The sequence below is a fragment of the Vanellus vanellus genome (genome assembly GCF_965231255.1).
Source record: "Vanellus vanellus genome assembly, chromosome: 1".
NCBI lineage: Eukaryota > Metazoa > Chordata > Aves > Charadriiformes > Charadriidae > Vanellus > Vanellus vanellus.
In genome coordinates, this window is record NC_138905.1 from 87,954,157 (window position 1) to 88,026,245 (window position 72,089).

General features: G+C 44.9%; 3 protein-coding genes across 4 annotated transcripts in view; 1 reads left to right on the forward strand and 2 right to left on the reverse strand.

Moving 5' to 3' along the window:
- ZYX (zyxin) overlaps window positions 1-580 on the forward strand; it is a 12,456-nt gene extending 11,876 nt beyond the window's left edge. For both annotated transcript variants that reach the window (XM_082496853.1, XM_082496854.1), the window contains one exon: window positions 1-580. This exon is cut by the window's left edge and continues 604 nt beyond it. The gene's annotated coding sequence lies outside the window, so the exon portion shown is untranslated.
- A 4,681-nt stretch (window positions 581-5,261) lies between these two features.
- On the reverse strand, window positions 5,262-42,196 carry EPHA1 (EPH receptor A1; the record flags this gene model as incomplete). Its single annotated transcript, XM_082484328.1, has 18 exons — window positions 5,262-5,340; window positions 6,232-6,387; window positions 6,707-6,900; window positions 7,598-7,747; window positions 8,404-8,613; window positions 9,001-9,062; window positions 9,510-9,695; window positions 9,798-9,920; window positions 10,193-10,248; window positions 11,036-11,132; window positions 14,074-14,233; window positions 14,337-14,461; window positions 15,699-16,031; window positions 16,944-17,099; window positions 22,320-22,710; window positions 24,406-24,681; window positions 38,857-38,924; window positions 42,103-42,196. 18 exons carry the CDS (start codon window positions 42,194-42,196, stop codon window positions 5,262-5,264), a joined length of 2,916 nt encoding a protein of 971 aa, XP_082340454.1.
- Window positions 42,197-52,207: 10,011 nt separating this feature from the next.
- Window positions 52,208-53,200, reverse strand: LOC309671736 (olfactory receptor 10AC1-like; the record flags this gene model as incomplete). The annotated part of the gene is made up of 1 exon (XM_082483029.1): window positions 52,208-53,200. The coding sequence occupies one exon, from the start codon at window positions 53,198-53,200 to the stop codon at window positions 52,208-52,210; it is 993 nt and encodes a 330-aa protein (XP_082339155.1).
- Between the last annotated feature and the right edge of the window lie 18,889 nt (window positions 53,201-72,089).

A 72,089-nucleotide genomic window follows, 5' to 3' on the forward strand; every position in this document is an offset into this window, starting at 1 on the left:
CTGGGTGTGGAGGCAGAACGTATTGGGAATCTCTGTTATCATTGCCAGAAAAAGTGAACCTACTATAGCTTTTCTGTCTCTAATGGATTTTAATGGCTAACTGTCTTGTTGCTTTTTTTTTTTTCCTTAGCCAGATTAAACTGGCAATGTTTGGAATCCTACTCTGTTCCTGAGTTTGGAAACTTACTTTTTTAAAAAAAATCTTTTTCCCTCCCCCAAATTAATCACTTCCCAGTGTGGTTTCTGGACAGCCAGGCTGGGCACCAGAGTAGCAAAGCGGTCCAAAGAATGCATGTTTACAAATAAAGACTGCCGTAAGGACGGGCAGCACATGGTGAGGAGGCATCTCCGAGCATGGATGAGGATTCAGCAGACTGAGGAAAGCCTCCCTGTTCCAGCAGGGATTCTTCCACTGCTGTCAGTGAAAGCTGCAGTGTAATTGCAGTGTACTGTCTGGCTCTTAAGTGTTACTGCACTGAGCCCCACTTCCCTGGACTAGAAACTCAAACTGAACAAGCCTTTTGATTAACTACACTGTCCAACCACTGTTTGCATTCAATAAAATGTGGGTTTTTTTCCATTAACGTGTCTGCTGTATTTGTTCGACTACCCATGAGAATTGCTGTCTTAAGCAGTAGAGAATGTATGTCTAGTTGCTCTTCCACTTAACCTCCAGAGATGAGGAGTCTGAAAATGGCCTTTCCACCTCTTCGCCTCCTGCTGAAACTGTGTAGTTTCCTACTTTTCTGTGCCCGAAGAGTAGCTTTTGTTTAAAGCAGCGGAGGACTGCATTGCAGTACAGCAAGATGGTAGTCTGCTTGATGGTGTCACTGGGAGGCAAGTTATTATAATATACTTAAATCAGACTGGAATAAAGTGCTCAGTTTTGTTGCTTTGCCTTAACTATTGATACTCTGAAGATGTTTGCACTTGATGTTTATGGTTCTAAGTGTGGTACTGTCTTGGTCACTGCAGGTGAAACTCCTCTGTGTGGTAAGTGTCAATGCTTGAAAGTGCTTGAAAGACATGAAACCTACTCTTGTTCTCTTGCCAGTTTTGACTCCGCTTTAATGACTCCGTGCAAAATGATCCAGTAAATGCTTTGAGGTTTCCTAAAGGATGAAGAAAGAAAAAAACCAAAATGTACATTTGCGTTCTTTTTCTTACCCAAGTTCTGGCTGGTTTGTAGGTATTGGTTTGAGTGGTTGTTTCTAGATTATGTGATTAAAAGCTTTTGCCCACAAATGCCAAGGAGCACAGAGAAGAGAAAAAATGATGAGGGAGAGAAGCACCCTAACCCAGCTCCTCCCAGAGCTATTGGAGGATTATAGCACTGGGGTCTGGGTATGAAATCTGCTCAACAGAGTCAATGGGAAGGGCTCTCTGGGCCACCTTGCAGATTAAGGGGAGGTTAGCCCCTCTGAGGGGCATGGGGTGCAGGGAAAGAGCAGCTGGGGACTGTACAGCACTTGTCATGGGTTGTGTAGAGGCAGGATCAAAGGCAGGAAAAGGGAGTGATTAAGGAGAGGAAGCAGCATGGGAAAATGGGGGGGGGGGGGGTCACAGAAGAGGCTGCTGCACGTACATGGTACGCTGGTCTGGATGTGCCCTGTGTGTTGGCAGTGTAGTCTGTCCTGTTGTCTCAGTAAATTTAAAAAAAAAAAAAAAAAAATTGTGTGAAGGGACTCCAGTGCATGTGGAGGTCTAAGCACCAGCAACTGGAAATAGCAGAGTGCCAGCGTATTGTGTTGGGTGTGTATGTCCCTGCATAATTACCAGCTAAAAATCAAGTCCGAGTAGCTGGTGAGTGAGTAGGGCAAGAGATTTGAGAGTTGGCATGGCTGCATGTCTGGCAGGATGCTGGGGAGACCAGCCTGAGAGTCAGCTGCTAGAGCTCCCAGGAGGTTAAAGCTACCAGCTGCTCTTGGGTCTGGAAGTTGGGTACCAGTAAGCCTGGACCAGCGACTGGAGAACAGTTTACATCTGTGCGTGAGGTGTCTGGGAGAGCAGGGAGTCCTGGGGCCGGCTGCTGGGTAGAGCCAACATCTAAGGCTAATTACTGGAGGGCTCATGTGCGTGTGTGCATGCACACGAGATGCCTGAGTACCTACCACTGGAATGGGGCTGCAGGCTGCGAGGACTCATGTCCTGGTGCCGGCAGCCAAGGAGAGCAGCTTAGGCTCCAGGTCGTTAACCCAGCTGCTGGATAGCTGGTCTGAGACCCCAGAGGGATCTATAGTATATATGCGTATGTATTTCCTGCTAACAGGTTCATCCTGGTCAGCCAGAGAAGGGAGTAGGATCAGGCTGTTTGCGCTGTGCTTGCGTGACTGCTGTGTTTTCTGCTTCAGGCCAGTCATGTACAGCGTGTGTTCATATATATACATGCACATGTTATATACATGTATATTTTATGTCTGGGAGTGTATTGGGAATACGTGCTCAGGCTTGCTGCTAGCTGTACCTGAGGATATGGAGCTGAGCAGCCTCTTCTCTGTCAGGCCAGCTCATTCAGCAGCTCCTCACAGTTGAAGCTGGAAGGGACCTCCCTGCTCAGAGCAGGGTCAACCACAGCAGGTTGCTCAGGAGGGTACCCTGTCAGTTTTTTAATACCTCCAAGGATGAGAACTCCACAACCTCCCTAGGTAACCTGTTCCAGTGTTTAACTCTCACAGTGAGGTTTTTTTCCTACCTTCAAATGGCATTTATTGTGTTTTGATATGTTCCTACTGCTGCTTCTCCTTTCACTGGGTACCACTGAGGAGAGTCTGGCTTCTTCTTCGTTCCCTCGCCCCAGGTATTTATACACAATAAGAGCCACCCAAACCTTCTCCTCTTGAGGCTGAACAGTCTCGGCTCCCTCAGCTTTTCCTCACATGTCAGATGCCCCAATACTTTCAAAATCACAGTGACCTTTCACTGGACTTGCTCCAGTAAGTCTGTGCCCTTCTTTGTACTGGGGAGCCCAAAATTGGACACAATGCTTCAGATGTCTGACCAGTGCCGAATAAAGGGGTAGAATCACCTCCCTCCAGCTACATTTGCTAATGCAGCCCAGGTACTGTTGGCCTCCTTTGCTACAAGGGCATGTTACTGGCTCAGGAGCAACTTACTGTTCACTGTGACCTGCGAGTCCTTTCTTGCAAAGCTGCTTTGCAGCCCGTCAGCACCCAGCGTGTACGAGGGCTATTCCTCCCCAGTTGCAGGACTCTCCATTTCCCCTTGCTCAACTTCATGAGTCTCCTCTCTTCCCGTTTCTCCTGCCTATTAAGGTTCCTCTGAACAGCAGCACAACTGTCTGATGTATTGGCAACTCCCAATTTTCTATCACCTGGAAGGATATGCTAAAGTTTACATATGCATGACACAAGCTCATTATCAGGGCTTATCTTCTAGCCTGGATACCTGCCATGTAGCAACTTTATTATCTATACTTCATGTTAAAGACACCTATTACTAAGACTGAACTTACTGATACACTAGCAAGATTCACAGTAAGAGCTTATCTTGCCAGCTGCATCCCTTACAATAGTTGCAGTGACTTGAGTAGCTGTGGTACGTGTATACTGTGTGGTTCCTTGTGTATACTCTGCCACTTCTCATGTTGAAGAGAGGCCGGTTGTCTTGCTTGCAAGATAAGTTGCAGATCTGCAGCTCTCTGCTTCTTAACCCACCTGTCATTTATGATTAAGCAAGACCTTCCCAGGAGCAGGAGTGTTAATTTAGTCTTAAGAATTTGGAGCATTATACAATTATGGAAACACTGATAGGTACCTACAGCAAGTAACGGATTGCTGAACGACTAGCACTTACCTTCTTCACCAACCTAGAATTAGCTCAAGCACTGAAAAATACATCTCGAGGTGATTACTCTTCCCAGGTATGACAAAGACTTAGGAACATCAGACTGAGATATTTCCTGCCCCCCAGCTCCCGGACAGTCTATTCTGCAGCAGAAGGAAGTACTACTCACATGCATTTCATCAGACTACAGCGGTACCTTCTAATACGTCTCACGGTTTAGGGGTAAACACAGAAGCTGTAAGAAGATAGACTTGGCTAATGGACGGATACAGCTATAATTGGGTTTACAGAAAAAAGTCTGAAGTGTCCAGCTGCATATGTATTCTATAATCCTAATGCAACTGCATTTCCACATTAAAACTGCAGTTAAATGGACAAAGACCATTGGCTGCAACAACTAAACATGGATGTAAGGAACCTGCTGGAACTTATACTATACATGCTAAAGTAAAGGTCGCGATCATATTTGAAATAAGCCAAAGAACTCCAATACAGCCTGCTCTGCCATAGGTTTATTTACAAAATATTATTTACAGTCTATAACTGGCTTGAGCTCTGATAAATAATATTTCCTCCACAGAGAAGGAATAAGACAGACCACCTACACATTTTTCTGTTACAAATACCCTATCCAGCCAACAAGACTATTCTCTCTTTTAAAAAAGGGGCAGAAGAAAAATGGGCATGTAAAGGGTTTTCTGTCCATGTCACAAGTAAAGGTATTAAGCAGGTTGGGGAGATGTAAATCTCCCCGCTGAAGTGCGCATGTGCAAAAGAGCAACATGCTGAGGTTACATGGTCACACAAGTTACAGCAGGTTGTGCTGCTACTCCCAACTTCTCCTCCAAAGACAGAAGTGCACCATGATTTGGTGTTTAAGGCAAGAATAGCTGAATTAAAAAAACATATCCCTTACCAGCAGCCTTGTGAAGGACTGAAGAGTTTGTTCTTGTTGTAAAATAAGGAAGACAGAAGGCTGCTGAAGTGAGAAGGGATTTATGCCAGGGAGTGAATGGACCCAGTCTCTACGTGCCTGTGTCCTTGTCCACATGCCCTGAGTGTCCCAGTCAATCCGAACCCTCATCTCCAATCTTAAAACATCCACCACCTCCAACCCGCTTTGTATGTATCCTTGTGTTTCTATGTGATACACTGAGGGTCTGAAATGCCAGCGTGTGGACTACAAGGGCTACTTAGCACCGCAGAGAATGGACTACAGAAGACAGGGCTCAGAACAGTTTCTATGACCAGTGCTCTGAAACGTACTGATGGCTGCTGCAGAGCTAAAGCAAGGAACAGAAATGAGAGCAGGTGGTGTTGTCTCATGAGTTTTTCCAGTTCTGGCTGTTTTGCTTTGCTTGTCCCAGTCACTCATTTGGAAGCAATTGCCATAGGAATGATTCCAAGTGATATCTGGTAAGAATGGGCATTTTTAGCAAGCTTAAGAGAACAACTGATCACTCCTTAAAGCCTTGGATGCTACACAGGATCCTCTTCTGGTGGCCTGGAAGTGACACTCCCATCTGTTTCAAGTCCCTGAAGGAAATGGGAAAAGAAAGGAAAAAATAAATTGCTGTTCTTGTTCCTTGGGGACTAGGATGTGGGTAAGGGCAGAAACAGTTACCAAGGATCAGTTCAGAAAGCTTCCTTTCCCTCAGTGCCTCCTACTACGCCTACCTTTTCTCTAGAGGGAAGAAACTTCTAGATGTTCCTGCCCTTCGCTGGCTATCTCTGCTCACCCAGTCAATTGGCTTCTCCCACCTCATGACTAGGCCCATGCTCCCATTAAATCAGGACTGTGTCCATGTCAGCTCATGATATGGGACGCGTCTCAACCCTTTAGCAGGTCTGTCCCTGCACTGTGCCTGCTCATTTGTTGTATGTAACTGCCCTGGTTGGAGCTGGCTATACATCCCCAACCCTACAACAGAACACGGCTGTCTTCGTAAAGCATCTGACCTGAGCCTAAGGAGCCCAGAAGGACTTTGCTCTATGATAGAACAGTACCTGGCTGGGGGGGGTGAGGGGGAGAACAGGGCGGGGGACACAACAATATCACTAGCCCATTGGGAGTTCAAGGCAAGAAAATTATCTTACGAGTCCTACAAGGGTGAGGAGATGGTTCAGGTTAGAGAACTGTCTGCCATCTATCACTTCCCCTTGCTGTTTGTGTCTGATCAGAGCAGCTCAGACTGAAGAGCCTCAAGTAAGGACAATGAGGGAATTAGTCTCATAGTTTGGGCTGATCCCAATTGTTCTGGGCCAATTCTTCCCTTTTAGGGCAAGAAGCTAGTCCACTTCCATTTAACTATATAGAGAAGGATTGTGAGAAGCCTTCCAACTGTGCCTGTTCAGATAGCACAGGGACAGACACAGCTATTTGTAGCATAGCCCAGGGTGCCTTGTGGGACCTTAGCCTGCCCTTACTCAGCAGTGAGCTCCAGAATGGACTCCATGGTGTCCAGGCCGGCAGTGCGAAAGTTGGAGATGTAACGCTTCATGCGAATAGATTCCAGCCACTCAGGGATGGATCGATAGGGGATCCCATCAGATCCACTGCAGCTGGGGAGCCGGAGTGTCACCCTAAAGACAGATAAAACCCTCATTAGCCAGGCAAGTACTTTAAATGGCCAGTACTATGAGATAGTAGCCAAAGGGCAAGCACCCTCTGCCAGGACTAGGCCAACTTCTCTGCTCTTGGCACAGTGAGGTAGGACTGCCCAGGCCAACGGCTATGCCCTCTGTCACCACCAAAGAGAGAGATTACTATCTTCTCCACACAGAGCATTCAAGGTGCCTCTTGCCTGTCTGCATCGATGCATTTTCACCTCTCCTCCTGCTGGAGACAGGGAGGTGAAAAACTCCCAGTTAACCCCTCCTCAGCCAGCGATAGCCTGCTTACCTGGGATCAAAGTCTGCAATAGGCCGGAGGAGCTGCGGACTTGAGATGAAATGTTGCAGCTGTGCCCGGATTTCCTGAAAATGAGGCCTCCTCATCCGATCGTGTGACCAGCAGCTCTTCATGAGCTCATAGAGGATAGATGGGCAGTCCACAGGTGGGGGGAGCCGGTACCCATCTTCTAACCTTTTCATCACCTGCAGAGAGGACAGAGAGAAATCAGCAGAGAGTGCGAAAGAGGAGCCAGAGACCTCTGCGGGGCTCGGTGCAGGCAGTTCACCATTTTGCACAGTGTGCAGTCAGGGAGGGGTTGAAGCAGATTACATGTGTATGAAGTAGGGTTTGTGTAGCACAGCAAAGGATCAGGACATCTAAGGGATGTCAAAAAGTGAAGTGGCATATGCATGTGCTTTCAATCCTTTACTAGCTTAGCTCTTGTTTGCTGTTCAGGGCATGTGTTCAAGAGAAGTGAGGATCAAATGATCATGGCACAGGCCTGGTGAGAAAAGGGGAACAAGACTCTCAGGAATTACTGCAATAGCATGTGCTAACCTCACAGATGTGCTGAACCTATAATGACAGCAGACATAATACTCCAGAGCCAGAGGAAGGAGAGAAAGAAATCAACAGAAAACATCTCCATACCCAAAGGCCATGGCTGATTTAACCAGTCTTTAATTTGTCTCATTGCTTTTGACACCTGAACATGGTTCAGAGGCCTAAACACTTATTGCCCTTGACTTGGTTGCATTGATTTTTAGCAGGGAGGGTGACATAGTAGTTATGTGTTCAAAAGAATGTCAAGATTTCAGGCTGAGGGAGATCTAAAAAAGTTGGGCCTACGTGCCATGTTTATTTTTTTTTAAATCAGCACTTGAGCTCAGTGGCTGTTACCTCTTGATTGGACATGTCTCCATATGGCTTGTCACCAAATGACAGCACCTCCCACATGACAATTCCAAAGCTCCAGACATCGCTGGCTGAGGTGAAAATCCGATGAGCAATGGCCTCTGGGGCTGTCCATCGGATGGGAATCTTACCACCCTGTGAAAGAGCAGAGACGTAGTGTACCCGGCACATATCATTGAGTTGTGTTTCTCCAGTGCTTTCATGCAAGGAGCTTACAAAGTGGTTCAAAGACTGGGCCCACTTTAACCACCCCCGGGGAAATTTCTCAAAAGCACAGAAACATTCGTGGAAAGTGAATGGGTTTAAGCCCTCTGTTCAGTTGAATGCTATGCAAAACCACTGCTGTGGGAGCAAGAGCCTGACACCAGTCACAGCTCTACTTTGAATGACACCAGACATTAGAATCGCTGGAACTTTCATTGAAAGGGACCTTTAGATGGCTCCAGTCCAAACCCCTGAACACAGCATGGCTATCTTCAAAGCTAGATTTAGTTGACTGAGCCCAAACAATCAGACCTTTTATTTTGCTTGTCATTTTAAAACCACCATCCCTCTCAATCTCTTAGGCAACAAAATCAACATGGACTCCAGACAGAAAAGTACCACCTTCTGAATCATCTACACTGACTTGCAGTTTTACTACGGTTTTTCCTCAGAGATTTTCCATCCATATCTTCCCCCAGCCTGGTGTTTCCTATTGTGAAGAAATTCTGCCATTCTTATCTGGCAGAATATAAATCCCCCTGAGACTACTGTTCATTTACAGGACAAAGCGACTGTTTCTGCATTACCTTTGTTTCATAGGTTCCCTCTGCATCATTCTCTAATATTCGGGAGAGACCAAAGTCAGACACCTTGCATTGAAGACTGCGTGTTACCAGGATGTTGCGAGCGGCCAGATCCCGGTGCACATAGTTGTGTTCTGAAAGGTAGGTCATGCCAGAGGCTATTCCCTGCAGCATGCTCACAAGCTGCACAGGGCTAAATTTTTCCTCATTCTCCTGCATGGAAGAAGTGAGAGAAGATCCCGGTCAACTGACATCAATCTGCTTGGTTTCTAATTACTGGCCTTATCAACTTGCAAAAGTGGGCATTGGTGAACAAGCAAAAAGGCAATGTTGCAGCCCAAAGGACCCAACAGGTTCTCACTAAGGGACTGGTGGTGATCTCCAGAGTCATCATTAGGCCCTTCAACTGCCAAAGACAGCACTCTGGACACTAAGCAAACTGGATGGCATCAAGCATCAAATGCTGATACTGGAAATGTTAGTGAGCAGAATGTAAGTGGATGTCTGGATCTTATTTCTAGTCGTCTCTCAGGGTCCTAAATCCAGGTCAAGTGCAAGTTCCAGCAGTACACAAGCCTATTACAGATTGGAGTCTCTCACCCGGAGGAGGGTATCCAGCGCTCCATTCTCCATATACTCAGTGATGATCATCATTGGCCTCCCTTGAGGAAGACAAGAAAGTGTCAGCCTTTTTGCACTTCTTCTACTCTTGCCTTTCAATGCTGTCCACATTGCCCAAACGCAGAGAACCATATTCAACCCCAGCCAACACGCCCACTCCACTGGCACAGATGGCAGACCCTTCTGCTTAGACCTCCCCCAATGATTTTGTATTCCTTCTTGTGTCACATATACAACCTTACAGCATCCCTTACATCATCCCAACTTCTCATCCTCTCACCAATCCAAGATGACCTCTCCTAACACTGCCTTATGACTCTGTTGGAAATCCATACCTCTCCTCCCTTCCTCATTCTCTGCCATAAGGTAACATGACAATGACTGTCTTCTCCCAGCACAACCTCTCTGACAGCATCCTCTCTAAGAAATGCCCAAGAAATGTGCCAGATTCTGCTCTCATTCCAGGACTCTCTCCCACACACTCTTACTTTTGGTGACAACTCCTTCCAGACGCACAATGTTCGGGTGATTGAATTGCCCCATAATTGTTGCTTCACGCAAAAAGTTCCACCACTGTGAGTCTGAATATGTTGACTTCAGGGTCTTAATGGCAACCACAATACGTTCTTTCCCTGGCAGCCGCAGGGAGCCACGATAGACCTCCCCAAACTCCCCTGAGGACAACCAGAGGCAAAGGTCACATATGAACTCACGAATAGGCAGCAAAATAACAGTGAGGGAGAACTGAAAGATAGGGAGAGCAACAAGTAACTCACCCTCTCCAATCACATTCTCCATAGTGACACAAGAGATGTCCAGTTCCTTAGTGAATTCCAGCACCCCTCTGCTGGGGTCATCATATGGTTGCAGGTCTACATAGGGCTTCAACCAGACCTTCTCTATGGTAAAGGAAAACAAAAGAGCAGATTAACCTGTCAACTCTTTGGCAAGCTTTGTAGGGCAAAGATACAGAAGCAGAGGTGAATCCATGGGATTTTGACAATGGCAGTAAACAAATCTACCAAACATACATTGAAGACTAGAGCTGTTATGGGAAGAGGCAAATTACATCAGAAAATCCATGCCAGTGTTTAGTTTGAAACTACTGTTTCTTTTCATTCCTTCCAACCCATTCCAGGCTTCTCCCTGGTTCTACTCGTTTGAAGCTCACCTCGATCAAAGCCTGAAGTATTGTAATCTGGCCGTGCTTGTCTCCGACGAGCCCGCCTGGAACGTAAGAAGCAGTCATGAAAATAAAATGGGCTGTAGACAGCAAAGAGAAAAGCAAGACTTCCAGTGTGTCTGCCCTAGTGGGTCAGGGACAGAGTTCAGGGTAGAACAAAGCAAAGTGGAACCAGACACTGCACCTACGTGGCAGAGTACAGCTAGCAAGAAAATGTGATGCTTCATTTACATTTAGAAATGGAGCTGTTTCCATGCAGGTAGTTTTGTTGATCCTTCTCCTTGCTGAATGACAGATGAATTTCTATTTATTTTATGTTTTCTGTACACTTTCAGTATAATATCTGATCTTCTTAAAACCGAACAATAGCAGCCTTATAGACATTTAGAAAGGAAGTAGCATTTTGTATCTGGGTAGAGAACCACTAAAGTAATGTCATAGGGAAAATGGTTTTAAATGACTGGATACATGTATGGCCAACTGATAAGCAGCTATAGAAATGATTGTATCATAACAATATTTTTATTCATCTGTCATGGTAACAGTATGATAGTGCTGGATTATAAAAAAAACTGAGAAATCACCACATTTTCCTCTGTGCTCAGCAGCACGCATTATTTTACAGATATCCTCCAAATTACTCTGCTAATCAAAATTACTTACTGAGAGTCACTCCATCTTGCTGCAGCACACTGGTCTTACTCTTTCTTCTCTAACCTCTACCTATCCAATATCCTGTGAGAAATCAGGGCCTTCCTCCCTTTCTCAAGCTCCCATAGCTCAGCTATTCCTACAGATATACCTTTTTCAATACCAAAAATCAACACTTACTTTCGCCGAAAGATGAGAAATCCCACAAGCAGCCCAATAAATAGTAGAACTCCAAAGACAATAGAGACTACGACTCCACCAGACAGAGCTCCCGTGTCTGCAGAAACAAAGAGAAAGGCCATATCATTTAAAAGACCAAGAACTATTTGTCTAGAATGTAGCAAACCAGCTTCTACCAGCCAATGGCATTAAGTAAGCTGCAGCCATTTGTCTTCTAGGCAGCAGAGCCACCAGACTTGAGTCCTATCATAGTTATTCATGTGCACAGAGCACCTTCTGGTGGGTATCTGGTTGACTCTTATCTACAGTCTTGGTCTTCTAGTTGCATAATTTGCCTGATTTCCCACATAAATTCCATGACACTTTCAAACATGAAGAACAGCTGTTCTTTCTCTCCCACTCCTCTCCAACTACTCTTTCAGATCAGACCCTTCTTCCTGCTCAGCAGCTTATTTAGACTGTGGCACAGCAAAGACATTATTTTCCCCAGCAGTCTAATCTGACTCTCTTATTGTTTATTAAATTAATTTCCTCCTCCCCTTCCATCAATATCTGGGTTTGGTCCTTTGCCTAATCACCTTGACAGAAGCCACTGTCTGCTTAGGACTTTTGAAATGAACAGGTACTGACTTATGAACTTGCAGTCTAACATCATATTCCTGCTTTCTCAAAACTAAGCGTCAGGTGGTTCCATTTTGTGATTGGACAGCATTCAGATGGCAACACAGGTCATCTTACTCCATTTAGATTCTGAAGCTAAAGCCATCCATTTCCATACAGTATACTTGAATTCATCAGATGAAATGCTAAATGACCTCTGTTGGTGAACTATGTGTTTTTAAACCTTATTTCCCATAGCTTAAAAAAACTATTTAAAGAAATTAAAAATACATTACTGAAAAGTGTTCGTATCCATATCTAACGAGAATCTACATTTTATAATATTTTCCCTAAAGAGATTCAGGAAAACATCCAAAACAAAGAAAATTCCTACAGAAATTGTTTCAATAAATGAGCAGATTTTAAACCAAGAAACAGCTTGTGTGACACAGACAACTGTGTCTGGAAGTGTTTCCTAACATCCAGTCCAATGGTCAGCATCCGTAAAGCCTAATTAACACTTGTTATTCTTGCTCAATTTGATGCTGACTCATCCCACTAAAATTATTAAAAATCACCAGCTTAGTTAAGCAGAAATCAAGAGGCAGAGCTAATGCTCTTTTCTGTTAAAATCAAAAAATCAAGATTTGGAAGGTGAAATAATATCATTTATTAGTTGTGGAGTCCCATTCTCTGGAGATTTTCAAGACCCGCCTGGATGCAGTCCTGAGTAATGTGCTCTAGGCAATCCTGCTTTAGCAGGGGAGTTGGACTAGGTGATCTCTAGAGGTCCCTTCCAACTCTGAAAATTCCATGATTCCGTGAGTAATAAAAAGGACAAGCTTTTAGGAACATAGCACCTCTGCAGGAAATTAAGGTATCTAAATTCTCAAATTCATGTTTTAAAAAAATTGCCTCTCCCTGCACAGCTTGTTCCAGTAATATCCCTAGACCATTACAGCTAAACAATGCTTCCAGTGTTATCAAAAAAAGAACTCCCACCAAATGAAACCTTGCTGGCACCTCTTTTTAGTCCCTTTCATATTCAAAAGATCTTTGTCTTGGCATGATAAGGTGGTCCACTTTTATTTTAAAAAAGCATAATCTTCATGAAAGTATTTTCTAACATGTCCTTTTATAATCAAAACTGTCTAAGGTACATGTTAACTCACATATTTCCCACAAAAACTTTCTGGTATGTTATTCTATTGGTTCAAGATCATTTATGCCATCATCATTTGGCATTGCGACTTCAAGAAGATTTTACCAAAAGCTGCTGGTGCCAAAAAAAGCCCAATCTTTAAGTTATATTCCAATCATGGTATCACAACCCTTTATCAGCTTTTACACAGTTAACTTAACTATTTAGTTACATTAAGGTATGCCTTTGCTTTCTTCCATGTCCTTATTTCATTACAATAAAGCTAGCCTTTCAAAGGCATCATTTCAACAGATGTATTTCTAAAATTATCCACAACGTCAATAGGAGGATCTGTGAATATGTGGAATGAAAAGAGAGCAAACCCCATTATAGAATTTTTTTTATAAAGGGGAAGTCCCTGGGTAACCCAGAGGTTGGATGTGAGGCCTGTATTAGATGTTCTTTAACACAGGAGAAAGGTCTTCCTTGTAGCCTCAACAGCTTGGCCTTCTACACTTTGGGCTTTGGCGGAGAAGTTTTTTCAGAGGCACATACCAGCTTTTTGGGCAGAGTTACATTCAAGGGCTGGACTACATACAATGGAAATTATAAAGCTGGAAAAAACAGTGGTGAGGCCCTTGTGAGTTCTCCTTTTCACTAGTAACTTTGATAGGACAAGGGAGAATGGCTTCAAACTGGAAGAGGGTAGATTTAGATTAGCTATCAGGAAGAAATTTTTCACTGTTGAGGATGGTAAGACACTGGAGCACGTTGCCGAGAGAAGTTGTGGAAGCTCCACCCCTGGAGGCCTCCCACCTGGTCTGGTGGGAGGTGTCCCTGCCTATGGCAGGGGGGTTGGAAGTAGATGATCTTCAAGGGCCCGTCACACCTAAACCATTCTATGATTCTATGAACTTTCACACAAAAGGAGGCATATGGTAATCATTTTGCTAACATTCAAACTTAGAAACATTAGCCAGAATCAAAATGTCTTCCAGGAGAATTAGATGAAGAGCTGGTAAGTAATTCGCCGGTGCCACACACAAACCTGAGACTGATCAGTTCTGAACGGGAAAGTACAAGTGGATTTTAAATGACAGCAAGGAAACAAGATAAATGTCTCATTGTTCTACATTTTTACAAAGCAACAGGCTTGGATCTGGTGACAAGGAATTCAGGAGTGTGGTATCTGTGCCTTACAGCTAGCAGAACACAAGTGATCCATGTATCATATGAATATACAATGCAATGGAGAAGTGAGTTTCTCCCAAATGAGATACCAGTGGTTGTCCTTTACCTGGTGGAAGAGTGCGGAATTCCTGCTCTGGGGAGTAGGGCCCAGGTCCGAGTGGTGTGATGGATCTCACACGAAGCAAGTAGGCTGTGTCTGGCTGCAGGTCTGTCAGAGTGACATTTGGCTCAAGAAGGTGCTTCACTGTGTAACGTGCCTCCTCTCCCTGCAGAAATCAAACCAGGTCAAGTAACAAATACACATTGAATAAAGAGGACACTTCCACCCCTTTGGGTGAAAGGCGGAAGAATAAATGAGGCAGACCTCACCTTCTCAAAAAACATGACCTCATACTCCACTGAGGTCCGGCTGCGCTGCCGTGGGGCAAGCCAAGAAACAGAGAGACTACTGTCATCTCTTTGTGTCAGGATAAAATGGGATACTGTCACCGGAGCTGCAAGGGACAGAACAGAGAATATCAGGAAGAAATACAAACATAATGCAGACTAGGCACTCTCTCCACCAGAATCTCTCTTTCCTTCTCTGGTCATACCAACTGGAACAGACTCTCATTGCCACTGCCACTCCCTCATCTTTTTTTCTTCTGTGGTGAAAGGGAAATGAGGTCTCTGGCTGTAATTAATTGCTTTCCCTGAACAGTATGCTTCTACCCCAACAGTGGAAGCATAACTTTGTTTGGCCCTCAAAACAAAAATCAGTGTTCCAAGAAATTACGTTTAATCCAGCACTGCACTGATTCAATTTGAACTAAAAACGTTAGGATTTTATGCTCATACAGCAGCAGTAACAAAACCATCCTATGTGATTTATGAATGCAGCCCCATTTCATAAGGGTACAGTGAAATTCAATGCTCAAAATCTCTCAGCTGACTGCAAATGCATGTTGTTCATGAATAAAAAGATAATTCTCAACAGTCTGCAAGGACTGAAGACTCAAGCCTGGTTGTCTCCTTGTCTTTCATCATCACCAGGAAGTGATGAGGCAAGCCAAAAGTAGCTCTGCTTTTCTAGCTCAGAGTTGTGCTGCCCCGCATAGTGTCGGGAACCAAAGTCATATTTTGTCACTAAATCAGAACTTGGGGAAAGCACCAAGGCCCGTTGAGCACTGCAGTGTCACTTTTCTATATCACATTTCACAGCACTCTGGAAAGTATTCACAGGACAGCCAAATTAGCCAGCTTGAAGCTAAACTACAGAAATGTGTCAAGAACTTGCATGTTTCTAACATCCTCATTTCTCTACTTTCAAAGCTTTTTTTTTTTTTTTTTTTCAGTTACAGCAGGGTTTTTGTTGTGTTTGGTCAGATTTTTTGCAATATCCAAGTCATGGAAAATATTTCAAGCCACAGTCCCTGTTCTTCCTGTCACACAGGTAACAATACTTAGGCTGGACTACACTAGTGTATGCCAAGGAGGGTTTTATCTTCCTCACATCGGTTAATTCTTTGGTGGATTCATAGTTCTTGGTGGGTAACAATTACTGTTGCTTAACTTACAGGGAATATAACTGATGGACTTTACATGCCAGAGGTAGAGGTACCTTAGGCTCATTATCATACCATACCAACACATGTGGCAGATAAAAGAAGACAGAAAAAACTTAAAACATTCACAGAGATTCCTCCTCCTTTTCCTGATGAGCAGGAAGAACTTCTCTCTGTGTCTGCTAACCTGCATGTCCAACTGCAACCCAGACAGCTGGAGCAGTTCTCTGTGGAGCAGGTCCCATTCCTGAGACACCATTATGGGCTTCCACAGCAAATGTGTAGTTGGTGTAAGCTTCCAGGCCGTCCACATCCACAGCAGGTTTAGTGAGACCAGAAGCACTGGGGGAGAATACCACACCAGCCTCACACGGCTCACACGACAGGAAATGGCAGCGCTGACAGAAGACTGTGTAAGTCACATCCTTTCTCCCACCGTGGTCACTGGGTGGCTGCCACCACAGACTCAGCTGTGTGCCAATAAGGGAGAAGCTGACATTGCGGGGAGCTGAGGGGGGGCCTACAAGAAGCATGAAAGAAAGTATTAAAAACAGCTGTTAATACCCAAAGTACTGTGGCAGTTTTCCATCTGCTGATGCATTTTGAATGGAGCCTTCTGTCCCCCTAGCTTCTCCCTCTCTGATCTCTCATCTCCATTTCCCAACATTTTGTTTCCTCCCATCTCCCTGTTCATAGAATCACAGAATGATTTGGGTTCGAAGGAACCTTTAAAGACCATCTAGTTCAACCCCACTGCCATGGGCAGGGACATCTTTCATTAGATCGGGTTTCTTAAAGCCCCGTCCAACCTGACCTTGAACACTTCCAAACACGGGGCAGCCACAACTTCTCCAGTGTCTCACCACCCTCATCATAAAATATTCTTCCATACGTCCCATCTAAATCTACTCTCAGTTTAAAACCATTGTCTCTTGTACTGTCACTACAGGCCCTGGTAAAAAGTCTTTCTCCATCTTTCTTGTATACCCCCTTTAAGTATTGAAAGACTGCAATAAGATCTGCCCAAAGCCACCTCTTCTCCAGGCTGAACAACCCCAGCTCTCTCAGCCTTTCTTCATTAGGAGAGGTATTCTAGCCCTCTGATCATTTTTGTGGCCCTTTTCTGGACTCACTTTAACAGGTCCATGTCTCTCTTGTACTGGGGACCCCAGAGCTGGATGCAGTACTCCATGTGGGGTCTCATGAGAGCAGAGTAGAGAGGGAGAGAATCACCACCTTTGACCTGCTGGCCACGCTTCTTTTTATGCAGCCGAGGATACAATTGGCTGTCTGGGCTGCAAGTGCACATGGCCAACTCACGTCTAATTTTTCATCCACCAGTATCCCTAAGTTCTTCTTTGTAGGGCTGCTCTCAATAAGTTCATCCCCCAGTCTGTATAGATACTGTTCTTTCTTTTTATCCACCACTCACGGGTGCAAGCAATATTCTGGCCCTCTGAAGGTGCTCGGAAGAAGCCTGCGTTGCAGGAACAAGATGTAGCCCCTGATTCATTGGACAAGCTGTTGGGGGGGCACTTCAGGCAGCGTTTAGTCTCCAGGGAGTGACGGTAGAATCCTCGCTGGCAGGCTGTGAGGAGACAAACAAGTCAACGTAAGAGCAACAATAAACCAAAATCAACAAGAAACCATCTGCCAGTTTTGTTCAGCTTCTTGAATGCTCCTTTATCTGCTTGATTTTTTTCCATTTTGTTAGCTCAATGAAATATTTAGGTTGGAAGGGACCCCTGGAAGTCACTTAGACCAATCATCTTTTCAGACCAGATAGAGAGGAGATAGAAACTCAAGGTAGGATCAATGTTATGATAGGACTTACAGACTGAAGAAGGGGGATCTCATTCCTCACAGATGCTGAATGAAAACAGATGCTGGTCAATCTCAGAGACTTCTTTCAACATAAAACCAGACTGGTCCCCACCTTGCCCTTCAAGCTTTCCACATCATAAATAACAGCTGTAAATACTGGCTCTAAGTCCTTGTACTCCTCAAAGTTCTTTGCTTGTTGACTTCATATGGGATAGCCAGTGGGCTTTTTAGCAGAGGCACCTTTTCATATTTCAAGTGTTGCACCGGAGCAACACCCAGCAGGGCCCTGGGGAATATCTAGATAACTATCAGGTCACCTAACTGCATTGAGTGTAGCTGGCCAACACAGACTGCAAGAGAATGGGTGCCACACGCTTTCTATTTCCAGTTTTACAAAAATAAGCAGCCACATCTTTCTCTCTTATCTGTCACTCTGTTTTTGAAGAATTACTATTAGCTTGATCTACGAGAGATCTACGAGACCAGTTAGCTCAAGGTCAATGCTTCACCTCTATGGGTGTGTAGCAAGAAGAAAATGAGGTAGGGAGGTTGAAGTAACCTGTGAATGTAATGGTTTACTGTCCTGTGCTAAATGAATCTATCAAATGTTCTTAAACTAAAGAAACAAGCAACCTACCACTAATCAGATAGTTGAGAAATGCATACACTAATTTTCTGCCACAGCTACCACCTTGCATTTAACTTGAGCACTGAGGGAATGACCCTTTTCATATTGCACTATAAAGGCAACAATATCCTCTGTAATCCCTCAGAGATCCCAATGGAAAACACTCTAAATCCATCTGCTCAGGAGCCTGACACAAATGGCTTACTGTGGTGGAGCACAGCATAGGAAAAGATCCTTTATCCAGAAGAAAAAAAAAAAATCCATCCATTCCTACTATGCGACACTGGGGAACACCTGAGGGACCCAAAAAATTTCCATTAGCAAAGGCCAAACAAGACTCTTCACTATCAGTCTCATGAAGAGTCATTATCCTCACTATAAATCGAGATCTCTCTCTAGACTGTCATCACAGAAGTAGCTTCATCTCGTTTCTATTGGTCCCGCTTCTTGCCCTGGGATGATGGGCAGACTGTCCCATTAACACGGAATGATGTCAATTGGCCTATGAGTTGCATAGAGTTGCATAGTAATGCCATCCCACAACCATTTGGGGATACTATGACAGTACACAGGCTAAAAGGATTTGCTAGCAGTTAAGCCTAAAGAGCACAGAAAGGAGAAATAACCACATGAAATAGGAGCAACCAGCACCTTCTGATTTTGGGAAATAACAGAGCCACTCAGGAACGAGTCTGTCATTCTGAGCTACAGTCATACAACTACATGGTCAGTGACAGCAAAGGCTGTTGAAAGAATTACGACGCTCAAGTATTGATTGTCACCAGCCAAAAAAAAAAAAAAAAGATTACATTTATATTCAAGATCAAATCACCTCCTTCAGAAATAGACAAGATGAAGAAAAGTTACTTTGATCTCTAGGCTGCTCAAGACTGGGAGCACTTCTACGTGCTGGAGTGCAGATGAAAGCTTTGTGGCCTCCTGCCATTTTGCTCCAGCACAGGATTTCGAACACATTCCTGACACTGGATCAGTTTGGGTCAGGAAAGCTTTGCCAGCAACGTGAAAAACAAAGCCAGCGCAGGACCAGAGACTTCTGTAACAGAGAGGTTCTGATGTTGCCTGGACATTACTACCTGCCATACACATGGGATGGCGTACACACCTTCTTATTATCAAGGCTGAGACAGCCAGCAAGTAGATCTGGGAAATTTGGGGATCTTTGCAAGAACAGTTAGCTCTGATGCCAAAAGGGCCGCTGTAAGGCCGCTGTTCCTCCCGCCCCTCGTCAGCACCTGCTTCACCCACCGGTGGTGCTGAGAGGCCCTTCAAGCAGGAGATCTGCCTCGCAGGGAGACGGCAACGCCTGGTCGGGAGAGGGAGCGCAGGGAGGGAACTTCTCGGGAGACATCCCAGCGAAGGGACAAACACAGGAGGTGACCGGGCAGGCACCAGCCGGCTGCACCGGGTCACCTCCTCTGAGGCCGCGCCTACAGCAGTACACTAAAGGCGGGCGGGAGGCGCAGGCAGGAGCGGAGGCACCCGGCTGCCTGCACGACCCAGACGCCAGGGCGGCCCCAGCCCCGGGCTCCGGCCCGCTGGGAGGGACGGGGCGCAGCGCGGGGGCAGCTCCCGCGGGGTAGCCGGCACGACATGCCCAGGCCGGCCCCGACCCGACCGGCGCCCTGGGAGCGGCGCGCACAACGCAGCCCCGCAGCCAGGGAGAGAGCGAGAGAGAGCCCCCCCAGGGCCCGAGAGGGAGCGGCCCCGGCGCCTCAGGGCGGAGCCCCCGGCCCGGGCTGCCACGACCCGCCCCGCCGCCCCCGGGCCCCGGCCGCCGCCTGACCGCACCAGGCGCTGCCGTGGCGGCGCCCGGCGCCTCGGCTCCCCCGCCGCGGCAACCGCGGCCCACGCACCCGCCGTGCCGGCAGGGGCCGGCAGGTGGCTGCACAGCACCGGCGAGGCGCCCCAGCGGCTGCGAGACCCGACCGGGCGGCGGCGAGGCGGCAGCGCCTGCTGGGGCCGCGGTAGCCGGCCCCGCCCGCAAGCGGTCCGAAGCCTCCCCCGGAGCTGCGCGGCTGGGCCGGGGGTGGGGGCGGCAGCCGCCCGGCGGGCCGCGGCCAGGGCCTGCTGCGCGAAGGGGTGAGGAGGCGCTGCCCGGCGGGCGGCAGGCCGGGTAGCCCGGCTCCCATCCCTCGCTGCCTCCCTCCCCTGGACGCCTGGGGCTCCCCGGGCAGGAGCGGAGCCGGCGGGGGAGGTGCACAGCCGGCAGTCTCGGCTCCCACCCAGCCCCTCTGGCCGCCGGCAGCTGGTTTCCCCGGCCCTCGGGCACCCGCTCCAGGTGAGAAGATGGGGAAAAACAGGCCTGGGAAAGGGCCTGCTCAGCGCCTCTCGCCAGGCGCCAGAGGGCAGAGAGGGTGACTGGGGCCCTCCCTGCCTTCGTTGCTCCTTCCTACAGGTGTTCATTTCGGGGGACTGCCAGCAAGCACTGGGCAACCTGCAGACACCAAACCTGGGTCGGCGGAGAGCTGGGCCACCCTGCAAAGCCCACCAAGGACCCAGAACACAGGCCAGCCTTCGTGTTCGCAGTAAATGACAATACGTGAGGAAGTTAATCACGGAGCTCTGGGCTTATTGGCAGCAAAGTCTGCGATGCTGTGAGAGGATGAGAGGTAACGCTCTGGGCAGGCACAGCTTTTCCTGCGTCATGGGATGGCTAAGCCATTGTGTACCCAGCAGAGCTTTATACAGTTGGGAATTCAGAGAGGTCGGGCAAACTAGTTCAGAACCTCAGCCTTTGGCTTTCTGTTGCCTCCTGTCCTGTAACAGAGGTCAGGTTCTCCTTCCTCCCTGTTACGAGACAAGGGTTGTAGTTCAGGTTTCATTTTTTGCCTGTTCCTACTTAAGGCAAAACTCAGAACCAGAAGACACTGCCCAAAGGTCTTCTTCCTCCATCCTGTCCCCCTTTACATGTTTGAAGGAAAAGTCCTTCATCTTCTGAGGACAAAAGTAGAAGCTCTGAGCTCAGTCTTTGTCCTGACCTGGATTGTTCCCAGTCTTTTGCACAACACCTGGTCTTTTCCACAGAGGGAGAGGACCCCAAGATATCCCCCAGCAGGCAACCTACATTCACAATCTCATCCTCCAATAAGACACTGCTCTGGGCACGCAGTACCTCTCCCTACTCCTGCTAGGTTCTCCCCTCTTCCCTTCCTCTCCTGGTAGACCTCCCTAGTCCCTACTGATCCTACAAAAGACACTTCTGGCTGCAGCTGTACCTGGGCGGAGTGGGATAAAAGCATAGATGTAGAATGAACCTGTGCTGTGATAGCAGTCAGGGCCTGTCCAGACATGACAGCTTCCCTGCCCCTTCCCAGCGGAGTGCTCTCAGGAGGGCGGGGAGAGCTCTGTAGCACCTAAGTGGAAAAACTGGCTGGGCTGTGCAAGGAGAGGGGATTGCTGAAGCAGGGCAAGGATCTTGTGCTTCAACCTCCAGCAGCTCCCAAGTGAAGTGAGCAGGAAGCAGTGGGGATTCATAGGGGCACCAGATGATTGTAGTGGAGCAGAGGCAGGGCACCCTGCTGACCCTGAGAGCAGTGCACGGATTCTTTTTTCTATATGCCTTAGCCTTGTGCCACACAGCTCTGACTAGAGCAGAGATGGACTGTCTTTTACCTTCCTCCCTGCAGCAATACATATCCCCTGAAACATCACACATATCCTCTCCCCTGACAAACACACAAAGTTGCCCTAAGAAGCTGGACCTTGTCCCTTCTGTGGCCATGGGAGAGCCCTGCACTGCTTGCTCCAACAACCCTGGCTTGCTCTGTGGCTCAAGTACCCTAGTGACTCCTATGCTTGCTAATTGGTCTTCCTCAGAAATGAGCCAGGCACCAACGGTATTGTGCAATGTGCTTTACACAGTTTCCCATGGCAGAAGAGCCATCCCAGTCCAAGCAGAAGGGGACACAGAGGAGAAACATGCCTCCCTCCGGCTCTCAGCTTTCTAGTCACGGGACAAATAGACTGTTCCATGTGTCTGACCCGTCTGCCCTGAGAGAACAAGGCTGCCATTTAAGGGTTGGGAACCAGTTGTTGAGTGAGTCAGTGTCAATCACACAGTTACAGCTCGCAGAAACTAGCTGCAGAGCTGAAGGCTCCTGGATGAAGCCCAAGAGGGAGTGGAGAGGTGTGTGCAGGTCTTACACCTGACACATGAGGAGAAAAATCACAATTGAGAAAGAGAAGCTAAGGAGAAGAGGAAAGATACACTTGGCAGGCAAGAGAGGTAGACCACACTAACTCCCCTGATCCCACTTTATGCTTACAGATGCTCTGATCTCTAGCTCCCTGGAACCTCTCCCATGGCCTACAGCCAGTGTCTGTCTGCATACTCACCTACGCAGCTCCCATCGACTTCCTCAAACCCCACAGTGCAAAGGCATCGGCCCATTGGTACCAGCCACTCCCCGTCAGTGCTGCAGTGCATCCTAGGGGGAGAGCCCGCTTCTTCAGCCGCATACTCCACGCAGACCCCAGGCACTTCTGTCAGCCCCTCTGAACCTGCTAGCGTCTCTGGGAAACGGGCCAGGCCCCGCACTGCCTCTGGGCAAGTCTTGTAATACACTCGGACAGACACCATGGCTACGCATGCCCCAGAGTTCTGGAAGGCCAAGTAGAAGCCCCGGCGAGACAGCTTCCCAATGGGGCACACTTCTGTGTTCAGCTGCATGGCTCCCGATTCGATGTCTTTGCTTGTGAAACTTCGGTCTGCTGCCACAGTGTTGAGCTAAGTGAAAGAGAAAAAGACAACAGCGTTAACATCTGAGCCCGCAGCAGCAGCTGAGATATGCATGCCTCTCAAATGCCTCCCAAACAACTTCTACACTAAGGCCTTTTAGAGGCTGTGTGGTCAACTGCTTTTAATGCTAGTGCACTGCATGCTTTCTTTGCATGTGGAAGAAGTGTTAACAACAGGGTCCCTATGCTTTCTTGCCTCTATACTTTCCACCATCTCCTTTCAACTCTTTTGCAGTCATTCACTGGTCTTACACAGTACCCTGTCTTCTGAGTCTCTGATCTCAGGGGTCTTTAGGAACCGCCCCAAAGGAGAAAATCTCTCTTCGGTGAGATTTTTCTTTGTTTGCAAATTGTATGCAGTAAAATCACAATCGTGCTTAGAGTTGTGTTTTTAAATTGACCAGTGAATCACAGCCACCTGTTTCTAGGGTATACTTGGTGTGGATCAGATCATCTACTGGAAGGTGCTTCTCTGACAGCGCTCAATGTAGATACTTGGGTGAAAAATGCTCACGTGCTCTTACATGCCCACATTCCCACAAAGGATGAGAGTGAGAGAGAGATGCTTTCCATGCCTGGGCAAATGGGAAAGGCCTCTGTGACATCATGTGATCTGGAAAAGCTGAATTGCAGGTGGAGTGGCCTTTCTTCCCAGAGAGCATGATGGTGGGGTAGCCCTTCTTAGAGAGAGAGCCTGATCCTCTCCACCGTGGGCCCCTCCCCATTACATGACACCACCTGCTCTGTGTAGCTGGATGGCAGATGAAAGGATCTGCACAGCAGCCGCATCTGGCAGTGGGATCCTAAGGCAGCTTTAGGAGTTGCAGAGGTATCACGCAAATTCACCTGGTAGGTCCCAAGCTGCAGGGGAGGTGGAGGAGCACTGGGGAGGCAGGAGAATCCCTTACCGGAGTCCTGCTCTGCCTGTGGTGGCCTTTACCGTTCTTTGTTTTCATCACATCATTTAAACTGCAGATGAAAGGGCAGTCAAATAATTTAGGTCTGTGGCTTCTTTTAGGACAGAACCAGGTTATTGTTATTATTTGTAAAGTTCCTTTACAAAAAATCTGAGGTTCCCTGTTCTGCAATTCAAATGTTTCCAGGGCAAAAGGGCACTATGTTGGGGGAAGCAGCACTTAAAATATAGCGGTGCCAAATACTTTCACACAAGGCAGAATTTCATTATAGCGAGCCATCACCTCCAGTTTTAGAAAACAAAAACCCTGTATCTCGTAACAATTAGAGTAAATGATCAGGAGCACAGAGACCTGAACTGGATTCTATTCTTCCCTTGGTCTAATCTTGCTTTGTTACCTAAGGCAAGTCAAATTCCTTTGGTCTCTGCTTTACTATTTCTAAAAATTGGTGTAGCCATCTAGCACTGTTATAACCCTTTAGAATCCTTACCTATGCGGGGTCCAGTTAAATAAGTGCTTATGCGGAATGGAGGGCTGATCTCATTTGGAAACGCCTGTGCCTCCTGTGGCAAAGACTGCTCTGAGCATCACAGAGGGCACTTAGGGCAAAGTTTATTCTAAGGACAACGCTTATGATCCGTGCTCCTCCCCAGGTGCTGGTTCTCCTGGCCTCCCCCAGCCAGGAAGACACACCTAGTTTAAGCTGAACGATATGACTAGTTTAAGCAGAAAGATATGACTCAGTCTTTACTCCCAGCGCTACGAACCTTGATGAACAGCGGGCGGCGGAACTGGATCCCGACATCTTGTTCAGACTCCATGTAGTAGAGATTGAAGGTCTCTTTGCAGGTCACCACTTCACCTTTGAAGCTCTTGCAGTCCCTGACAGTAAACTTTAGCTCCACATAAATGCGGGAGGCTGCCTCACCCCGATAAATCCAGTTGGTGCGAAGCCAGTGATCAGTGTCACCCTCGGAAAGTACACTGCAGTCCTGGTACATGTAGACTGGGGTACCGTTTATCATCTGCTGCACTTCACTCCACTGCTCCCAGGGTAAAAGAAAACATTTTTAGACAGATGTGAGAAACAAGTTTTGCTGCAAATATGACAAAATATGGCGTACAAGTATCTAAAGGGTGGGTTGAAGGAGGATGGAGCCAGGCTCTTTTCAATGGTTCCAAGTAACAGGACAAGGGGCAATGGGCACAAGTTAGAACACAGGAAGTTCCGTTCAAATACACGGAAACACTTCTTTACAGTGAGGGTGACAGAGCACTGGCACAGGCTGCCCAGGGAGGTTGTGGAGTCCCCTTCCCTGGAGATTTTCAAGACCCGCCTGGATGCAGTCCTGAGTAATGTGCTCTAGGCAATCCTGCTCTAGCAGGGGAGTTGGACTAGATGATCTCTAGAGGTCCCTTCGAACTCTGATAATTCTGTGATTCTGTGAAAATCTAGCCTAAAAGATCCATTCCCATATAGCATTCAGGGCTCAAAGCCTGAGCAAAAGCTGCATCTGGTCTAGAGCCCTGTATCTGCCTAAACTCTTTACACAGGGAGCAAAGAGGATACTGTAATTGGGACCTGATTTGTGACAAATTGAAGGGAACAGCAGTGCATGGACCCTTGCATGTCCCCTTCATCCTACATCAGTTCCAATCTTTTTCTTTCATACACTGTCTTATCTTAGACTGAGAAGCCCCACCACTCCCATGTATTGACCACTTCTCTCTACCACCATTTACATTCAAAGTGTAGAGTAGGAAGTATCAGATCACACTATTATCTGCCCCTGAAAATAGCGCACAGCACTTAGGAGTAAGAGAAGACATGGCCTGGCACAATGGGAAGGTCAGCTGCAGAAGGACTGTGCTAGAGCGTGCACTCATTAATTTGGAGTTCATGCTTCTTTAAGTGTGATATTTTGCAAACTCTGATTTAACTATTAGAACTCGGTTGATTTCCCTGACTTCATACTAGGTTCTGTTTTGTCCCCGGGCAAATAATGGCTGAGAGGAGGACATGGGCCCAGCTGGTTATAAAACCTCAGTATTTGGATGAATCCAATAGGGTTTGATACATATTTTAACACACACTTCTGCTGAATTTGATGTGGTTCTACTTTTGTTTCCTCACCACAGATCAGATACAAAATGCTAAAAATATTCACTTTTGAGTAAGTCACACATGAAAACTGAAAACTTGGAAAGCAGGGTTTTGTCCACAGGGAAAATAGCTTAGATCCTTTTCCCTCCTGTGCTAAGACTGCCTTTCTCATTATGATTTAAATTGAAACAAGTGCCCACATAGGTATTGGCACAAGTTTAAGCATCTTGGTTTTAAATCACACTCCAGGTTCAGATAAAATTTAAACAAGGCCTCAGTCTTTATATTACTGTAGGGGCTTGTCAAGTCTCAAGGGCTGAGCATGAGACTCACACATTTCTCCAGCACCACCACCTTCTGTATTCACAGCACAACCCTGTAGCCTCTCTCATAGCTTCTCATCTCACAGACCAGGTTACTCTGATAGTGGAATACAAGAGATGGACCCACCAAGTGCCAAAGGAGGCTCTGCTTTCATGCCACGACTTAGAGCACACCTCCTATACAGCCCCACTCTGAAAACTATCAGAGTTGCTTTCTCCAAGCTAGCAAGCCCTGCTGGTAGCACAAGCTCCTATCTGGCTGATTTCAGACATTTACCTAAGTGTATACTAGCAGTCTCCTCCCAGGAATTTCTGCAAATGGTATCTGTGTCTCCCTTCTTGTTACCCCACCCTCTTAATCTGATCCAGCTGGCATATAACTGCACCACACAGGATTTACACTTATTTCACTTACCGGAGGTCAAAGGTCTTAGGATAGCAAGAGAGAGAAATGGACTCATCAGTTCCAATTGATCAACCAGAAGAGGCAATCACTTAATCACCCTTGCACTATTTCATTGAAGAACTTCTGGAAAATGCTACATAACTGAATTTACAACACGTCCTGAATTAGATTGAAATAGAAGAAAAGAAGTTAGAAAGGAGAGTAAGAGCAAAGAAACTGCCAATGTTAGGACTGGCTTTTAGAAGCATTTTCCATGGGTGTCTGCCTCCACCAAGCTGATGGGAAATGCATAATTGCATTTGAAGGCCGAGAGTTAGACAAGTTTCCATTAGCAGTTTATCCTAAGGCAATGCCACAGACAAGTGTCACCAGAAAGCAATTTTTGCATGTCTCACCAAAAGACATAAGCTGTTGTGATGCATGTCCTGAATATACCATTTTCAAAACTTAAGTGATACAGAACCAAAATTTCATTTTCAATAGTGACAACTCTAGCAGAAAAATTTCCTTTAAACTCTACTACTGGAAAAAAATCCAACTGCTAACTCCTGTATTTCTTAGCTCAGCTCAGCTCAGCTTCTTCCAGACTGAGCTCTTCAGGGCAAAGATGCTTAGCAGAGACTATTGCACAGTTTCATATGCAGTGTGGTGCAAAGGAATAACAAGGGAGTCAGACTTGGTTTTGCTAGACTCTACTGCTGATGGGTAAAGGAAGTTAAATGAGGAAATTATTTATGCTAACAATACAGAACTATTGTTAAATATGCTTGTGACTTCTTTTTCATTATTCAGTGAAGCTTTTAAATTCAAAGTAGTAGAGGAAAACTGTTACATACAACACTTAATGAAAGGGTGATGAATCCAGAAGTTGCTAAGCAACTGTCTCACATCCTCAAAGAATCTGCTGCAAAATCAAAATGTATGCCTCAGATTTTTAATGTAATGTTCTTAATGACCATGTGTGGTAAAGTCTGGCTCGATCAATATGAATTACTTGGCTGTCCAGTTTGTCTGCCAATGACATTGAGTCAGCCTCCTTTGATAATACAACTTTCTACCCATTTTATTCCAGAACTATATCCTTACTCCAGTCATCAGTTTGGCCAGAGGATGGGAAACATTCTTCTAGGAGAACTGAGGGTCAGTGGGAGTCAGACTTCCTCACTTTGGCCGTGAGTGAACTGTGATTTTATGATGCTACAGAAAATTTTCTCATGAGATTCAGAATCATAGAAAGACTCAGGGTGGAAAGGACCCTTTGGAGATCATCTAGCAGATCACCCTGCTCCAAGCAAGCTAAAGAGTTCTTAAAAGGTTTAAATTTTATTCTTTAAAACTCTTTTAAAACTCATTTACATTTAAATTCTTGTTTAAGTTTAAACTGTCTTTAAACTAGTCTTTAAACTTTTAAAACCTTTTAGAATTCTTAAAAAGTTGCTAAGAAAACAAAAGCCGGTGCATTCAGGAGAGGGCCATAAATTAGGAGCTTGACTTTCTAAAAAGTCTAAGGATGTAACCATTGGATTTGAGAACAAAAGGGTGTTCTGTATTTCTCAGGAAGCCATATACTAACACAGGCACTTGGTTCCAGAGATTTGTTCTTGAAAGTCTTGGTCTAGTGATATAATACAGAGAAAATAATTCCAGCACAGCAATTAAGTCTTAAGTGAATGAATACGTCCAAGCAAAAGTACTATCTCAATAACCTCAGAACACTGCAAGTTTGGGAAAAAGGAAGCCAGCTTTCCTCCTATTGCTAGGTTGGTTTAAATAGAAAGAGAGCAGTGGTGGAGATGAGCTGTCTTTATGAAGGCAGTTCAGAATGACTTGAATGACAATCTGGAAGGGCGCCAGTAGGTATTTGTAGTAAACAGTATTGGCTTGGGCTGCCTTGTGAGTAAAGATCCAAAGGTAAGATAAGGTACATGCCTTTTAATATCTGCCTTGATCGACTCTGAATTGATTATACAGTTTGAAGCTCTGAAGCCTAAGGAAGGCTTACTTTGATTTTTCTATAAATGAGCCTTCTCTAGGTTAGTCTGTGTCAAGGAGCCTATCTAGGACAACCTGTGATTCCCCCATCCATCTGTGGGCTACTCTTCCTATGATCTGCCATAAGGTATAAGATGGAAACAGAGACAGTTCGGGTGTCTTCTTGAAGCTACCCTCTCAGGCTCTGCAGGCATCAATAGAGCAGTCTCTTTTGGTTTTAGCCTTTTTTATGTGGAAAAAAGCCCCAACAAACTTTTTATGATGACGAATACAAATTTGATCGTTGCTATTAAAGAGGTAGACTACCGGTGACAGAGGCAACAGACAGTGACAGTATTGCAAATCATTAGGCTCAGAAGAGCTTCTGGCTCACAACAGTAATGCTGTCTCCATCTCCAGCTTGCCAGGGACTTGCCCTGTCTCCTTTCAGATAAGAGCCTGCCTGCTGTGACCTGTATTTCATCTGCCTTCACAATAGCTTAGCACAGTGGCTTCCAATCTGTGGCCTGCAGACTGTGGGGAAAGGCATTGCACTACTTTCCAGAGACTTACAGAAGGCAAGCATCTCACCAATAGGCTTAAAGTTACTAATTTAAGATGCGTGTCTCCACTGGAAAAGTTATGAGTTCTTATACTGAAAACCAATAACTTGTTTAACTTTTGTTTAGACAGTTGCACTAAGATGAAAAGACCAGCTGAGTTAGTACAGCCAACTACAGTGTACCTGTGCTTAGCAAGTGCATCTCTTTCCTATTTAATTTGCAACAGAATTCAAGGTGCTATTTTAATCCATGGAATCTCTTCCTAAAGAAAAATTGCAGGGCCCCAAACCAGCAGTCTTTCTCAGCAGCGATACATCACTGGTATCCCAAACCTTTAACAACCTAGCAGAACATGCACCGCTGAATAGTTTCTATTTCCTTCCCCTGGCAGCACTTATGCCTTTGGAGTCTATTTCACTTTTGTATAGTAGCATTTGCATAGTACCATAAGAAAAAAAAATTTCCTGGAATAGATTCAGAGTTGAAGGCAGTTGTACATTACAGGTTCAGCTGTACTGCATTCTTAGCGTAGTGCCTCAGAGGAAAGACTGTGACAATAGAGTCATCTCGTTGATACCTGCCATGATAGGATGAACAGCTTCTCTTCAGCTAAAATACACTTCACAAAAACCTGTCAGTAGGTATAGCTAGACCAGCCAGTCAAAAATAGCAGCACCACAGTGGTGTTTTGACAGTATTCCAGAATGAAGATTCTGTGACCCTTCACTGAACGTTTCTCAATACTCTTGCAAGTTCTTTTGCTGGTGTGGAAGACAATTTAGATGATGATGATGACAGAAGCGCGGTGACGTCTAGACACTTAACTTCATGAGTCCTCTAACTCTAGATCTGAGAACAGCAAAGAGGCTGCTTTTATTTCTTTGATCTTTTGGCAATGGTCAGGAAGGTTTGATTTCATCACATCATCATGGAGTCTTTGACACAACTGAACATGCAAGTGATGTTTACTTGTCTACAGTATCTCTTTCTGGGTGGGATGATATATTTTTCCCCACAATGATCCATTGATTATTTTTAGGGAGGAGCAACTGCATTATGTAATTAGTTGTCCTTTAGGGCACTAGCACACAGGTCTCCATCCCACCTATCTCCTTCCAATTTAACTTGTACTCAGGTTCTTACGGGAAGATAAGGTGCTAATGTGAGCCACAGAGCTCCTGCGCATTGATTACAAAACCTGTTTATCAAACCCAGGTTCTGCTGTCTGCTCATTCTCTGTACTGTCTGGCCACATTAAGGTCTTGCATGAAAACAGTTCTGGTCACAACAGATGCTATTAGGTGAGGGATAATGATACTGTAGTCCAACATTTCACCTAGGTATTTTGGAACACTTGTTTCATATATACCTATTTTGCTAAGACCCACTGACAATACCAATAACTACAAAAAGGACAGGAGTGGAAAATTAGATGGTGCATCTTAAAAGTTTGGAGTTCTTGGCTAAAGTTGTATTACCAGTAAAGCAAATGTTAGCTCTCATGTTATTTTTGCATTACATTGTACATTGCACAGGAGCCACTGTAAATGGAAGTGATTTTTTTTTTCAAGGCAAAGGGCTTTGTATGGTGTGAGTTATGGTTTTGTATGTTGTGTCAAATATACTTCCAGTATTTACAGAGAACCTGGGAAATTACTCTGATGGCGATGGGCAATACTTGCTCTGTTTGCATAGGTTCCTTTTAAAGATGAGTGATAGATCAGGTGGAATCCCACACAGGAATGGGGTAATTGTGCCTTTTCTTTTGGATGATCAAACCTGCCTGGAGAAAAGAAGCTGCAGGAAATGGCAGCATGAAATTCACAGTGAGGAGCTGGCAGGCTTCAGGTCAAGCACAGAGAAGCCAGGAACTAGGCCTTAGAAGCAACAGAAATAACCTTCCAAGAAATCAGAGGGAATAGGCACATTTTTCTGCAACTCTGCCTCTGAGATGCTAAGAATCGTACTTCAAAGTATAGGTCCATCCAGAAGGACACAGCAGGCAACAAAAGATATAAAGCCTTTCCTTTCTAACCTGCCTGCCTGCAAACTCACCAGTATTTTGGTTGGTATTATAATAAAAGTTATTTTGGGGTTTTGGTGTTTTTTTTTTGTTTTTGTTTTTTTGTTTTTTTTTACTTTAAATAGCCTGTTAGTCTTCTCCAAGGCCCTTGCTATATGGGCAGACTCATCTGAAAGCTCCATCTGACTTGTGGTGCTTTTGTGTTGACGTGAGGAAGTTCAGTGAACCTTGTCCACTCTCATTCAACATCTATAAAAGGGTGAATCAGCTTCCTGAAGCTGCTAGGCAACAGTGCTGTCATCCCTGTAGTGCCTGAGCAGCCGTGGTGTTGCATGTCATGGTTGTACAGCATCTTCGCATTGGCTCAGTCTTTTCTGCCCTTCAGGTCACAACGCTGAGTTCACTAGCTGAGATTGCTACTTGGATCTGTGGCAGTGAATTCATCCTCAGCTACCTGGCTGGCGGCTCATGCAATCTGGCCTACAGTACAGTTATTAATTTACACTTCCTCTCATCTCACTTTTTTACTTCCCCCTGTTACCCCTCTGTGTAAAGTAAAGTATATCTGGATATGCATAACATTTATTTTTTTTTTTACTTCTCTCCCAAATCCATGCAAAATAACTAATTTTCACTTAACAGAATATCATCAAGTACCTCCACCAGTCTGCATATCAACAGCAGCAGGACATGTCAGGATATGACCGTGAAGCCAGAGCTGTTCCCATTTCCAGTTAGTTGTTGACTTTACTAGGCATTTGTCCCTTATTTCTATACAGATCCTGTTCCCTTGGAAGAGCTTATACCCTATTCCTAATACTTAAATTGAGAGCAGGCTGAGGTATATACTGCTACTCTATTCCAAGTCCAGAGGTGATGACATCCCTTTGAGTTAGATCTTAAAGGACATGCATTGTCAACAGTTGTGGGAAGAGATGCACACAATAGCATTTCTGACAGTTATTTTTCACACCGCCTTCGGGTGCTACAAAAAGATGATTGGCTGAGGCTTGTTCCAGGTAAGACTGTCTGAGTAATATACCAAGAAGTCTGATTAAGTGAACTGCCTAGGTTTAATGAAATAGGAGTGCTGCGCTGGAATCACTTGCAGGTTGAGAGCTGTGTGGCCCACAACACGTTTCCTTCATGACGAATAGAATAGAATAGAATAGAATAGAATAGAATAGAATAGAATAGAATAGAATAGAATAGAATAGAATAGAATAGAATAGAATATTTCAGTTGGAAGGGACCTACAACAATCATCTAGTCCAACTGCCTGACCAATTCAGGGCTGACCAAGTTAAAGCATGTTATTAAGGGCATTTTCCAAATGCCTCTTAAACACTGACAGGCGTGGGGCATCAATCACCTCTCTAGGAAGCCTGTTCCAGTGTTTGACAACCATCTAAGTAAAGAAGTCAAGTTGCAGCTTTGGACCATTCCCACGCTTCCTATCACTGGATCCCAGGGAGAAGAGATCAGCACCTCCCTCTCCACTTCGCCTCCTCAGGAAGCTGTAGAGAACAATAAGGTCACCCCTCAGCCTCCTTTTCTCCAAACTATACAAGCCCAGAGTCCTTGACAGCTCCTCATAGGCCATTCCCTTCAACCCTTTCACGACCTTTGTTGCCCTCCTCTGGACACGTTCAAGGACCTTCCCATCCTTAAACTGTGGGGCCCAGAACTGCACACAACACTCCAGGTGAGGCTGCACCAACACTGAATACAGCAGGATGATCATCTCTTTTGACCAGCTGGTGATGCTGTGTTTGATGCACCCCAGGATGTGGTTTGGCCTCTTGGCTGCCAGGGCACACTGCTGACTCCTGTTGAGCCTGCTGCCCACCAGCACCCCCAGGTCCCTTTCTGCAGGGCTGCTTTCCAGCCACTCCTCTCCCAATTTATACTTGTGCCCAGCGTTGCTCCATCCCAGAAGCAGAATCCAGCATTTTGACTTGTTAAATTCCATCCCATTAATCATAGCCCAATGCTCCAATCTATCTAGATCCCTCTGCAAGGCCCCTTGTCCCTCCAGAGAGTCAACAGCACTTCCCAGTTTGGTACCATCAGCAGACTTGCTAATGGTGCATTCAACTCCTGCGACCAGGCCTATCTGTTTGAGCAGATGTGGTGGAAACAGAAACCAGCCATCAGCTGTTATTAACATCTAGGACCTCTTAGTCCAGTGGAACAGTATCTCGTCTTGCTAGAACCTGAAGGCATGTAAACATTATCGTGTGGTCAGTGATATAAAAGTTGCTGACAGGTCACAGGTACTTGATCTAGTCTACTACTTAAAGAAAATAACTGAGCACTGCAGAATTTGTACTATGCCTGGGATTTAATAGAAAAATAACAGTGTAAAAAAAAACTAAATCTGAGCACTGGGTTACTCAAATTGCATTCACATAGCTTCGGCAGCTGCTCTGTTCACAATCAGACCTCCTGTGAAACATGGGGTGCAGAACTACACAAGAAGTGGTTTTGGAACCACAATAGTTGCAGTTAGTGGCTATTTATGAATATCCTCTGGGATACATTAGGTCAATGGGACTAAATGCAGATCTTTAGTCCTGTGTGAAGGTATACTTTGGAAAAGTTGAGCACATCAGGTGCCATGTATACTGGGACACCTGGTAGAAAATTTGAAACTCATAGCAATGCCTTGAAGTATGTGTGGAAGCAAGCAAGAGTATGGAATAGGCAGAAAAAATTACGTCCTCCATCTCACCATGTATAGGAGACTGAGAACAATAGCCACATAGAAAGGAGACTAAGAAAATCACCTACAAGCTTTAATAATACTATGATCCATGCAGGAATATCATTTAGGAAAAATAAGCTCCATAAACCAGCTACCAGTTGAGAACTGAGCATTTCTGAACATTTAGTATGTAATAAATATGACACAGGTTGGCAATTAGTGGCAGTAGCAGAGTTCATGTGATTCCTGAAATAATAGATAACCAATTTAAAAACAAAGTTACTGTGAGAAAGGACAATTTTACAAGCAAAGACAGCTTTAGAACTGGTGAAAACATGCCTCCCAAAAAACCACACTGGCTAAAAAAGAATAAAGTGTGTTAAACTTACAATCCATTCAACAGCATAGAGACAGCAAGTCATATCGAGAGGCCCAGTATGCAGCATCCAACAGTACAAAGGGCTTAGAACTTAAGTAGTCACATATACTCATGAAAGTATGACTGGATTATGCAAATGCTATTCACACACACACACAAGAAATTGGAAATAGTGGACAAAAGGAAAATTTCAAGATAGGCCCACAAGCTAGGGGTGAAATAATCACAGCAACTAAAGAAAAATACTGGATTGCCCAATAGGTTGTATCATAGGCCTCCACAAACTGATTCAGAAAATCCATGGGAATAGATATTACAGAGTTCAAAACATTAAATCAGGTAAAACTGGAAGGACCTTTTGTGCCTGGGCTAAAAATGCAAGCTTAGAACGCTAATGAAAAAAACAATGCAAAACTATCATGTAAACACAGAAAGATTTAGGTGGGAAGGGACCTTCGGGTCTCTACGCCAATCCCCTGCTCACAGGAAGGCTAACTTCAAAGTTAGGCTAGGTTGCTCAGGGCCTGGTCTATTAAAGAAAAAGGGGAAGAGGATAACATGACTCCTCATCACCATCTGTTCAAAGCTGATGCAATTATACATGGAAGCAAAATAGAGATAACTTTTTATAATGTTATTTTACAAGCTGCCAAGAAGCAACCATAGTATGCCTGGTAACTGAATTTGTTGGCGATAGCATTTGAGAAGTCCTTTTCAGACAGTTTCAGTGATTTTTTAAATCAATTGAAGTAGCCAGGCTATTTGTGCAGAATGGGGAGCCTTAAAGAAATGTCAGAGGAAGTAAATTCCAGACTCCTGATACTTTCAAAGTGATCATCATTCACTCTCTAACATTTGTTAAAAGACAGGAATCTACCACTACTACTGAAATACACCTCCCCATGCCCAACTGGTATTGCTATCTCAAAAGTTCAAAGACAAAAAAATTACCAAGGATTTTGTTAGATGATGGGAGGGTGGGGGTGGTAAGGAAGATAAGAAAGTGATTATAGGAACTACAGTCTGCATTTTTAAGGGCCTAGTGTGGTGCGTTGACCCTGGCTGGATGCCAGGCGACCACCAAAGCTGCTCTATCACTCCCCCTCCTCAGCTGGAGAGGGGAGAGAACATATAATGAAAGGCTCATGGGTTGAGATAAGGACAGGGAGAGATCACTCACTAATTACTGTCATGGGCAAAACAGACTTGACTTGGGGAAATTAGTTTAATTTATTACCAATCAAATCAGAGTATTATAATGAGAAATAAAACCAAATCTTAAAACACCTTCTCCCCACCCCTCCCTTCTTCCCAGGCTTAACTTCACTCCCAAATTCTCGACCTCCTACCCCTGAGCGGTGCAGGGGGACAGGGAATGGGGGTTGTGGTCAGTTCATCACACATGGTCTCTGCCACTCCCTCCTCAGGGGGAGCAGTCCTCACACTCTTCCCCTTTTCCAGCATGGGGTCCCTCCCACAGGAGACAGTCCTCCATGAACTTCTCCAAACTGAGTCTTTCCCACAGGCTGCAGTTCACTAACTGCTCCAGCATGGGTCCCTTCCAAGAGGTGCAGTTCTTCAGGAACAGACTGCTCCAGTGTGGGTCCCACATGGGGTCACAGGTCCTGCCAGCAAACCTGCTCCAGCATTGGCTCCTCTCTCCTGCCAGGAGCCTGCTCCAGCACAGGCTTCCCACAGGGTCACAGCCTCCTTCAGGCATCCACCTGCCCTGGCATGGGCTCCTCGACGGGCTGCAGGTGGATATCTGCTCCACCATTAATGCCTATGGGCTGCAGGGGGACAGCCTGCCTCACCAGGGTCTTCACCACAGGCTGCAGGGCGATCTCTGCTCTGGCATCTGGAGCACCTCCTCCCCCTCCTTCTTCACTGACCTTGGTGTCCGCAGAGTTTTTTCTCTCACATTTTATCCTCTCTCCAGCTGCCATTGTTGCGCAGCAACTTTTCCCTCTTAAATATGTTATTCCAGAGGCACTACCACCATCGCTGATGGGCTTTCTGTGGCCAGCAGCAGGTCCACCATGGAACCGGCTGGCGTTGGCTCTGTCAGACATAGGGGAAGCTTCTAGCAGCTTCTCACAGAAGCCACCCCGACCCTCCCCCCACCTCTGGCTACCAAAACTTTGCCATGCAAAACCAATACACCTAGTTTTCAATAGCAGACTAAAATGAATGAAACCCTTTCTAAACAGCTACTGCAAAGCTAGCTAGCACAAACCTTTTAGCAAAAAAACTTCTACAGACACTTTAATAATTAAAGTACACTTTGACTTAAAGAATATCTTTAAGCTTAGACAAGATTTCACTGCCAGTCAATGTACTCTAAAAGTCCAGAAGAATGAAGCATGCTATCCAAAACTGACTGGTATACAGCTTGGTGTTCTTAGGCTGAGCATGTGTTAATAGAAGCATTGTCTATGTTGGATACAGACCATGTCTGACCATGAAACAACCACACATGGCAGTCCACTTCATCCATTGTCATTGGCTAAAAGTGAGGAGAAAACAGAGGTGTGATTCTGCCTCCACAGAATTATCCAACCTCTTCTGGGCTATGCCTCAGAGACCTTGTCCATATACAGCATGAACATTCCTCACAGCAAATTCCTCCTCTGTGTGATAAGCATATTGACACAAATCCAGATCACAGATGGGAGATCTCTGGCATCTGAGGTTAGGTACAAGTAGCATTGTTACATGAAATATACCCTTCAAATCTGTATGCAATACAGCTCAGGTGTTTCCAGCCTGTTACTAACCAAGCTAGTCAGACTATTCAGTATTAATCTTAGTTCTTTTGTGTCAAAAAAGTGTTATGAATTAATCTCAGTTCTCTTCCGAACATATTTACTTCTTCATCTTGGAAGAATCGTTTCAGAAACAGTTGTTCAAAGTTCTGATTCCAAGAGAATCGCCCATTGTTCCCTTTTTGCTTGTGGCAATTTGTCAGCCTTCCACCTAACAGTTATTGGGAAATGACGTAATTAGACAAACCCCTGCAAGAGTTGCTCATCAGAAGTCAATGAATCTATTCTTCATCCTCTGTGAGTTTATCAGTCATCAGTATCCTGATCTATTAGTTTAGATTGCTCTCAGGCCATGTTTTCCATCATCTTCTACAATTCCCAGTTACAACTACTGTATTTTAAATATACATATTTTAAAAAGCAGATGTGGCACAAGCAGAACGGTACACCAGCTCCTAGCACTGCTGTGAACCTATCGTGCAAAAATCAGATATTCTGTAACAAAGGTTTTGTCTTCTTTCTACCAGATTATTTTTGGAATGCACTTTCCAGTGGTTTCCCCCAATCTCTTCAAGGGGCAGATTTCATCCTGAACATGCCTGCAGCCTAGTATTGGGTTAAAATTGCCACACAGACAGTCGATGGGGAAAACAAAGGGAACAATGGGCAAAACATGATCTACATTTATGTCTCATCAGGGCATCTGTTTTGAGTAGGGTATAATAATAATAATAATAATAACCAAACCAGCTGTACGAATGAAACAAATGCAGTTATGCCAGTATAGGAGAACCTCACTGTCTGGCTCCAGTTCACCCAGCAAGACTACCAGGAGTAGGAGGAGGCTGGGGTGAACTTAAACCAGCCACAGTGCATTACGGAGGAAAGTTATGAAAATGAGTTAGGAACAGGCTGAATCCAGGTCTACTTTATAAGCAGCAAGGGTAAAGACTCCTTCTCCATAGGAGAGCTTGGGGCTTGCTGTTAAGATATGAGCATGGATGAGGCACTGGGACTATATATTAACATATGTCCTTCTAACTACTGCAGCGTAGTCCCTGAATTCCCTTCTCTTTGTGCCTTCCTTCTACCACTCCCATAGTGCCTCTGTTACAAAGGAAACCATCTTCGATAATGTAGGTTGTGACACTAGACGGACTGCTCAACTGTACTCCATACAAAATAGCTGTACTTGGACAAAAATAGCTGAGAGCTCAGCTGTCTTTTGGGGTCCAATTTTGCAGTGGATTCAGGAGTAGATTTTGAAGCACTTCCATCAACTCGATTTGACAGTCATGAAACAAATGGAAATGCCTCTCTCATTATCAGCTGTTTGAGCCAAATACAACTTTAGGGCTGGGTGTAAGGTCCTAGAAACTTGCAGCCCACCCAGTAGGCCAGATTGCTGACCCATGAGTTAACAGTTATTTCTTCAGTCAGCTGCTGAGTTAAAAAATGTGTAACTGAATCATTCAGTTCAGTACTCAAGAGGGAAAAAGACAGAACAACCCTAAACAGACAAAGATTCTAAATTCTTAAGAGACTTGGACACAGAAATACTTCTGCTATGGCTAATTGCCCGGAAAAGGAGACATAAGATGTATTTGTAATGTGTTAGGGTGAAAAACTGGGTGATGATTTGACTTTTTCCCTTTTTTCCCTTAAGTTTTATTACTTCATGGAAACAATGTATTTCAAGAACACGTTTAATCACAGAGAGCTACTGGAAGTCAACAGGCATCAGAAGAGCTACTGGAAGTCAATGAGGCATTAGACCTCAAACAGCCGGCAAGCAGGTGAAGCTGCAGAGGTGAAAGGGCTGCAAGGGAGAGAGACTTACAAAGCATACAATGTCCAGGAAAGGGTGGAGCTGCAGAAGCCCGATTTTGGGCGGCAGGATGAAATTTCAGCTCAGATTATGCTTTTCCATCATTTAGTACTCCCGGTGGCTCCCCTTCCTTGACCGTGTGTACTCACCCCTACTTCTGGAGGGTCTGGAAGCCAGCCCAGTTCACCCTGCGCAGTGCGTGTGTCGAGCAGATCCACTGAAAAACAGAAGGGTGGGGAGAAAATATAATCAATGAGCCAACTCATACGGCCCATGGAATGGCTTCATCCTTGTTCTATCACAGAAGACAAAGCCTGCACTTGCTCTTTCAGCCCACAGCCCCATAGCCTGTGTGACCTTTTACCTTCAAAAGCATGGCTAGAGGAAGGATGGGAAGATACAAGATGCCGCAGCAGTTCAGGAGTTAAAAAGTTTTCCTCATATAAAAGAACCCCTTTGCTTCCACCCTCCTCTCAAGTAACACGCACGCACCCACCCCCAAAACAATGCAACCCTGACAAATTTTTGCTTCCTAAAGCTGCCGCAAAATGGGAGCAGGATGCTGAAGCCTATTGAAATGGGAACCCAGCATTAGCAGCTGAACACCTCTTTGCTTGGAACAGGAAGGCAGCAGACAAAATGAATGAAGAGGCAGGCGATCAAACAAATTACCAACACAAAAGATCAATCAGTGTCGCCTAGAGGTACTATTCAGTGCTTGAAACACAGTGGGAAACTACAGAGGCAGTGTGAAGTTGTAGAAGGGACTTTCCACCTTCACAGTACCCAGGAGCCGTGAGATGCATCCGTTGCTCAGATTGCTGGGCCCTCTACCTCCGACGCAGGCTGCCCACCATCTGATGATGGCCTGGAAATCATTCCACTCTCTCCCCACCACGACTGTTTTAGCCGTGATAGCAAGAGAATAAGGGCTTCCATGGCATAGCATTCCTACCTTTTCCAGAATTGCGATGCATGGCTGTGTTAAGCCTGGGCTCCCCGAGTCATGTGACAAAGGAGAAATTCAGCAGTACGTTTGTTTTTAGCCCTCAAAGAAACTTGAAAATGTGATCGGAGTTTGCCCTCAAGTCTTGATCGGAAGAGAAATTAAAAATGTATCACTTAGTAGGCAAAGAGGGAGAAGGGAGAGGAGTTGGAATAAGTCGTACCACTGGATGTGCAGCTTTGTGCCTGCCGTTGGGTCTGCCGGTGCTGCCAGGACAGACTGCTGGTTTCGGTGCACCTATGGCAGCCCCACTTTGGGAACAGAGGAAACAGGAAAAATTCCTTAGATTCCCTTTTAGATTCCTGTGGGTGTATTCAGAGGGGTCATTTCTAAACACCTCAGAAAAGAATTTGGGGGTGAAAGACAGGAGGGGGTAAATATTTAAATGGTATTTAAATAACCAGATTTCCTCCCCCTCATCTGACTGCTTTACAAATACTGCCTGCCAACTACAAGTAATAGAGTGTAAAGTGCAGATCAGCAAGAATCCTGTGGAATGAGGAAGCAGGCTGTGGGCCCAGAATCGGAGATAAGAGGGATTGCACTGCTGTTTTCACCTCTGAAACACCCTTTCAGGATTGGGAGAAGGGAAAAGCAGGAATCCAGGTTTTGCAAGTTCGCGGTGTTCACAACATGGTCATATGGCAAAACCTTCCTAGCCACAGACTCCCTGTCCAGACAAGGCTCCTCACTCACTTCTCTCCTGCTCTCAATCTCTCTATTTGAGATACTATTCTTGTGTTGTTGGCTCCAAAAATTCTCAGGGTGAGGTAGCCTGTCCTTCCAGAACCGTCACCCAGATAATATCTACCCCACTCTTCAGGCCTGAAGTAGTGATGTGGAAGCGAGAGGGGCTGAATGGCAAGTTCTAGCAGAGCAAGAGAAAAGGTACTTGGCAGCGGCCGGGATGGGAACCTTGCCGAGCCCATGTGCCATGCCACTGCACCGCCACCAGCGGCTCCTTCAGCTGCCAAGTGGCCATTGGAGGGGGTGAAGTCCACTCTGAAAAAGTACTGCTCAAAGTGAAACCCACAACAGGGATCCTCCAAGGAAAGAAAGAATGAGTCAGCAAGACTCCAAGAGCACAGGGAGTACTCTGGGGCTACTAGCAATTTGGTCCAGAGCCTCATTGATAGGAAACTCACGTGGCTGTCCAGCCACATGGGAGGAGGTCTCCCCTAAAAGAAGAAAGACTTCAGATAAGAGACGATGTCAGGGAAAAGAGCTGTTCCCAGATAGATGCGTTAAGGAAGACTGGATCACAGACACAGCCCAAATGAGATGGCTGAGATAGGGGAGAAGCTGGCAGAGAAGTCCCTGAGTGGTACTGCCAACTACTGGTCACACACTTACCAGGGCCTGTGTGGAGCTACCTTAGATTACTTCTCACCTAGGCTGGCCTTCTCCACAATGTCTCCTAGCTGCATCCATGTAGCTGGATCCCTAATACAAATGTGCTTGTCAAGAACGCTTTAACAGAGCACGCAGCACTCGCAGAGTCTGAGATGAGCCCATGGCTGAACTGCCGGTTATGACTAAGTCCTCTCAATCGAGAGCCTGGAGCAGCAAAGGAGAGGCCTGTCCTTGGGATGGAAAAGCCCCAACACCTATTGCTGTGTGAAACAGAGACTAGAAGACTCTGGCAAGAATTAACTGCAGGAGGAGGTAGGGAACGGGACAGAGGTTTACTCTTCCTCACCTCTCTATTAAAATTCCCATTCCCTAGATGTTTCATAACCACCGTGCGACTGCCAAGATGGAAGGAAAAAAGATCACTACATCTAAATAAAAGGGACTAAGTGGAACAGAGAAGGGAAGCAAGGGAGTCTGAAGAGGTGGGAGAGGACATTGCAAAGCCCAGCTCTACCTGGTGAAAGAGACTGTCTCCCCTTCCAAGCCTCCAAAAAAAAAAAAAAGACTGACTGGTTGCTCACAAGGGTTAACTCCCAAGAGGGCTTCCCGAGGAAACTGCGGGGGTGTTGGGGGGGGGGAGAAACTTTCTGAGTTTGTGTTTAAACTTGTTATCTACAATGCTTGTGTTTAAGGCAAACAGAGGCAGAATTCTCTTGGATCACTGGATATGCGGAGGCATTTGTGCTTTAACTGGGAGGGGGCAGAGAGGGAGGGGGAGAACGTACCTGGTGTGCCAGTGAACTGAGCCACCAAGAGTCGGATGGAGTTTGCTGCTGGCCTTTGTCTCCCCCACACACCCACCTGCCCTCCCCAAACATCCCAGACACTCCAGCTCTTCCCGGGCCGCTCCGTGTTGTCCCTGCGGCCCCAAGCTGTGGGCCAGGACCTGCTCCCAGCCCCCCAGAGAGGTCCCCCTCTGCCTGCCCGCCCAAGCCCAACCCTCCCGGCGGAGGGACCAGCGCGGTCCCACGCTTACCTTCTTTCCCAGGCACCTCGGGAGGAAGGAGCGCCCCGCAGAGAAGCAGCCCGAGGGAGAGCTTGATCCCGCTGCTCCAGGTGCTCAGCTCCATGCCGGCCGGCGAGGGGGGCTGGCCGCCAGCCCCTGCCCGCTCTCCCGGCTCAGGCCTCCGAGCCGCGGCTCCTGCTCCCGGTGCATGAACCTCTCCCGCAGCCTCCTGACGGGAGCGCACACATTGCACAACCTCCCTGGCCTGGCCCACAGTTATGATGAAAGATCAAGGCGAGTGGGTGGAGAAGCCTTACTGCCTTTACCTGTTTTAAAGGGGCTGGTCACAGACTTCCCATCTGGCAGGCAAATAAACCCACCTTAAAGGCAGCCACCTTTTTCCTGGGAGCCTCCCCTCCACCTTTGCTCCAGTCCCGTAAGAGGCTCCCGATTGCCACCTCCTGGGCAGCCCTCGCCACCGGCGCCGACGCCGCCGCCGCCGCCGCCGGCCCCGGGCGGCTCTCCGGGCGCTGCCCCCCCGCCGGCACTCGGCGGCGGAGCCCCCGGCCCGCCCTGGGGGCAGCCCTGACTGCTGGAGATGGAAACAGCCCGGGCACTGCGATAGAGACCGCTCGGTCCGCTTCTCTCCGCGATAACGTGGCTAAACCCACGGAGCCCTCCTTGCAAGTAGGTATTTGGGAAATCCATCCGTACCTAGTGGTAGCCGCCCGTTTTGTTCCCCGAGTGGTGACAGCGTGTCGCAGAGTGATAGCCGTGATACTTTGTGTGGCAGAATTACTATTTCCCTATTAGCAAGCTCCTCGGGATCGGTGGAAGGTGCCTGCTGCTTTTCGAAACAAGAAATCGTGGGAGAGCAACTGAGCTGGAAAGGTACTCTCTCTATGTAGGAAGACCCCACAGGACTTTTAGTTTCCTCCTTGAGGGACATAAATATGAAAGAACTTGCTTTTGTGGTATCCCTTCTGCCATTCATCCAAGATGTTACTTCCACCCATACACAGCTATTACACCCCTCCCCACAAAATACAGATGACATTATTCCTCCACTTGCTGCAAGGCTGCATTCCTCCTGCGCTCTTCCTCCTCCTCCCCAAGGAAGGCTAAAGAAAGGACTTTGTCAGGTTGCCTAGAGAAGCTGGGGGTTCTCCACCCTTGGAGACGTTCCAGACCCGCCAGGACACAGTCATGAGCAACTTCTCTAGCTTTGGAGTCAGCCCTGCTCTGAGCAGGGGTTGGGACTACGGACCTCCCGAGGTCCCTTGTATCTAAATCGTTCAGTGAGTTCTGTGGTTCTCTAACCATACATCTCAGAAAACCAAAATCTAACCCAAGAAGTTTGAACACATGCAAGAGAAATTTGAGAACAAGTAGTTAAAACATTAAGCTTTAAATTTTACATAGCACATGAAGTAAAATATCAGTACAAATAATTCAAATGTTAATGTCATTCAGAGTAGTTATATCTTGAATTTATTCCAGTTTAATCCTGTCTAAAGTGATCTTTCTCAGTCTACGGTGCTAAGTCTCAAATTTTTATGCCCGCCTTCCCCCCACATTTGAATGACTCCAATTGCAGCACCAATATAAGGTTTCCCTGTCTACATCCCATACCTTGAGTTTGCACTAGTGTAATGTATCCATTTCAGTCTTCATCTGTACAATACTGTGCCTTCTTCAGTCTATGATGTAGCAACAGGGCAAACAGACCCACAGCTAACTTCTCCTTTGTGGCAGAACAACATAAGCAAGGCCTACACAGACATGAAATGGGAAAGAACCATTTGCAACTGGAGGGTGAGGCTCTAGGGCAGATCAGGAGCTCATATCCTTCCTAAGGCAAAAAATTTCAGTGTTACAGCCTTACATTCAATTCCTCGGGGCTACCCAAGTTTGCATCTGTAGAATCTCAGAAGGGCCAAAGCTCTAGGGTGAAGAACCTGGGGAGGCTCTGTCTCTGTTTCGTTAGTGGGCAGATACTCCAGACATTTGTTCTAAGCTATTTGGAATAAGCAGGAACAGACTTACTAGGGTTTATTGGAGAGGATGGCCTAAGAGAGATTTACTTTCTTTTTCTCCCTCTTGTTAGTGTTGGCTGATGGGGGTCAGAAATTGGCATACTGCAGCTGACGGTGGTCAGAAATTGTATGTACCACTTTGTTATTTTGTAGATTGGAGTTCACCTACTGTAGCTCCCAGTAAGAATGTGTACAATGGTAGTCAAACAAAATACGGCAAGATCAAGGTCTGCAGCACATCTATAAACAAGCAGAAATACAAAAAAGCAGAAAGCCCAAATGCCTGGAACTTTACTGATATCTGTAAAAGCTCTGCTGCATTGCTTTGCCACATGTCCTCTGCACCAAAATGCAGATCCAAAGGGAAAAAGAGGGAATCTACACAGAAGCTGTACCCAGTACAGTGGAGTACTACACATGATTTATTCACACAACTCTGCTGAGTATTTCATTGACAAGATCTTTTTGTTTGCTCATGACAAGTTTGGATTTTTCATTCGGACAAAGCTAATTCCCTGAGTGTCTAGTGAAAAAAAAGATCTGAAATAAATTAATCTCAAAAAATCTTTGTCTTTACAACCATATTCTATGATTTACACCAACACAAGCTTTTCACTGTCATGGCTCCACAGTGAGGTGGCATGCTTTTTGACGGTAAGAAGATAACTGCATCTTCTAAACTCACTCTCAGCATGTCTTTGGGTTGAATCTCATCCTGGGTTTCTAGTCCCTCTGAGTATTTCTGAATCGCAGTGCATATTTTTTCCTTCCATTCCCCAGTATCCTCTTTCATGTATTGCTGAGATTAGGTATCTAGCTGGAAAATATCACTACACAACACACCTGGGATTTCCTCCTACAGAAATGTGGGCTTGTGGTGAGGGAACTGAGGAGGAATGGTATGCACCACGTCTTGTCTTGCTGTACTTTTGGGACAGTCAAAGGGCATTCCCAAGACTGAGTTGGGACGTGCTTCTTTTGAACTGCAGTTCAGACAGAACTCTTTCATCTGTTTCTTATAAATTGTTTACTGTGTTTGCTGCTCCTCATATTTTAGAAAGAGCTATGAGTTTCGCCATTGTGCTGTTAAATGTCCTAGATGATGAATGAAACTGAACCTAGCCACAATCGCTAGAGTTCCTCACTTGATATTAGTTCCCAAACTATCAAAGAATTCCTACATCTATCAGCCTTTAGTGTTGATAACTTGGATCTGTGCGTCTTGAACTGGCTTTCAATAAGGTGTTATAGTAACATAGGTGTATAGGACTCCCAGGGCCCCAATCACATTCTGCAACAAGCCCACTTCAGACTAAAGGAGAAACTTGCCCTTGATCTGTGGCATCCGATTCATTCTTTTCATCCACTAATTCTACAACTCTAAGAATAAAGTCTGTGATGTCTCTGTAGAGAATAGGGGATGCTCGGTTTCGATATTTCATTCCCTGTAGAGAATTTGTGCACTCTCTCTCTCTTATCCTCACCTCCCTGACCACAGTTTAATATTCTAGTGTTTTCTTTTTTATCTTGGAAAGTTTTCTGGCTCTACTCCACCTTAGAATATTTCAAACAGCTGACTTCAGACAGTCCTTCTGCAGAAAATAGACTCCTACCATCTAGTGGTTTAAGCTGTTGAATTGGTTTTGTACATGGGCTTTTTTCATTCAGAAACTCATACTTTATTTTAAACAGATATTTTAAACTCCTAAAAAAGGAGTACAATTGAGCCCTCTTGGTCACAAAGTGGCTCAGGGACTTGGGGACTTGACTGCACTTGATGGCCGGCGTACGAGTGGGAAGGACTAAACATGAACTACAAGTCCAGTATCCTTGCATAAAACTCCACTTACTTGTTCATCAGCAACATACTCGTAGGTATTTGTCTGCCCACTGATGCCCTGGCTGGACACCTAGTTAGGCACAGAAGCATATTTCCACCGTTGGCCAATCTGCAGGCTTTCTAGCTCTTGGTAAGCTACCCTGCACATGCTCTTCTTGGGCTTGCAAAACAGGAGGAAATTAAATTATTGTACCACCCTGAAAATGAGGAGGAGGAGGACCTTCCTTTTCCCCAGAAGTTACCCGAGAAGATTCTCTTGCCTTCCTATCCCAGTTCTGCTCCCCCTGGTGGTCCAGCGCATGAGGAGCCCCGAGAGGTCCCGGCTGCCTCAAGGTGCTGCGGCAGGAGCGGGGAGCAGCCCGCGCCCCCCATCAGGACCACCCGTAGTGGTGGTCCCGATCAAGGGCCATGCAATCACTTTTGTCTGGTGATAGCTGGGATTTTGTTTCTTCCCAGTTTAAGACTTTTGGTCCAGAAGCCATGAGAAACTGAGGGACCTACGGCAAAAAGAAAAAAAAAAAATCTAAGCTAAACAGGGTTTCACTTCGTCAGGATGCTACACTTTGGATAGGCAAGTGGAAAGGAACACAAACCCAGCCATAATATAATCTGATTCATATTGCCATTCATAAAGCTGCCCTACATGCTACAGGTCTGGGTCACAAGAGTAAGTGATTTTCCAATAGATATTATAGCATATTATATACTCATACATTGAAAAAGTGCAGCTCTACACTTACCATTCCTCTTCGAGAGCACATGCTTCCTGGGCACACTTGAAGATATTTATTTATCTTGGTTGCACTAAGTTTTCACTTTTTTTTGCTTTCATTACTAACCTCAGGGGGAAAAAAAAAAAAAAGATAAAAAAAGTAGAATTCGATTTCTGCTTGACCACTACTAACACAACAGCGTGTGTATGATAAATATAAAATCTGACCAAGATAAATTTGATTTCTAGTAGAGATGCTCATGACTTTTTCAACTAAGTTGTAGAAAAATAGGATTATAATATTTTTAGCAATTGAATCACAGCTCAAAATATAGCCATAGTTCTCTGCGTGACAAGTACACACCTCTCTGTAATTTGTAATTTGTTCATATTTTCTAGTTTTTGTTTCCCACTCTTGAATTAGTTATGCTTAAGTGTGAAAATACCTCACCACCATTGAAAAAAATCATTAACAGTAATAACATGCAGTAAGCAGCCATATCACTAGTCACTTTGATAGTGTGATTGTAAATTTGGTTTTTTCTACACTGACAGCTAAACGTGTGAATTAATCAATTTTTTAATTCCCGGAATTTAAAAAGAAATTTAAAAGCTTTTATGTCTGTTTCAAATCTGCGGTTATTTTTATGGTCCTCTTCTTGACAAATTAGAGTTGCCTCCACGATCTAAACACAATAAGCTTGCCCTTATTTCTCGCTGTTGTAGCTTAATCTTGGTGTTGCAGTGTTGCTGTCCTGTGCAGAAACTAAATAGTTGCCGCTGGTCCCTGTGGTAACAACCTATGTTCATCCTGAGGGATTTCAACGCTGACATCAAGAGAAGATATCAGAAACAGACACCTTGCTGTCTTGCCAGTGGAAAGAGGGCACTGATTGTGGTAACATCTTCCCAACTCACTGTCAACTCTATTCCCAATTCACCTTTCCCACTTGATTTTTGAATCTTGAACTCTTAATTAAATCCAAACATGAAAACTAAAATGAATGCTGAGAGCACCTGTAGATGAAAACCACAATAAAATGCGACACAGATTTTAGGTGATCTGGTTTTCAGCAGCAACGAGGCTAGAGGCCATATGCTGCTGACCCAGTCTCACTTTTTCCTGGCCTCGTCTAGAAGATAACTGAGCACGGCAGGATCTTTAGAGCCAAGAGCTTTAGGTTAAGGGTACAGTGCTGGGATTATTAATAGCACCTTCAGTCAGCTTTTTGATGTGGAGATGATGGCAGGGAGAAGTGAAACTGACTCCGAAACCAACCAGCTGGCATGGAGCTTCACCTCACTCAACTCCACTTTGGTCTCCTGATTAGTTCTTGTCCTACATTCCCGGTTGCTTCCCAAGGCAGTCCTGTAAAGGGAACCTAATGCCTGCATAACATCCCAGTAGGAAAAATAAAAAACTTTTAGATTCTAGTAATTTTTTATTGGGGGAGCAGACTATTTAAGCATATTTGTTCACCATTAGCCTGTTTATAGGGGTGTGGACTTTATTTTTTTATATCATATAGGATCCTATCAGATTTTATATGCTGGGTAAGTAATTTCATATAATGGCACAACACAATCTCAGAAAGGACTTATCTCCCGTCTTCTGTAAATCTTCTATCCAAAAATATATTCAAGAGAAATTCCTATAGCCTTCTCGTTTTTGTCATAGTAAAGTCAATACGGCTATTATCCTTGGCGCATTGAATAAGAAACATATGAAAAACAGGGGTCTTTTCTCAATAAAGCAAATCACCATCTTTGACAGCTTTTCGCCTTCATGATATTAAAGTCCGCTTTCTAGGTTTAATCCTATCCCTACATCCATTTTCACTGGCTACAACTCCATTGTTGTAAAGAGCTGTATTAATTTCACCTTAATGCTTTCCTTCTGCTTCAGATCAAAGGACAAAAGGAGCTATTTACGTAAACATAGGATTACCCACAGGTTTTCTAAGCTTTGAAAGAATCCAAAAAAAGGGATGCTGGTGAACTCGCTTTCCATGTAAGCCAAAATGGACAGAGTGTGGTAACATGCCTTTGTCAAGGGGAGTTAATACATTGAAACTTCTTCATGTTCTTAAAATTGGACTTCCAGCAGAATTTCAACTTCCCTAATCCATAACAGAAACACATCCCCTGGGTAAACTTTTTGCATTTAGACTCCTAGAAAAGTAAGGAAGTATTTTTAATGCCAGTGCATTTAATTCTTTCAGGATATGGATTATTTATAGGAACAGTTTTTAGGAAATGTCTTACCTGGATTGCCAGCAAAACATGACAGCGTGCATGAAAAAGGAACTTTCACTGGTTTCTCTACACTGAAAAGGAGATTTCACTGGTACCCTCTCAGTATCTGTGGTACTGGTGGCACTCAGGAAAAAAAAAAAAAAAAAGTGGCACTCAAGATACCACTTTGAAGTACCTCCTTGAACGAAGGTACCTCTTTGAATGGTGTGTACTGGACCTTGAGTACCCTGAATGTTGCTCAGCATCTCTGCCTCCATCCTCCAAACCCTCTTCATTTTTGAGTGCATGGACAACACTGATGGGGTCTTACAGGCCTTACAGGTTGAGCTCTGGTGCTCAACCTCTGATGAGATCTGCATTCTCATCCAGTGCCTAGCTCAGGACAGCCTTTACAAAATTAATTGCAAGGATGAATACTCTGGTTTTGATGGCTGTGGAAACCATGAAGTGGTTCTTAGAGATGTCTTAGCTGGTTTCATTGGAAACCCTCATGACACCTGTGTTTGCCAGATCTGCAGATTTTTGGACGTAGGCAGTCTCTTTCCAAGAAAGGACAGGACCATTTGTGGCAGAATGCAGGTCCCCAACCTTGCTCATACACTGGGGGTCTTGAGATCCTACCCAACCCAGACAGTTATGAGGCCTATGGAAAGATCTTCACCCTATCCATCTTTGGTTGGAGGTGGAATATGCAGTTGTCTGACTCTGCACTGCTTGACTGAATCTTGCTGTTCCCTGTGAAGTTCTGAAAAGGACTTAGAAATTCTTGCATTTTTCCTGTGCTGATGCCCTACATGAGGATGTTGCTGTCTTACTTCACTTGGGCGCTCTCCAGCTCTCAACATACAGCATACTGGGTCAACAGGACTGAAACAGCCACTTGTAAAGGGGGGTGGGGGTGGGTGGAAAAGGGACCTCCAGCAGCTCCTGGCAATTGAAAAATAATATTTAAAAAGAGAAATTGGTTCTGATGTCTCATTTACATTGTTGCTGCTCTTACATCATAAGATTCCCTCTTCTCACTCTCATCTCTGAGTCCTCTCTACAGATCTATACAGTAAAGCTCTGCACTCAACACAGCTGGGCACAGGAGAGGGGCAGAGGGTGCTGTGAATGGGTGTAGGAATATTGGTGGGGATAGGATGAGGGGTAGTCTTGGGCGCTGGGATACCTCCTCACTCCATTCATCTGCAAAGACATTGGGTGGAGACAGTATTTTTGTGGAAAGCCCCCATTGTTCTTTATGCTTCCCACACGTATCTCAGAAATAAAGAGCTGGGAGTCTCGCCTGGCTGCTGTTTCATCGTGTCATCCCTCCCATAGGCATCATCCATATCCTTGCAGTGAGGACAGGTCTGCTGAAGTGCCCAGCCCTGCTGCCTTCTCACAGCTGGCAGCAGATGATAGTTGTATCTCTGCTATCCCATGACCACAACTGCCAGAAACACAAGGGCCTCTACCAAGGTTTTGATCAGTATTATCATCAACACCAGTGTCTTTCTGTCCCTTATTTTATTGCCAGATTTTTGAGCATAGAAACCTCTGCTGTAGAATCTCAGAAGGGACCTCTGGAGGTCTCTAGTCCAGACCACTGCTTACAGCAGGATTAACTTCAAAGCTTGATTTGACTTGGCAGGATTTGGCATTGATGCTTCAGTTTTGTCCTACGCTCATTACAGTTATTTACTATCTTCAAATCCTTTAATAGTATTTCATTCAAAATACTTCTCTAATGTACTTCTAAAGTACTTCTCTATTAGTAAGTAATGTACTTTTACTGAGACACTCCCCTCCTCATCTTTGGAAGACCTGACGGGTGATTAAAATGTTCTCTACAACTTTGATCATTTTAAATAATGCAGCTAAACCTTTGCTCACAGCAGTAATTAGGTATTCATTGACATGGCTATACTGTCAATTTGAAGACAGCTTTTAATGTGATTGTTAAATTCCACATTTCTCTTTTGTGAGGTGGCTCCAAGTTAACTTCCTTAGTTCCGGTGCCTATTTTTTATATCAGTCAAATCCACTTACCATAATTTTAAATGTATGTAGCCCAGAGAAAGCAAGTATCAGTCTGCTCTCTCAATCTGCCAAGAGAGAGAGCTGAGGGCATCTGGAGTGCTGAATTTCCTTTGGATTAAACAGAGAAACAGAAGCAAGCCTTTTATTTTTTTTTTTTCTCAAAAATTTGATATGCAAGAGGTGGGTTCTGAACCACACGGTCTGTTTGGGGCTTTAAAGAGCCATGGGGGGAGTGAAGTACTAAATCAAATAATGAAGTTGCTTTCCCCCCACCCCGTTCCTGTCCAAAACTGATCTTCCCTAATTTGTCTGAATCATCCTGTTCCGCCTACATGTAGGAAACACACCAAATAACACTGCTTTGCACCTTTCAGACTCGTGTCTGCTGCAGTCCAGCTCGTGCTGTAACTCTCACTGGCTTTGCTAAAGAAACAACTGCAGCAGTGGGATTACTCATCTTGTGATGACAGATTTTAACACCCCTCAGTCATCCTTACTTATATGATACAGTCTTTCCTGATAAAAGCCACGTGACAAGACCAGTATCTCAGCCTTCACGTTGCCATAGGAACAATCCAAACCTAAAGCATCTCCCTGTAAAAGGAAAGAGTGTTTCCTGCAAAACAGGCATAGGAAAGTCATACTCTTGTAAAATCGATGGCACTTTCATTTTCATTATCTAGAATAATTCAAATTGAAAGGAGTTTACACTAATGGTCTTTCCACTTGTGATGGGATGCTGGAGCACAGCCTTCTGCTAAACTTGGAGAAGACCACAGCTTAATTTCCATTTCTTTCTAGGCATGGGCTTTCTTCTTCTAACCTTCCAATAATCCTCTTTAGATTTTTTGTGCTGATAAACTACCCAGTTTCCAGTTTCTACTTTCATCTTTATAGAAAAATAATGGAACGAATACAGCAGCTTTAAATAATTTTGCGTTGATCTTTTGATTGTGATGAGATGACCATGAATGTCAGCATGAGTATGTATGTGATCACAGAAGTGAGACCACAAATTGATCAACATTCTTCCTCACAAGTCATTAAAGCATTTGCCTTTAGGTAAAGTGATATGTTAGAGACCTTTTTTAGGGCTTGGGATTTTTTTTTGAGCAGAGGTGTCTTTTTGTCATAAATGTATTGATGCATGTTGAATTCTGCCTGGATATTTGCCATTGTGAAGCTTACAGAGAATCTGGTCCTAACATGGTTATGGGGCTGTTTTCCAACAAGCACGCGTTTGTTCTACTAAAATTTACCTCACACTCACATCACAGCCCTGATAGTATGCCAGTTCAGCTCAGCTATTTTCTTCCTCCTCAACATTTTCCTGAGGACCCCTCTGATTTCCTTGTTCCTCAGGCTATAAATGAGGGGATACAGTAAGGGAGTAATGTTGGTGTAGACCAGAGACACCATCTTGTCTTGAGCTGGCGAGTAAATGGACTTGGGACGAATATACATGAAGGTGGCACATCCATAATGCAGCAAGGTGATGGCCAAGTGTGAAATGCAGGTGGAAAAGGCCTTGCCCCTTCCCGCGGAGGATGTGACATGTAACAAAGCAGCGGCAATGCACACATACGACGTCAGGATGAGGAGGAAGGGGAGCAGCAGGAGTAGCACACAGGCAGCCAGCAAGGGCAGCTCAGGGGTGTAACTCTGTGTACAGGCCAGGTGGAGCACAGCAGGGACGTCGCAGAAGAAGTGGTTGATACGACGCGACTGGCAGAAAGGTAAGCGGAAAACAGCCACCGTCAACCCCAGGGCAACAGCAAAGCCTCCCAGACAGCATGCCACTGCCAGCCTGAGGCAGAGCCCCTCGCTCATCACAGCTACGTAGTGAAGTGGCTGACAGATGGCAACGTAACGGTCGTAGGACATGGCCACCAGGAGGAAGCATTCAGCCCCACCGAGCGCCACGAAAAGGTGCATCTGTGCAGCACAGCCTATGAAAGAAATGGTGCTGCCGTCCACCACTATCAGGCTGAGGAGTGCCTTAGGGACAATGACTAAGGTATAGCAGAGCTCAATGACAGAGAGCTGACAGAGGAAGAAAAGCATGGGAGGACGGGAAGGCTCCATAACCACTGCCGTGAAGATCATCACGTTCCCTGCCAACGTGACCAAATGGACAATGAGAAAGATAAGGAAGAGGAGCACCCGAAGACAGAGCAGCTCGGAGAAGCCAAGCAGGAGGAACTCCATGGTTGGATCAATGCTCTTATTTTCCCTCTCCGTGCAGCCTTCACATGGCATCTACAAGGAGAGAAACAGAAGGGAGACAGCTGAATTTGACCTGATGCCTGGCAATCAATTCCATATAGGAAATAATGTTGCAGTACTGTAGAACCACTGTTGTAAAGCTCATTGTGTGGGGAGGGAGGTGATTTCATTTAAAAACGAAACTGATTTCACTCAGTCACATTCAACACACTCTCAGACCCATAGTCTCACAACCACCAATGTTCTTGTGCCCAAATGACATGCCTAGGATTATTTGTCATGACATTGATGCCAATGAATGTCAGCTGTTGGGTCTTCATCAGTTCTTCTGAGTTGTTCTTAGGCTGGTGACCACGTGCAGGTTCTGAACATGCATCAGGTACCATTTGGGAGTTGACACTGATTAGTATCTCTGTCCTGTCCTGTTTTTGAGAGTCAGCATGGGTCTCTGCCTCCTGATCTGAGTGTCCTAAGAAGCTGCAGATGGATGTGTTGGGATCTTTATGACCATCAACATCTAGGTCTTGCAGATATTGCAGGCATTCTGCTACTGCTCTTTCTGGTGCTTCCACTCTCAGGCAGACCCATTCGCTCTATTCACACCAATACTGCAGTTCTCTACATCTGTGCCAGAGGTGTACAAAGACAACCAGACAGTGAGCTGAAGCTTCTGCCCTACAGTATGACTCCAGTTAATGGGAATTTGAGGTGTTTGCTGACTCGCTTCTCCCTTCCCCACAATGGATCTGCCTCAAAGTTCATACAGAAACAGGGTTTCAAATGGAAGGGGTCAGTGGTTAGACATGAGGTTTCCAAAATTAGAGCTGACATTTTGGCTGCTTACATCTTTATGCCTGGCTCAGCACTATGAGCACATCAGAGTTGAGGTAAACAAATTTCCAAACTCAAAACCAAAGATGTCCATGGCAACATACTCTGCATAATTATTGTTAAAAGAAAATACAAAGCTAATATCTTGGACTTAGAATGAGATCTTGCTTGTCACAGGAAGAATCAAAAGTTCCTAGGAATGTGGAGTGATGCAAAGCTGTTTATGTTGTAAAGATCTAGAAAACATAAGGACATAAAAGAGCCATATCATAATAAATTACATATACTGGTCACAGGTGAACAGTGCTCATTGCTCATGTGTTCATCATGTCATGCAATATTTACTACAAGGAATAATTCCAACTTTTTTCTACACTTTACTGTAAACTAGGAATAAAAGCAGAGATTCCTTGCAGAATTCTTCTCACACCAAAACTCCAGCAATATTTAAGTATGAAAGAAGCTGGAAAATGACATTAAATATTCCAATGCCATCGAGAGCAAATAGAAGGAATGGGAAGTTAATGGAAAAAAGTATCAGTGGAGACAGGGATTTTCCTGGAAAGAAGACATCTCAAAAAAGCTCCAGAAAAAAAAAAAATCAATAAAGATGAAGGGGTGAATCTGACAAGCCTACATGCCTTTGCCTTTATTTTTGCCACTACAATTGCTGGAACTCGCTGCCCCAAGGTTTCCTTGTAATCCAGTATCTCAGCAGGATTCAAAACATCTGGGGATTTAGGTGAATAATGAAAACACCCACAATTGTATTACTTCAGGTGCAAAACTAGGAATTAAATCTCTGTGCTTCAGAGCATAAGTCAGCAAAATGAGTAAGTCAGGAAGAAACTTTACCATGAGTTCCAAGACAAAAAATTGGTCAGTGAAGAGCAAGAAGAAGCTCTTTAGAGAATGCAGATGGAGCAGTGGTCCTGGAAAAGCAGGAGTTACCAACTCAACAAGGACTACTGCTAGACGCAGTTCACAGTGGTTATAAAGCCATGGCTGACTCCTACATCCACTCTTTGCTGCTGCAAGACCTCCCATACAGCTATTCTAAACAATCTGGCCGTAAAGCTTTCTTAACACTGTATGCAAGTAGTAGGTCTTCACAGATAACAAGAGTAACGGGTTGATACATGAGCTCAAGAGTGCGGTCTCAATCACTGGGGACCAGCTGGGGCTCCCCTCACTCCAACTACTGAGACTTTAAGAGGATTCTACGAAACACAACAAAGCTAAAGAGTGGGGAAGAAACAGGGGTTTCCCTTCCTTTCATTTGGAGCGAATTGCTTCATACCGTCTGTGCATTAGAAGATAAGGAAACAGAGACTTCTTCCTCTTGATGATGTGCGCGGTTCAGTCTGGGCTGAGATTCTATTTCTTGTCCAGTCTGGAGTTTCTCTGGCTGTGAGCGTCCCTAGAGCAGATGTTTTTCTTTCAGCATTTCATAATCATCCTCTCTTCTCTTCTGCAGGACGCAGTTCCTTATATACAATGTGACACAGAGGTCTTTCCTCTTCCTGGCTGCCTCTGCCCTCCCCGCATGAATGACAGGCAGTTCCATTCCTCCCAAGAAAAGGGGGTTTGCAGTTTTTCTGTAAATCAAGCAACAGAATGTAATTGCACCTTCAGAGGAAGGCAGTGTTGTAACACCTTCCTAGAGGGCTCTTGCTCCTTTCACTGAAAGGAGCTGATTATTCATTGGGCTGGTTTGTCCCCAAAATGGCAACAGTTTAATTAACAGAATGCATTGCTGCTCTTCTTAAATAAAAATAAATCTGTGGTTCTTTAAGTAAGTTTAAACCAAACTCACGCTTAAAGACAAAGCAAAACAGACATAAAAACTTTAAGCCCATTGGTAGAACTGCGTGTGGAGTTTTCACCAGTTCAGATAATCCATTATTTCTTACAGACTCAGGTGAAATCACTGTCCAGCAGTGGATGGGACTGAGATTATTCGGGCCAAATTTATTTTTATTGCCATTGTTACATTCATTCCTGGCCACTTACACTGAAATCATTAAAGAGATCTGTAGGCTTATGCAAGTAGAAAAGAGAGGCAAAGTCAAGATTTTTGACTGCTAAAATGGAACTGCTTTCTCTTAACACAGCTTGACAGAAACACACAAATATGGTATCTTAAGATTTTCCCCAGGACACGGTTTAGAGGAAGTCTACCTTTCAAAATATTCTTCTATAATATTTTATCGATATGGCATGGTCATTTTGGGACAAAACTACCCCATGCATCAATACAGTCTGGGGACTGATTTTTTTGGGAGCAGCTCTGCAGAAAAGAACCTGGGCTTCCAGTGGACAGCAAGATGAAAATAAGCCAGGAAAAGGCAATGAAGACCAACCACATACCAGGCTGCAACAGCAAGAACGTGGCCAGCAGGTGATGGGAAGTGATTATTCCCCTTTATCTGGCACATATGAAGCCACATCTGGAACACTCTGTCCACTGTTGCTGTTCTCCACACGAGAGATGACAACAAGCTCAAGAGGAGCACATGATGTCCAAGGAGAGGCTGTGAGAGTTAGGTTTGTTCAGCCTGGTGGAAAGGAGGACAAAGGGGGATCTAACTGATGATTTCAGCTAACTATTGGGGGGCAATTGAGACAACAGAGTCCTCTCAGAGGAGCACAGTGAAACAGTCACAGCATTTGCATCAAAGAAAATTCTGATTGGCCATAAAGAAAAAACCACTTCTCACAAGGGTGGTTTGGCATTTGAACAGGTGTCCTGAGAGTCTGGGAGGTCTTTCTCCTTGGACATGTTCACACATTGCCTGGACAAGGCCATGAGCATCCTGATCTAGCTCTGGAGCTAGCTCTGGAGCAGGGTGTTGGACTAGAACCTCCATAGCTCCCCTCCCATCTAAATCTTTCTTTGAGTCTGTTATTCTGTTCAGCCTTGGTCAGATATCCAGTATGGACAGGAGCAGAACTGTGCGTACCACAGAAGCTTCACTTCACAGATTTAAATACTTGTGGAGTTTTGGCTCCTCCAAGGCCACTAACTGGGATTCTGTATTGTCACAATTTTGAAATTAGGCAGAACTTAAATACCAAAATTGTCTTGAGGTGTTTTTACTCTTTTTTACAACCGTCATGTAACATTTTGGAATTAAAGCTATGACAGTGGAGCCCATCCTTTTCAGTCTCTCAATTCACTTACTTAACTTTCAACTTTTAAAACTTTTTTTTTTTTAAACTTTTTTCCCTACTTTTGTTGTCGTCGTCGTCGTTGTTGTTGTTGTTTAAGATGCTGCAAACAATTCAGGGCACAGAATTTACAAGAATGAATTCTGGATCTGGCTGGATTTTCTAGGTACTGTTGTATAACAATGAATAAAACAACAACCCTGAAGCCTCTCTCTGTGGCATGTTGTCTCTGCAGCTCTAACAGGAGTACTATCAAGGAGCTGGTTATTTTATAATTCCACCTACCAAACTGGATGGATTATAAGGGCAAGTAAATCTTTACAGTGAAGAGTCTGTTTTACACAGATGCTTTGCAGAGTAAGACTGCTCCCTCTAGCAAATTCTGTGAAAATTTCAGAACACCAACTGATTACATCATGTATAGTTTCTCTTTGTGTTGTAAAGTAAAATTCAGGGGTTTAGGTGCCATTTCTTCATTTAATTTATATTTATTCTCTTCTCTTCTCTAGCCCAAACCACAGGAGAAAACTTGCTACCTCAGTAACAATTCAAATATAATTACAAGGAACTATTTTAACAAGTCTGTTCCAACTTTCTCATCTGAAGATGGCCCTTTGCTGCTGCTGGGCTGGAAGTGAACCTGGGTGAGTCAGCACATACCCAGTAACCAATACCACACAGTCAGCCATAATATGCACTAATTTTTTTATTTTTTTTTTTTTACCATAGTGCTCAGCCTTACGCTGAAATAAGTAAAGCAAACTATTCTTTCAGTTTGTGTGTGCGTAGATAAGCTGCCATTTATTAACGTGCAACTTACCCCTCCCTGCAACGTTTCAACACACGCCTACGCATTATCTCCAAAAGATGGCTCACCGAAGAGGGGAGCGTTAGCTGGAGTGAGGTATGCATCCCCGTGCCAGAACACACAGCAACAAGACAAACAACAAGCAGGAGAGGATGAGAATATGCATGTCAAAGCTACTCCATACTTCCTCCCCTAGCCCACACCTTTCAGGTTTCCATCATTTTCATTGCATCAGCTTGCAGCCAAATCCAAAATAGAATAATAAAAGCTGCACGTTATCGTCAGTGTTTGCATGTCTTGAGTCTGCAGCGTGTTAGGGAGATGTACCTTCTCCCTTGCTGCAGAGTTCAGCCCTGCTCTCCTCCCCCACGATCTCTCTGCGTGGGTTTGGTTGGTTTGTTTTTTTTTTTCGGTACACGCCTGCAAGGCTTTGGGACTGGCCTGCCTGAGCCCAGATTTGTATAAAGAGTTTCTTGGAATCCAGCTACGGTTAATGAATCACACCATATCAGTTTCTATCAGCAATTGCAACACACTGCAGAGGATGTTCCCCTCGGTCTTTAGAAAAAGGACCAGCGCTGGGCTCGCCTATCCACACCCGTGAGCTGCCAGCCTGCTCCAGAGAGGGCAAGAGAATCAATAAAGTTGCCCAGGAAGCACTGCCGGGAATCTCAGCTTAATCTGGAGCGATCTGGACAGAAATGGAAGGGGCTGAGACGCGCAGCAGGAAGCCTGGAGAAGAGGAAGGGCCGGTCCCAGCGACAAGCTGAGGAAATGGCCCTCTCAGCCCAGGCAGCCCTGCGGCTCTGGCGTGACGGGGAGATGCAAAACTTTTCAGCGGGCGAAAATAATGTTCGAGCAACGTGAAGTAACCAGCCAGTGGTAAAAGGGAATGAACAGGATAAGACAGATTGCAGATCTTCTTTGCATGCAAAAGCGTGCCGACATTGATCCTCTGGGGGTGTCATACTGTTGTAGAAAGCAAAGATTTTGGCTTTAGCAGTTTCATTGGTGTTCTGCTGCAGGTATGTTCACAAGCAGAAGCTACTTTGTTATTCAGAAAAGTTATAGTGATTTATCTGATTAGAGAAATTAAGGCAGTTTTAAGGCAGATTGCTCGAATTGGATTTGGAGATTAATGAAATATAAGATTCACTCTAATGAAAATGTGACAGTGGCAATGTGAAAATAAATCTTAACTTTGAGAAGGTGCATTTGTGACTCCAGTAAAGCTGATTATGATCAGGATGTAGCTGGGCCAGGGTCTGGAAACTGCAGCATCTTGAAAGAGACTGTTTAACAGGTACTGGATCCCCATTCTGTAGAAGCGCTGCCGCCCACAGAAGGCAAGACACTGACACAATTGTGCATAGCCTTCAGGGGAAGCAGCGTTTCCTTATTCATGTAATGTTCAGAGCTTTCTGCGAACCGGGAACTGAAACTGGCTGAGGTGGTAACAGCAGGATGACTGGCACCAATTTGCCTCGGTGAGAAAGAGCATCGCCCTGCTCTCGTTGAGTTTCTGTTGTTTGGCCTGATAAACACTGGCTGGGACCTCACTCTGGGAAAGGTGCTGAACCATAAACCAATGAAAACACAGTTTTGTAAAAAAAAGGGTAGGCAGCCTGGCAGCTGACTTCTCCCCATGGTTTGTTAAAGGTGGGGTGTTTCTTTCACCTTACTGTACTTAGTCATACTCTAACCCAGCCAAAGGCATTGTCTTGCATCTCTGCTAAGAAAATGGTTGCATGTCTCAGTTAATACCACCATAAACATGCAAGCTAGTTGGAAAAATATGAAGTTACCGAAAGAAAACTGGTTTAAAAGTAGAGAAAGGACAAATCTAAAAAGGGAAATAAGGAAAGAGAGCATGAAGAGATTTAAGATGAAAACAGCAAGTGAAAATTAAAAAGACAAACAAGCTGAAAATTAAGCTACAGGCCCTGGAAAAGATTAGCCTGAACTCCCGTAGTTAAGACAAGAACTAAGGTGAAGGCAGTAAGGAAGACTGATGGCCTGAAGACAGACCTAAGTTTTCTTATCTGATTGAGAACTTGCTTCATGATTATTCTGGGATTTCAGCTTTCCTGGGCATCTTGTTGTTTCCGTGAAGTAATCAGCACAGATATCCTCAGCCCCTCACATCCCTGAGGGGCGTCACCTTTCACTAATTCTGGGAAACCTGAGGTGCCTGTTAGCTGCCCTTTTCAGCTCTTTGTCTCGTTGTGCAATAGCCGGTCACATTAGGTGTCACATTGTGACCACCCCACCTCATCGCAGTCAAGTTCTCAACAAGATAATCCCAATCCCATGAACCTAAAATGGTAGGACTCAATGACGCAAAACGTCATAGCCTCATATTGCCATAAGGCAAAAGAAGCATGACATAGTCACATATGAGTAACTAAAGACACGAAGGGGTGAAAAAATGCCAGTGGAATAATAAGAACCTTGGAAATATTGGGATGGGGAAGTGAGGAAGTCCACCCCAGTCATGTGAAAGGAGTACAGGCATGACACCCAGTGATGTTAACGGGGGCTGCAATCCCCTTCATCTCTACCTTGGAAGCCTTTCCTGTTGTTCAAAATGAGCTGCTGACCAGAGGAGATATCTGGGGAGGGCAACTCTTAATGTTATTGGAAGTTAGTTTCAGATTCATTTGGATAACTTTGTGGATGTCTCTGTGGATCTAATTAAAAGTTTGTTTTATAACTACCAGCTTATAACCTGCAACCAGAGGGGCTCAACTGGAAAGAAACGGAGTAGCTGCATCTCTCACAGACCTTGAAGAAGCTCAGCAGTGCTCAGCCCCTCTTGAGACTGGGATCACAGCAGCCTGGGGCCTTGCTGAGAACCACTGGTGTTGACATCTGAAAATCAGGTATATTTATTGCCCCCTTTTGTTCCCTGTGCAATGGTAAATGAGGCATTGTCCCACCTGAGCTCTTCCTTAGGGTGGCAGTGGCTGAGACACTCCACCTGGGGACATCATTTGTTTTTGCTTAATTTGACCTGATGCAACTGCAGCTCCCGGGACGGATGAAGTTTTCCACAGGAGACACTATCCCAAGATGATGCTCCACACACTCTATCCCCAATGTACCCAGGCTACTTCTCATTTCCTCCTCCTCCCATCTCATTTTTGGCCATCTAGGTTAACATTTTCCACCTACGTCACTTAGGACCCCAAGGCTCATTTTGCGGGTAGCAAGGCAAAAAAAGTATTAGACCAACGTGTTTTTCCAAAGCAGCTTATTGCAGGAAGTAAACTCTGACAACGAGCATCCCAGACTGAATGAACAAGCTCCAGATGAACTGGAGCTTTTCTAAACAGAGGAACTGTAATAGGCAGCCAATACATGTACAGTCAGAGAAAGCAGGTGGGCTGCAGAATCCATTCTAGCACTGAACTCTTGATATTGTTTCAAGCTATGTTTCAAGCAAATTAGGTGTAGAAGGTGAAAGAAAAGAGCAATCTGCCACTAATAGTGGACGGAATCTGTTTTAGAAACCACATATAGCTGCTTGTTGGACTGGACAGCAAGGGAGCAGATGCTCCATCGAAAAGCCATCCAGCTCTTGACTTCAGCATTCTTTATTATCATTTCTACTTGCTGTTTCACGCAATCATGTACACATTATCTACTTCTATTATTCAGTTTCTTGCATTCACAATATCTCTACATACTTAACCAGCATAAGATCAAAACTAAAACATCTTCCTGAGAATTCAGCAAACTATCCTTAATACAAAGTCAAGCAGTGCAGCACCACTGCAGAATAAAGGGTGAGATGCAGTAAAATAATACTAGTGCAGATGTCCATGAACACCGGTTTACAGTAAACAGTTTCAAGATAAGTGCATGCAAGAGAGACAGACTTTTAATATCTTTTCCTGCATGAGGACCTGTCAAAGTCAGGGGAGAGAGATATCAGCCTGCAGGCATCCTTGTCTACAGATGTGTCATATATTTATTTTCTTCATTGTGCTCCATGGGTGACCAAAGCTCTTACCCGAAAGGAGACATCACATGGCACAACAAAATAATGAGCTGCATGGAGGAACAGGGGGAAGAAGAGGACAACAGCCCTATTATTCTTCTGCTGAGCAGGCAAACTGGACCAGTCAGCCTCACTGCCCATTTCCATTCAGTTTTCTTATTGGGACTCCCCTAGCACAAATAATTGGCAGGTGAGGTGACATTGAACCTTCACTGTAAGCACAGGGCAAAAAGATTAGGCCCTTATCACCTTCTGGGAGTCTCAGTGAAGATGTTGCAATAATAGAGGACTTGTGCTTGGCCAGGTTCTCTGGAACCTTGTGTGGCCCCTTGCATTGCAACGCTGGCAAACACCCTCCGGCTCTCAGAGTCCTGAGCCCTGTCCTGGACAAGGGACCTGTGGGCACACTTATATTTAGCAAGAGACCATGCTCGTATTTACATGCTTGCTGACCGATACGGCAGAGATAGGTGTTGGATGGGCAACTTAAAGCCTGATACCTCTGGCGCCCCTAGTGTTTTCCAAGCCTGATTTTCATGGACCTATTTGGTGCAAAGACTTGAATTAAGAAATAAAGTGCTTGTTAGAGCACACACTAGCTGAGAAGCATACCTATACCTATTCCTTTATATTCAAACGCGTTCTCTGTATTCAGTTTTAGCGACTTTATTTTATTAGCAAAACCTAGTTTTCCCTAATTAGGGAACGCAGGCTGAAGATCTTGCAACAGCCTGAGCAGCAAACCAAGCTAAGTACTCAGGTGTTCTTTCAGGTTGATGAATGGGAAATGCAATGAAACTGCATGAAGTGGATGTGATATCAAAACATTCTCCAGCCCTACAGAAGCTTTTCACAGAATCACAGAAATGAAACTGGGCTGGAAGACCCAGCCTGCCTCCTGCTCAGAGCTGGAGTATCACTAACGCCACCTCACATTATCATGGCCTTGTCTGACTAAGTCTTGAAAGCCTCCAAGGTTGGAGACTCCTTCACCACCACCCCCAAGCTGTGATTTACAGCCATTGACCATTACTGTTGATTTAATGGAGCTGTCATAAACCTCCGCTATTTGGGACGGGAAGGTTGGGGGAAGAGGGGGGTGGGACAGGAAGGAGGAAAACCAAGATCCGTACATCAAGACTATGTTGGGAAAGCAGCCTGTTAGAACAGCATAAAGAAGGAACAGCCTTCTTTACCCCTTTTTGCATGAAGTCACAAGGTGATAGCTGAAGGAGCAGAGGGCCGGTGAAGTCTAGGCCTTCTTTTGAGAAAGCACCATGTAAATGCCTTCCTTTGAACAGCTGTGCTCGTTATCCAGCGGTCTTTCCGTCCTGAGCAACTGCATTTGAACTGTCCCTGAATTGAAAATCTACTGTCTTCTGTGGTATGGGGCAAGAGTTTGGCAGGCAGAGATTTTTGGCTGTTGCATTGCCAATGGGTTGAGCTGAGCTGACTGTAGGTAGCTGTGTAGTGAAACCAAGTTCAGCCTCCAGCATATCCCCACTTCCATTTTGGTTCCCATACAGGTGGGTGGAGAACCTCCTGCAACTGAGAGTGTGCATGACAAATATCTTGGACTCCTGGGAGACACTGGTAACAAAGCTTTGTTTATACTTTTTTCTTTCATGTGTGCTTTTTTCCTCCCAAAAGCTCATCAACCATCATATCTCTCTCATTCACTACTTTCAGTTCACAGGGGTTAGGTTTTCAGAATAACAGAGTGGTCAGTTCAAAGGGGCTGCAGATATGAAAGTTTGTCAATGAGATAAAAGGAAGGAAAGTTGGGAATACATTTTTTTTCTGTTATCAGAAGTACATTGATGGAGACTGTTCTCTGCCTGCTGAGGATCTGGACAAAGATCACCCTACAACAGATCTTACAGTCTCAAGAGGCGAGTAATCAACTGGAAAAGGTGATCTAACACTCTAACAGGTACAGCCATACTCACCAGCCTCACATGCTTGAATGCAACCTTTGTTATGATGAGGATGAGCACCCATGGCTTTGAAGGTAATGAAATTACAGAAATCTGTTAAACACCAGCTGGAAATACCAGAGATGAAACTGTACAGTTTCCATGTTTTTAAAACCTGAATTTATTCATTCTGGGCTTTGTTGGATAGAGCAGCCCTTTGGTGCCTGAAATTTAGAATAGGATTAATGTCACATAAATTAGGTTCCAGAGATAGCAGTCTTGACATGTTGCTCTCAACACTTCTGCTGGACACTAAAATTAGAAGATCAAGTTCACTGGAATTAAGTAATGCATATAATTGTATCTAACAATTAAACAAATTTTTTTTCAAGATGCTCCAAACTAAGGCTTTAACTTTTACCCAGGATGGAGCAATAATATCCATACTTTCTCAAATCACTACTTTCCCTGTCTGATTTTGGAAGATCTATGACTATTCCCAGAAGAAACATTGCTTTCCCAGTGAACAACCTTCCTATGAATTTTTCATTTATGGATGCGTTGTTTATATTCAATTTACCACTACCTATTTTGTGTCAGAAGTTGAGGACTGTGGAGCAATGGAAACACTGCATGGTGGGTAGAACACAAGATGCAAATTATGGCTCTACTTGTCAATTAGCTACACATGCCATGGAAGCTAAGGACAGAAACCCACCCTGAAAACAAACAGTGTAAACCAACTGGTTTCCACTCAGACATTGAGCCATTAACTATAATTCTTTGGAAGCAGACATCCAGCCAGGTCCTTATCTGTCTGTCTGCCCAACAGTCCATCTGTCAAACCCATATGTCTCCAACTTAGCAGCAAGAATGTTGTGTCAAAGGCCTTAGAGAAGTCCAGATAGACGACATCCATAGCTTTTCCCTTGTCCACTAATGTGATCATTCCATTGTAGAAGGTCACTTGATTAGACAAGCATAACTTGCCATTTGGTGAAGCCATGTTGGCTGTCTCTAATAACCTCCCCCTCTTCCATATGTCTTGACATGCCTTCCAGGAGGACTTGCTCCATGATCATACTGGGCACAAAGGTGAGGCTGACTGGTTGGTACTTCCCAGGGTCCTTCGTACCCTTTTTAAAAATGGGAGTGATGTTTCCCCTTTTCCAGTCACTCTGTACTTCACTTGACAGACATGACTTTTCAAATATGATGGAGAGTAGCTTGGCAGCCACATCAGCCAATTCCCTCAGGACCCTGGGATGCATTTCATTGAGTCCCATGGACTTGTGTATGTTCAGGTTCCTCAGGTGGTCTTCACCCCAATCTTCACCTATGATAGGAAGGACTTCATTCCTCCAGTCTCTGTCTTGAGTTTCAAGGGCATGAGAGATGTGGGAAAAGATAACTGAGGCAAAAAAATTGTTAAGTACCTCAGCTGCCTTCATGTCAGTTGTCACCAGTTCTCTTGTCTTATTTATCGAAGGTGGAGGGTGTACGTTTTCTTTAATCTTCCTTTTCTGGCCAACGTACCTGTCAAAGCCCTTTTTATTATTCTTGCCAAATCCAGCTCCAGCTGTGCCTTGGCTTTCCTGATCCCATCCCCTTGTGTTTGGGGCACAATTACATCAGTTAGGAACATGAGCAATCTCCCTTCAGCCCTGCTTAGCATAGTTGTACCTCACACAGGGAAGGACTTCTGTCTCCCTGAGTTTCTGAGAGAGATGTTTTTGCTAGTCTTCTTATGATACTCTGTACCTCTCCTCGAGGGAGAGAAAGAGCTACATCTACCTAGCCTTTAGTAGTGTAGGTAACAAAAATAATGCAGTGCTGTCGTGTGGACAACCCTCATGCAAAGTCACTGTTTACATATGGGCTTCTACTGACAGCGCTAACCATAACCTCAGTATGTGTCACTCAACAATCGTAGCCTTCTGGTGTTTGCACAAGTCTTCATCCACCTGTAATAATAATTGCCCTGACACATGCTGTGATTTGGAAGATTTGGACTGGACATTAAGAAAAACTTTTTCATCAGGAGTCTGTGCGGCACCGGGCTGGGTACCAGATAGTGGACTTCTTCATCCATCAATATTTTCAATACTTGACTAAGCAAAGTAACAGTGACCTGACATGGTGTAGGACACCATGATATTCTCACTTGAAGCAGAGTTTCTGAACAATGCTCCGCTGATTTAATGATGTAGAAATCTATGAACAACTGACAAATAACAAATGAATTCTTAGTTGTGCTTACGGCTCCAGCTTCTCATACAGAGGGTATCTTAATGTGCTTCTCTTTCCAGCTGCTGCTGTTGACTGGGAGCTGTTTCCACCACCAATTCTTTTTATTCCTGTCATATCTATTCACCATTAGGTGATAACTTTATCCAATGGTATATTGAAGGTCAAACCATGTCATCTTTCCTTAACATCAGTCCTTGACATCTTGTTAATCATAATGACGGTGTGGTAGAGAGTTCTGCAGAAATTCTGGGCAAGTATAACAGAATTTTCCTCAAATACTGCAAGGATGGATGAAGTAAAAATACTGATAAAGAACCAACCATCCCCTCTTCTCCCCATTCTTTTTTGTCTGCCCAGGAGCACAGTGAAAAAAAACCCAAACCATAGAGGTGGTCAGTGCTATTTTTTATTTTTTTAGGAAGCAGATATTCAGGCTATAGTCACCACAATCACCTGATACTGGTCACCGTAGTCTGCAACTAATAGTCCAATAGCTGAGGATTAATTGTGTCCACTATGCAAATAAGGATATTCCTGCAATGTTTGGCTTACATTTTAACTTCTCTAACAAGGACTACGAGAGAGCAGTTAAAAAGGAGCTTCTTGTATATTAGTCTCTTCCCTTTCTCTAAAATGGTCTTGCCACTGGCAGGCTGCTGGCTCCAGGGCCAAAGTCACAAGGCTGTTGCACAAGATGGCAACCAGTTCCTCGGGGCACACTGGTCCCAGCTTCATTGCCTGCCTCTTTCCAATCAGGGCCATCAGAGCAGTTCCCAATGAAAGCCAAGCTTTGTTATTAGCAGTGACACACACACACCCCCAAAACCATACAAAGGAAGCCCATTTTAGGGTCAGCTCGCGGCAGCTACACCCTGCCTCTCTCTCCAGAGGATGGCAGCAGAGGTCAAGCAACCCTGAAGGACCCTTCTCTCCGCCCTGGTTCAGACCCCGCCGACCTCCCTGCTATTTCCAGGCTTGAAGCATCCCCTGGCCACACGCCCCCCTCACCACCACCCTCCTCCTCCTCGCCCGGAGCTGCCCCCGGGCGGCTGCCCGGGAGAAGGCGGGGAGGGGGGCGGGATCTGCCCGGTGAGGACCCCGACGGGGACGGGAAGGAGTGCCGCACCGTCTGGGGCTGCGCAAGGAACACCGCTTTCCCACTTTTCTCAGGAAAGACTGGGATTTCAAGGGCTGGGAAAGACTGACCTACCGCAGCGCTGGATTGCCTCTTGAAAATAAAATGTATTTATTTCAGCAGGCGATGGAAAAGTGTGTTGTGTGTGATTCGGCTAGCATGCAACAGGGACCGTGCGAATTCATGCAGTAAGTGACTTTCAGCGTTGAATAATGGTGAACGCACCTTGTACTAGCTGTAGATTGGTTTTCTTAAAGTTCTGTCTTTCAAGATGAGATATTTCTTGAGTAAAATGAAAATCGCATGTATATAAATAAATATGTCTATACTGACATATGTAATCATATATATCTAGACATGTAGTAATGGATGCAGACGGTACTCATTGTACATGATAATAAAAAGCACCAGTATTGTTGTCTTAAAACCAGAAAGGAACATCACAATGTAAAACCCAGAAATAGGGTGTAAACAGAGAGCTGTTAGTAGGGCATAAAAACAGATTAGAAGTCAAGGTTTTAAAGTAGAAGCATGGGAAAACAAACATCTTTGCAGACATTTTAATTTGGAGTAACTACCAAGCATTGTAAACGGTACTTTACACCGTTTGATTTGAAATTAATAATTTACTTTCACACAATTAACAAGCAACAGTATTATTGTGCTAAACATGACTCCAAACATTTTCCCCATTCATTCTGAAGTACATAGTTCTTTTTTTTTTTTTTTTAATATTTGTCCTTTGTCAACTGTTTCCATTGCTGTCTATGGACCATGAAACCAGAGATTATGCTTCCCCAGCATATTTTCTGTCTTTTTAAATTCCTGAACCACGGATCTTGCTTCTCCTCATTTCCCCGTCCTCCTTTATTTTCTCTCTACATGAGTACAGATTATCTCTTGCATCAAGTTATTAGTGCTCCCAAAAGCCAGACTTTGCTCTCAACAAATAAAGCTCTTACCAGTGCACTGGAGAATCTTTTTGAAAGATCTCATGATCATAGAATTCAAATTGATACTGACAGAGAGGTCTTGAAGCAAAGTATTTCTTCTGTGGCCACACAAGTGACAGTACCTTAGGTGTGCTCTTGAGAACTCGGTCTGTACGCGATCGCTGCAATCTGTGACTGTGAAACAAGCACTCTCTTCTGTGAATGCTAATGCTGCTTCTCCAGAAAACTGCTGGACATGGTGAACAACCTACAATGAACACTGAGGGAAAAGAGTTTACTGAGGTATGAAGAGTGTCATTACTTGACCACACAGTTTGGATTTTACTGGATCTCTTCTTTGCAGAAAACAGCATCCCATAAACTCTGCTGGAATTTCGTCTGTAGTATGGGTGCTCAGGGCTCAGCCCATCCTCTGGTCACCGCCTTTCGAGGGGCTTTGGCTCCACTCATTCTGCTGTGGTGTACCTGACCAAATACCATGCACAAGAAGGATCATCTAATGAATAATTGAATTGATTTAATCATACAGTGAATTCCAGAATTAGCTATGCAAACATTATTTTTCAGAGTCATAGAATCATAGAATGATTTGGGTTGGAAGAGACCTTAAAGATCGCCTAGTTCCAACCTGCCTGCAGGGACACCTTCCACTAGACCAGGTTACTCAAAGCCCCATCCAACCTGGCCTCTTTCCTCATAAATATTATCTAACTGTCTTTTATCATTTATCACTGGGCACCCACTTTACAGGATCATGAAACTGGAAGATGTTCTTCCTGTCTGCTGGTTTTGAAATTAACTAACAGGCACTCTGGACACTATTAAAAAATCACTACTAGAACAATTCCCAAAGTCAGCTCCCAGCCTTTGTTGCTTTATCAGCTATTTAAAATCTTTCTGGTTTGTGTTTTCACAAAATGTTTTATGATACCCCATAAAATTTTCTTGAAAATCTGCATTAGCATAAAATGACTTTTTGGGAAAAAAAAGGAACAAGAAATGATGGTGGGTTTTTTTAATTTCTGCTTGGCTTTTTGTTTAAAGAATGTGAGACACTATTGATGTCCACTCAGAGGAAAGTGTCTATGCTAGGCCAACGACTGTCAGAAATATAAGGAAGGGAAAAGATAGAGAGACCTAGGAGACCTATGTCACTAGGTGGTCATGACGGGTCTAAGACTGTCTTCATCAAGCTTTGAATACTGTGTGGAACAGAGCAGCATGTGGTGCTTTGACAGCAAAGCCGTGGCTGGACTTCCATTAAAACCTCAGATACTACAGAGGCAGTGGCATGGGATAGATATTGTTGACATGTAGCTGCTGCAGGCCGTGGGGTCTGCTAGACCATATCCTGCACAGGTCTAAATCTAATTGTATTATTCTGTTGAGCCTTATTGTCTCTTCTCCTTCAGTCACCAGCTCTACAAGTGTCTCCTTCTGTCCTGCTAAGACCTATCTTGCTCTTTGTGTCTGTGGGCTTGCAGCCCTTCTGAATTTTAAAGTATGGGAAGTCATACCTGTAAGGGTATGTGGAATATGAGGGCATCTGCTTCATTAAGTTTATCAGACCAAGGCCTTTTTGGTTCAAAATGAGTCATAATGGTGTAATTTGATAGCAAACTCCAAGCTGGACTCGCCAGCAAGTAGGAGATCCAGGATCCAGGCAGAGATATTAGACAGGCAGAGGGCTCATGCTGATATTCAAGGCATCCGTGAATGTGAGGATGCCTATGAGACAAATGTGTGTGTGCATCGGTGGGCTAGCAAGCATCAAGCTGGACTATCCTGTGAGTAGGAGACACATATCTCTTGGTCAGAAAGCCAAGATCCAGGCATGATATTGGACAGGCTGAGGGCTCATAGTGATATTTGATGGAACTGTGAATGTGCTTGTCCATATAAAGAGTGAGGGTGTGTACGTTTTCACTGGTGGGCTTCAATCTTGATCATCTGGAGAGGAGAAAAGGGACTTGGCTGTCTACACTTACATTTTTTGTGAGTCCTGGTAGTGCCATATGTGGGGTTGTTGAAATTAGCACCTTGTCTGTAGCAGCCTGTGCAGTTGCCCGTGTCAGTGCCCTTTGCGTGGACATGTGTCCGCATGTCTCTGGGTTACATGCCCAACCTCAATACTGGCTGAACCTGCAATCTGGGAAGAAGCAGCTGTGTCCACCAGCCTTTGACAGAGAGGCCCCAGCTGGGCTCCAGCAGCCAAGCAGGAGGAGTTACCGGGTCTGCAGCCCACAGTACATCCGTTAACGATACTTACACACTAAACTTGAAAAGTTAGTTGGCCAAAAAGAAACTTTGGAACTGGTGTTTTTCCAGAGAAAAACTAGCTTGTGCAACTTTATTGTTCATTCCTTTTACTTCATGGCCTTGTTTTGGGATACGTTTTCACCCTTTGGTTCATTATTGCCCATAAACTGCTTACAGGAACTATCACGGGCTTTCTTGGAAGAGTATCTTGCATGTTGAAACCCTACAGATCAGCAGATACTATCTGAGTTCCCTTTTTCTTGCAGTTGTATGTTCTTCTACTTCTGCTGTGTTAAAAGCAGTAAAGCAGCATGCTGAAAAATTAGTTTAACAAAAAAAAAATTAGCAACAAAAACCCCAAAACACCAATCTGATGAGAGCAAAATTGCAGGGACAAATTAATTGTGGAGTGCTAGGACAAAGCAAAGAAGCTCATTAGGCGCACTTGAGTCAATGTCAGCAGCAGACTGTCATGGCTGAATAGGAGGAATGGACAAGGGACATGGATCATCTTTATTTACAGCAGGATTGCTGAGGAATAGTATGGGATGGGAAATACTGGGATTTGCCAGTCTTAGGTCTTAATTAATGAGCTTGAATGATCTGCTAGCCAGGAGGATCATGGGATCATAGGATAATTCAGGTTGGATGTGACTTCTGGATGCGATCAGGTCTAATGTGCTGCTCAAAACAGGGACAACTATGAGGTCAGATATGATTGCTCAGGCCTTTATCCAGTCAGGTCTTGAAAACCCCCTGAGTATGGAGATTACCCAACTTCTCTGGGTAACGCAATCTAAACTTCTACTGACCTCATAATGAAAAAGTTTCTCATTATATCAGTTGGAAACTCTCTTGTTTGGGTCTATGTTTGTCACTTTCTCTTCCTCCCACCATGAGCCACTCTGAAAATCCTGTCTCCATCTTTTCATCTTTTCTTTTTCCTTGTAGCTATAGGCAAGCTGCTATTAGGTCCCACCAAATCCTTTTCTCCAAGCTGAACAAGCCCAGTTCCCCAGCTTCTCCTCACAGGGCAAGTCCCCTGCAGTCCCCTGACCTTCTCCATGGCTCTCTATTGAACTCACCCTAGTTTATCAACATCTTTTTGTACTAGGTGACCCAAAACTGGATGCAGTGTTCTAGGTGCTAAGAAGCACTGAGTAAAGGGGGATAATAATTTCCCTTGATATACTGGATAGGCTTCTGTCAATACAACCCAGGATGGTGTTGGCCTTCTTTGCTGCCAGGGCAGACTGTTGGTTCATGTTCAGCTTGTGGCCTACAAAGACCATCAGGTCTTTTTCAGTAGAGCTGCTCCCCAGACAGGACAGGTCAGCCCCCAGCATGTGTCATTGCAAGGTGTTCTTCCTTCCCAGATGCAGGACTTTGTGTCTGTTCCCGTCAAATTTCATACGGACCCTGTCATCCCATTGCACCAGCCTGTCTAGATCCCTTTGGATGGCAGCCCTGTTGTCGAGTGGTGTCATAGGTGAACTTGATTAACAAGCACTCCATTACCTCATCCAGGCTACATCTTTCAGTCATAAATATGTGGGGGCTGCAAGTCTCCATCTGAGGGGCACAAGGAGAAGTGTC